The sequence below is a fragment of the Cetorhinus maximus genome, chromosome 10 (assembly GCF_964194155.1).
Source record: "Cetorhinus maximus chromosome 10, sCetMax3.hap1.1, whole genome shotgun sequence".
Classification (NCBI taxonomy): Eukaryota; Metazoa; Chordata; class Chondrichthyes; order Lamniformes; family Cetorhinidae; genus Cetorhinus; species Cetorhinus maximus.
The window spans coordinates 92,970,305-93,031,252 of record NC_135888.1 but is presented as its reverse complement, the minus strand read 5'-3'; the positions used below and the strand labels follow the sequence as shown (position 1 = coordinate 93,031,252).

The 60,948-nt window shown below is 41.0% G+C and overlaps 1 protein-coding gene across 1 annotated transcript; it reads left to right on the top strand.

The window, feature by feature from the left end:
- Positions 1 to 825: 825 nt before the first annotated feature.
- slc23a1 (solute carrier family 23 member 1) lies at positions 826 to 58,104 on the top strand. Its single transcript, XM_078549747.1, has 15 exons — positions 826 to 1,023; positions 4,633 to 4,716; positions 8,961 to 9,083; positions 10,131 to 10,288; positions 17,174 to 17,262; positions 19,224 to 19,291; positions 22,323 to 22,504; positions 27,113 to 27,233; positions 33,566 to 33,722; positions 34,169 to 34,316; positions 38,406 to 38,511; positions 48,110 to 48,239; positions 49,972 to 50,115; positions 54,006 to 54,101; positions 57,170 to 58,104. The coding sequence occupies exons 1-15, from the start codon at positions 826 to 828 to the stop codon at positions 57,412 to 57,414; spliced, it is 2,049 nt and encodes a 682-aa protein (XP_078405873.1). The 3' UTR covers positions 57,415 to 58,104.
- Positions 58,105 to 60,948: the final 2,844 nt, after the last annotated feature.

Sequence of the window (60,948 nt, the reverse complement as noted above, 5' to 3'; positions counted from 1 at the left end):
AGGGCTAATGTTACATCTGTAAATACAGTCTACATGAGCAATGATGTAAGCTCACATGACAAGAGTTAGGCTGAGAAAGAGCTCTGTGAAATCTTGTGTTAAGCTTTGTACTGTACCTAGTTAGTATGTTCAATAAAAGGTAAAGTTTACCTCTAGCAGTCTCTAATCCTGATCAAGGGCAACCTTATCCAAGACCCACAATGATGATAACAGACCAAGAACAGCAACCTGCTCTGACAGTGGAGGAAGAGAAAAAAAAACACTGGAACTGAAGTTACAACATTACTTGATTTCACAGTCTCGGCTCATAGCTCTGATACAGATACTGTGTGTAATTTAGAGAATAGGCTCGAGGCGAGATCTGCATGAGTTGAGCCATGGGCACAAGTGTGCAGCAGTTAGTGCAGGGGAAAGAATTGGTTGGGAAGCTCCCTGGAAGCTGAGGTTGCATATTACTTCTGCATGATGATGCTGACTGGGTCAGGCTACACTGAAAGGTTAACGGTTTACACATCAAAATGCTTGGTGCATTGAAGTCTTCCAGAAAACCAGAGATCAATGCCAAGGAACATGGAGTCCAGCACTAAACTGGTGCAGAGTGGGAAGTCTATCCTTTCCAATATGGAATACGCGTCTTACATCCATCAGCACACCTATAGAATGCAAAGATTCTGTGTCTGAAGACTGATGTCTCAGCTTCTAATGTAGTGCAGGCAACATCCACCCTATGCCTGAATGCTATAATGGAAGCTCACTCTCACAAGAGGGAAAGAGAAGTAGTTCTGCCTCTGCATAGATGGCCTCCATGATCTCTCTTATACAGCAATGTTCTTCAAGCTGAAAGAGCAGCTTGGAAGGAGCCAGGCATACAAAAGCTCAAGCCGCAGTCACCTTGATGACCACAGGAAATGCTGTCTTTGTTCTGCACTGAGGCTGCGGTTGTCACGGCTGCAGGTGGCAGATTTCGGCGACAACCTTTTTGAAATGCAGACAACTCGAACAATGGTTATTCCTGAAGTTCAAGTAGGAGAATTGCTCGCTAAATGCCCTCCTGAGGGTCTGTATTAGGTTAACTGCCAGAACTATGTACATACAGTAAAGGGTTCAAGCCAGGAGCTGTCTCTGCTTCCTTGTGCACATGTTCTGTCCAACACTAGACTGATCCCTAGCTGTGAGTGATGTATTCTCTTACATCATAACTGTGGGCGGTACTGTACTCAGTCCCACGCAAGGCCCCTCCAGACCCTCATGCTACAGCTGTTGGCTTCAGATCCAGGACATGAATGTAATACAATTCCTGTACAGTGTCCCCAGTGGAGCATATCTCATTGCTGAAGTTGAAATAGGAATGTCTTACTCACCTAGATGTGGCCTCTTTAATTGCATTTTTTTTCTACCACTTCCTAACAAGGGTGCAGAGAAATTCCCAAACAAGGATCATTGTTCCCTTTTTAGCGCAGGACACAATGCTAAACCTTTCAGCTTCCAATTGTAAAAGACAATGAGTACTGAGCAGTAATATTATGGCCTGAATCTCCCGTTTGGTGTGCGGGGCCCACCCCCGCACACCAACGCGTAAAATGATGCGCGGTGAAGTCAGGCGTGCCTCCTGACGTCACTGCGCGTCATTCTGATCTTCAGTTCGGCGGGCGCACACTGGAGACGGCTGCGTGCACGCTGAACTGTCAAAGGCCTGTTAAGGCCATTAATCAACTAATTGAGGCACTTGTCAGGGCTGCCTGTCCAACAGCATAAAATGGCTGCGCAACCGCTTGCTTGCTCCTGCCCAGTGCGCTCGATGAGGAGAAAATTCTCCCCTACGGGAGATACAAAATCCCAACCATTAAATCTACTTTAAGAATGCTCTCTGGTTTAAGGATTTGAACGTGGCAAGCACTGTTGGCTGCTGACACCAGCTCAGAAGGATAAGTACACTGCGATGTTTTGGAGTAAAGCTTTGGAGCCATACCTCTCCCATTTTCCGCATTCAGGTTCTTCTCTTGCAGTGAATCGATAGCACCTGAAATTTAGGTGACTAAAAAGAGGAAAATCAAAGCCTAATTTTGGGATGTTAATAGATAGGGTTTGATAGCTCTTTGGTGATCTTTGTATCTTTTTTACCCCCTTAAATGAGGAAAACTTAATCACTGAAAATAGGTGGGATGGGTGGTGGTGGAGGTCTCTGTCACTGATTAAGTTGTCCTCCTTTTATTAGACAACAGGAAAAGTGGACAAACAGGGTTTAGGAGTCTGTTTATCACTTTGTTTTTTTACTAAATAGCCACTCAAACATGCCTGCAGACGAGGTTAACCTACTGACTGATCATTTATGACATTGGCTGGGGAACGAAGCCAAATTAATCAGCTGGCTGCAGAAAGAGCCAGGCAATATAATGACTAAATGCAGGTCATGTCATTCTTGGTCCTGGTGTTAGCCATGCTTTGAAAGTACTTTAAGTCTACATACTGGCATAAGTTTTTTTTGGTAGTCTTTCTGATTTACTAAACTGGTATCATGTCTTATTCCTCCTTTTTCTGAAATCCCCTCAGAGATCAAACCCATTCTCAACAATTCCAATTCCCTCCCCACATTTGCCCCCCCCCCCCCCCCCCCCCACCAACCCCACACACACACACAATGCTTTTTATCCTGTTTGGAATGAGGTATGATGAGCATAAGTGAGGTGGTGTGATTTTAACATGCTGTACTCATATGCTAGTTACAAATGAAAGATAGGCTGGCAACTTATTTCCATTTGAGATTGAAAACCTTTAAACTGTCAAGACCACTAAAACTTGGTCTGAGTTATTAAGAACTGTGGTTAAGGTTCAAAGGTTCAAGCAAGAAGTTAATTTTTTACCAGAAGAGGAAAAAATGCAGTTTTCAACACTAAGTCAAAAGCATTAGTGCCTCTTGTAGCGCTGCTGTTTTTTTATTTCTCGTGTCAATAAGGTGGTATTCAAGAACATCCTAGATTGAAAGCTATTTTAAGGGTAATATACCTCATCTTTTGGGTACATTGTTTCAAAATCTAATTTAAGCAGGGTTTGTTTTTGTTGAAATAAATAATTCCCAAAATAGCTAGCTGTAGGAAATCATTTTTATTTTTAAATAGTGAAATGGAAAAGGTCATGAAGTGGAATATGAAGCAATTATTTTGTTTCTTTAGCACTTTTACTCTCATTGCACTCTGTGAATTGGAGTTTTGGTGTATAGCTGAGTGAAGGTCACATCTTTCGGATTCCTCCTGTGACCTCTAGGTCTATTTCAGAAAGAAACAATCATTTGTTTTTTTCCTAAAATGATTTAATTGATCTGCTCAAATGTTTAAATATTGCTTGTACATTCAATTTTTCTAATTGTTTTATCATGTGGCACAACTTCAAGTTTTGCATTTAATGTATCCATAATTCTCTAATTTGAAAGTGTGATTACTGCATTGTGGGATCATCTTGAACTTGCAGAACTGTGGTTATAAAGCCACTGAGATGTGATCTGAATAGACACAAATCTAAGAGTTGTCCTAAATTTAGTTTTGTGAAATACAAGTTCCAACTTTGGACCTGCTGTAAATAGAAGATGGGTTGAGAAAGTTAATGTTTGTAGTACATTTTTGTTGGTTAGGTTCCTGGAAGGCAACTAAAATTCTCAGGAAATTGTATGATCAATCTTGAGTCTTTCCTCATTTTTACTACCTGGAAGATGGAGGAATATCTGCACATTCACAAATGATATCTGACCATGCTATGATTTGGATCCAAGATAAGAGAGGGCTGTTGCACACTTTTTTTTAATTGAGGAAATGAAAGCTTGGACTAGGAGGTAGACCTTTTTTTTACAATTATACTGCCCATGTTTCAATTATGAACTAATTTCAATGCTACAGCAAAGTAAGGTGTGTAATATAACTGCAGAGAAAACTAGCCTTAATTCAACACCTGGAGTTAGATGTCTCCAACTTGAGATAGACTTCATCTACAAATACAATTTTGACCTTTGAAAGTCTTGCATCATTTTGGCTTTGAAATGGTTGCTCTAAGACCACAATTGGCACAAGACCAAATATCTTTGAAGCTTATAAGCTTGGGTGACCCAGACCACAAATTTCTAACATTAGAAAAAATCTGGAAGTCCCAGCGACTTAATGACAGGAATTTAATCAGTAACTTAAAAGCTCATGAGTAGTTGTTTTGAAAACAATGCTTGCATCGAGATCTCCTTTTTAAAAAAATCTCGGTCTGACCATGGCAGTATCATATTTTGAGTCACTTGCACAGCTCTAAAATGGTGTCTGTGTTAAGCATAAGCTACCCTGTATTCCAATTCCTTTATCTGGGGGCCACATCTATTTAAGTTGATGTACTTGTACAAAGGTAACTGGATATATCCAAAAACTTGTAATAATAACTGTTGCTTTGTTACTGTGTATACTGTAGCAATGAATTGTTGTTGAATTCTTTCTCTGGTCATTCAAAAAGGATCAGACATTTGTTTATAATGTAGAAAAATTGTAAAGGACGTTAATTGCACAGCAGTCACAAGGTACAAAAAACCTTGTATTTTGTACTGTATTCGTATGTTCTGTCTTTACTGAATTTCTATCTAAATCATGTTCAAATTCTCTGAACCAGAATGGAATTCCAGGTCCTGCTTATGAAGTGATGCCTGAAATCAGCATACCTGTTGATGGAAGATTTCATAGTAACAGTGACATGGTAAGACATAAGCTAAATTGTATTCTGGTACAGCACAGAAGGAAACCATCTGTCCCATTGTGTCTTTGATGGTTCTTTGAAAGAGAAGTTTAATTTAGTCCCACATACAGCTTTTTCTCCATAACCCTGCAAATTAGTCCTTTCCAGTTAGTACCTGGATGGTGGAATCAGATTTCATAGAAACTTTCAAAAGTCATGTTCCAAATCTTTAGCGCCCCTCAGTGGAATAGGTGGGTGAATTCTCTTCCTTTCCCCTATAGTTCCTTTGCCAATTATTTTACATCTATGACCTTTGATTACCAACCCACCTGCCAGAGTTTTCCAGCCACTCTGCTGGAAAATGCTGGAAATGCTCAGCAGGTCTGGCAGCATTAGTGGAGAGAGAAAGAGTTAATGATTCAGATCATGACCTTTTCATCAGAAATGGGAGAAAAGTTAGAAATATTATAACTTTTTAAGTAGGTGAAATAGGGGAGGGTGGGGGACAGGGTAGTGATGAAAGAATGGCCTGAAACCATCAACGACATGCCTGTTGCTATAGGAGTGTATTGGGCATATGGAAATGAGTGATTTCCCAAGAGGACATCTTGTAGAAAGGAACTAGAGTCCTAATCCCTAAGGAGATGTGAAAGAAATGCTGAAGCGCATCTGTGCAAGCCATCAAAGAATTGGGCCTAGTCTGAGGAAGGCAAGAGAAGTGCATTATTGGTCAAACATGAGGAAAGATATTAAGGACCACATCAGCTAGTGCGATGCTTGTAATGAACATCAAGCTAAAAGAGGTATTCATGACATCACAGGTCATGGGTGAAGCTTGGAGTAGACCTTTCTCTGCTTAGCTTGTCCTCTTTGGCACGCACCATACTCTGATAACTATCTTGAACAGCTTCATGCAAGTCTCCGAGGCTCACGCTGCTGCACGTAGCACCAGTGCCCAACGCTTCACATTAACCTGATGCTGTCATCCTGCAGTCATCATTCCAACATTCACAAACCATTCTTCTTACCTTGTGACTTGATGGTGGCAAACTGTTGTCGGTGTAGAGTGATTCACCAGAATCTTTGACCGACATTACTCCTGCAACCGTCATGTAGGCTTACTTTTCTTTCCAGCAAAACACTTGCATGCAGAGTGGTTCAGCTTCTTGCAGTTAGAACATGCTTTTCCCAAGCTGGACATGCTTCCTTTTCTTTTGTGTGGTGTCTTCTGCAATATTTACATCCATTACTCTGGCCCTGATCTTTCTTCTGGCCCTTCTGTAAATTGTCTAGTATGGAAGGTTGCATTGTCAGAACAGATGTGATGGAGGGACTAAAAGAATGAAATGGAGTTCTTGCAAGCGGTGGGGTGTGAGGAAATGTAGTCAGGATTACTGTAGGAGTCGGTGGGCCTATCCCCAAAATGGAGGTAGAAGTCAAGGAAAGGAAGAGTTGAAGGTAGACCATGTGGAGGTGAGAAAAGAGTGAAAATTGGAACCAAAGTTGATGAAATTTTCCAGTTCAGGGAAATAGCAGAGAATAACACTAATACAGTGAGGAAGGGGACCTGAATAGGACTGGAGCAAAATTGTTCCACTTGAAAAGCAGACAAAGCTTTGATTCATATGGGTTCCCAGAGCAATATCTTTTATTTGTCTATGCATGTATTTTATGTGAATTTCCAGAAGGCATTTGATAAGATTCCAGAGAAGACACTGTTAGCTAAAATTAAAACGTGGTGGAATTGAATGCAAATTATTCATAGCGCAGATGGAAAATATTTAATCCAAGGTTTTTGAAGGAGTCATATGTGTTGTGGATAAAGGGGAACTGATGGATGTATTGTACTTAGATTTCCAGAAGGCATTTGATAAGGGGCCACATCAAAGGTTATTGCGGAAACTAAAAGCTCATGGGGGTAACATATTAGCCTGGATAGAGGATTGGCTAGCTGACAGGAAAAAGTTGGCATAATTGGTCTTTTTCTGGTTGGCAGAATATAGCAATTGGTGTGCCACAGAGATCAGTGCTGGGGTCTCAACCTTTTACAATTTATATAAATGACTTGTATGAAGGGGCAGAAGGTTTGGTTGCTAAATTTGCTGATGGTACAAAGATAGGTAGGAAAGTAATTTGTGAATAGGATGTAAGAAGGCTACAAAGAGACATAGTTTGAATGAGTGGGCAAAGATCTGGCAAATGGAGTATAATGTGGGAAAATGTGAAATTGTCTACTTTGGCAGAAAGAATAAGAAAGAAGCAAATTATCGAAATGGTGAGAGGTTGCGAGGTTGCAGAGGTCTAGAGATTTCAGAGGGACCTGGGTGTCCTAGTGCATGAATCGCAAAAGGCTAGTATGCAGGTACAGTAAGTAATTAGGAAAGCTAATGGAATGTTATTTATTGTGAGGGGAATTGAATACAAAAGTAGGGAGGTTATGCTTCAGTTGTACAGGGCACTGGTGAGACCACATCTGCAGTGTTGTGTACAGCATTGGTTTCCTTATTTAAGGGAGGGTAAATGTGTTAGAAGCAGTTCAGAGAAGGTTTACTAGACTAATACCAGGAGGCATGGGTTGTCTAATGAGGAAATGTTGAGCCTAGGCTGTTTTCTAAATAATCTTTTCAAAGGCTGCCCATGTCTCCATTATATTTCTACCTGCCAATCTTTGACTCAAATTTAACTGGATCAGATCTATCCTCAATTCAGTTAGTTTAACTCTCCTCCAGTTGTTTATCTACTTCTTGTCGCTTCTTGTCCTCCTCCTGTGGCATCCTCCACTTGACCCACTTCATTTGTCAGAAGAGACCCAGCAACGTCTCCTTCCTCATTGGGCTGGAAACATTGATCAAGAAAATTCCCCTGAGCATACTTCAGAAATTTCTCCTCTTCTCTATCCATAACACAATCGCTGCTCATTCAATATTGAGGTCATTAAAGTCTCCCATTATAATTGCCCTATAGTTCTTGAACTGGCACAAAGATAGATTAGGTGGTAGAAAACAGCACTGAATTTGTATTCTAGTTGGATAGGAGTGACTCGTGGTGTCCCGCAAGACCTGAAGTATTCATTTAATTTATTAATGATTTTGTCTACAGCAAACTTGGATGTGACACTAAGGTGGTGGAGTGTAGATGAAAGCATAAAATGAACATTAGCAGATTAGATGAATGGCTAGAATGGTGATAGATGGACTTCAATGCAAGTAAATGTAAGGTCATCCATTTTGAACCAAAAGAAAGGATAGGTCTGAGAAATATTCATTGTATTATGCAGTGCTGTCTATTTTCAATGGGGATTAATTAGTTGGGTGAGAGAAATGCAGCGGTAGAAGAAACAAGCTCTTCTTGATTTCTGACAAACCCTTGAACCATTTTCCTGTCAACGTGGTGACTCTCTAACTGGGTGAATAGAAAAAATGTGAATTATTTAACAAAAGGATAAAGCAATAGTTGATGCTAAAATGATGAGCTGCCATTTTTCTCAATCTGATGCTTACCAAAATGCTGCAAGATATCAAATATTCATAATCATTTTAAAATGTAAATCAGTCCTCCTAACTCATTTGCCAACAGGGATAAGCTGCAAAATATTTTGTTGCAATGGCCTTCCATAATCTTGCTGTTCTCTTAAAACCTGCAGTGGCTCAGCGAGTAAATGAACAGAATATTTTTGTGTTAGCTCTTACAAATCATGAGGCAAATGAGGCTAAGCAGAAATATTAAGTGGGGCGGATGTTGCATCATTATAGTTTACTGCAGTACACTTGGAATGGAGGAACGCAACGACCAGCCCACTCTCATTGGTACACCATGATCCCTGCTTCAGTCTGCTCATGAGTTGTTGTCTTGAAGACAAAATTGGCTGGTTTATCATATCGCCCTACACAGTTATCTCTGGAAGACCAGTTTTACTGCCTTATTTCCACCCACCACAGTTGAATGGCCTACTAATTCTTATTGATTAGGCCCGCACTTGAAGAAAGCTGGCAATGCCTTAGAAATGTAGCCCCAGGATAAGATGCTGCATTCGGGAAGTGTAGGGGGACAAACTAAATGCCAAACTTCATTTGTTATGTTAATATCATTCCTTTCCTAACAGAGATCCTACGTTAGAAATTAATCTTTTATGTAATTTACTTTAGATATGATATATCTAAAATCTATCTATAAAAAATCTTATGCTGTATGTTTTGATATGAATTGCAACTGTACAATGACAGCTTGTGAGTAGAAACTATTACATTATTGCTACTGTTTCTCAGGATGATGCAACTAAAGTAAAAGCTCCAGCACAGAACACACTTCCTAAAAGTATTGGTTTCGATATGATCTATAAAATAGAGGATATTCCTCCCTGGTACCTTTGCATTTTGCTTGGATTTCAGGTATTTCCCTTTCTTTTGCTTGCTTGTTAGTTGTATAACTATTTTAAAACAAAAAAAATACACAAGAAGTAATTGCCAACTAAAAATGTTATCATGGGAAGTACAAGGAATCATTTTTGTCCTGGTCTCTAGCTTGTGTTTTGAAAGCTTCTCCTAGCTGCGTGCTTGTTTTAGAATATGTTGTCAGTGGAAATGCACTCCATCTGATTTATAACATTGCAATCTCATGAAAATTTCAGCAAGTCCTGCTTTTTGTTTTTGTACTAACCTCCCAATAGATTTGTCCATCAGTCAGATTAGTCTTTCGTGACTATTCACCAGCTCATTCCCTTGACTTACGTTTTTAGCCTGACGTTTTTATCCTGCAATGTCCTTGCTGTAAGCCTTTTGTTGAAGAATTCCCAAGAGGTCGACGGAATGAAACTATTTCTCCCAGGAATGTTATAAATATCACTAGCATCACCTGTCTTTCAGGACAGGAGGTGGAGGTGATTCTGCCCTGATGGAGCATCTTCTAAAATTCTTAGATTTGCATTATGCTGGTACTGCATGCCAACGTACCAACACATTGTGTGAACCTTCAACCTCCTACTCCATAGGACAATTTCCGATAGCTTCTACATCTTGATCGAACCCTTGGGGATAGATGGTGATTTGAGGTGAGCTAGCTTATCACAAGAAATATTGAAAGTGAATTTATTTAGTCACATCTACTTGTAGGGTTAGTGTGATACTGAAAGACTTGGCAGCCTGCTTTCCTTTCATATGAGCATATGTCATATATACTGTTGCATGGGGAGAGTACTGTCGGTATGACATCCATTGGCAGCTGTCACATCCTTAAGTTTGACTTGCCATATTATTTTTTTGTTTTAAAGAGGAAAAAAATATTGAAAATACGAGGTATTTTTCTGAATCTCTATAGCTTGCATCTCAAATTTTTTTTTGTTAATACCTTAAGTAATGGTTTTTTTCCCCATTCAAATACTTGGAAGAATTCCCTATTGACACAATATAGCTAAAAATCTTCTAATTTTGCTTTTCCAGCACTATTTGACGTGCTTTAGCGGAACCATAGCTGTACCTTTCCTACTGGCCGAATCACTCTGTGTTGGAAAAGATCAGCACACAGTTAGTCAGCTGATTGGCACTATTTTCACATGTGTGGGAATTACCACGCTTATTCAGACAACATTCGGGTGCAGGTTTGTAATGTGTATATTATATATAATATGTGAATTATTTTCTCTTTTGAGATCTTTGTATGTATTCTATAATGTGAAAATTAGAGAAACTTACAGAAAAAATATACTTTTAATTAATATTTAAGCAATTATTCACTTGGTTTTTATCAGGTTATTAGCAGTCATTTTATTACCTGAGTCTTGTTCTAGTTGCTTTCCTTAAAATGTAGATTATTTTCTCATTTGTTCAACCATTTGGTGATTTGCTTCCAGGGAAATTATTGACAGCTGTAGAACCCAGTCATTTGTTTTTCCTCTCTGACAAATCTTATAAGAATGAGTTTGCATTCATACTGGGCCCTTCAGGATGTCCCACAGCATTTTAAATATAATTTACTTTTAAGTACAGTTGCTGCTGCTTTTGAGACAAATGCATCTAGCAATTTCTATTTGGGAGGTTTTAATGTCCCCTTAATGGAGAAAGGGGTGTTGACTAGAAAGTTCTTTCCTTTTTTAATTGGCACTGTTAAAAGTGAATTGAGTATTCATTTGTTGTATACCTACATCACCAGTTGTGGCTACATTCCAAAGGTCAATTCCATTGACTACCATTTTGGGACATTAATGCAAGTTTTTCTAACATTCATTCTCTGCTTTTGTCTCCTTTCTTTTTTGCATGGTCTCTCACTTGCCCTTTTAAAATCATAGAATCAATATGGCACAGAAGGAGGCCATTCAGCCCATTGAGCCTATGCCGGCTCTAATCTCCATAGCCCTACAAGCTTGTTTCCCTCAAGCGCCTATCCAATTTCCTTTGAAATCATTGATCATCTTTCCTTCCATCATCCTTCTAGGCTGCAAGTTGTAACTTATTACCAGTCACTTTTTTTTAAAGAAAGTTCTTCCTCATAGTTCCACCCCCGATCTCCACCCCACCCGCCCCCCCAATCTTGTACAATATCTTTAAATCTGTGTTTCCTAGTCCTTGTACCATCAGCTAATGGGAACAGTTTTTCTTTGTCTACCTTATCTAAATCACTTTGGCTAAAACTCCCCCAATCCAGGAACCATTCTGGTAAATCTCCACTGCATCGTCTTGAGGACCCTTGCATCCTTCCGAAGTGTGGTGACCAAAACTGCGCGCACACTTCCCCTTCCACTCCAGTAAAAGATCCTACGGCACTATTTTGAAGAAGATCAGGGAAGTTATCCTGTCTGATATTTATCCTTCAGTCAACAGCACAGAAACAAATTATCCAGTCATCACCACATTGCTGTTTGTGGGAGTTTGCTGAGTGTATATTGGCTGCTGTGTTTCCTATGTTACAACAGGTACTGTACTTCATTGACTTAAAGCCACTTGAGACAATAAGTGGTCATGAAAAGTGATATATAAATGCAAGCCTTTCTTTCCTTTGTTCTTTCTCTCTCCTCCCACATCAACCCAAGCCTGAGGGAATTTCTTCAATTGCTGAATCAGCTGAACTTCCACTGCTAAAGAATTTGTCATTTTTGTTGTCATTCAAGTACAACTCTTGACAACACACTGTTCAAAGTTGTCTGTGTTTCTTTGCATCTATAACTGCCATTTCTATTTGTCTTATGCCTGCAATTTGTTGTTCAGAACACAAAAGAAAACAAAGTACAAATAATGGGTTTTTCTTTAAAAGTCCAACAGATATAACAATGAGGTGGTGAATTATGAATTTTAAACAATAAAAATGCTGGATTTGAATTTGAGAAAATGTAGGTTGTTGAAAATATAAAAAATAAGTTCAAACAAGCCAATAGACATCAACAATCTTCAGCTTAAGTGAACAATTAACTTTGAATTGTCACTCACCTGAAGAAAATTACAATTTTTAGTAACTGTTGTGCACTGGGAGCCTTTTTCCATTCAGAACAGGGTGCTGATGACCGAACTTATTTCATTTGCCCTTTGCAATCAGGTAGGTAGAAAAAAAATTTCAGTCCATCAGAAGCCCAAGGCAATGGGTGAAATTTTGTGCCCTCCCCCATGACAAGTTTGGCATGGGGCATTTAATCAGGTGGCAGGTGGGGATCTTGCCACCTTCCAGCCTTCAACCCAATCCCTGGGAAGGACTATGGACAGCCATACGGGGAGCATGATGAGCAAATCTGTGCGTGGTTTCTTGACGGCTCCAGAAGGGTGGCTCATTCAAAGGCATTCGGTGCCCAGTCGAGGGACCCGGCATTAAGAAGGAGGCAGATGGTACCACTGAGTTACCACCTCCCTAATCCCCCACGAATTCCCCCACCTGGCATCGCTCACCTCTGGCCTTCGATGGATATTGTATGAGCAGTAGCCACTGCCTCCCCATGGTGCTACTGTTCAAGAGCTGCCAGTCTCTGGCTGGAAACCCCCACTGGGCTGAACTGCCACCAGGGTCCTGGATCCCAGGAGAAGGCCTGCTCATGGCCTCTCAAGTGTCTGAGTAGGACAGGATGTGGTGGGCTTTCCCTAATGGAGGTGATGCAGGGGCTCTTGCTGGCACTCCAGCCAATGGCCTAATGACTTTTCTTTAAATCCCTCCTCACAAATCGGCCATTTATTTGGAGTGCATTTTAAAAATCTAATTCTGAATTTTAATTACAAGGCCAACATCTTACTGCTGCATTGCAGCTCAAATAACAATAGATTCCTCAGCATGCAGGCTTTCTCAAAATCTAATTAAATTGCTTATTCTCTAGATTTTATGAACAAAATCATTTTGTTTCCTCTGAGCCATTCAATTGCTTGTGCTCCTTGCAGCGCATTTGACATGAGATGATTCAATTTTAAACATATTTCAGTACTGGTTACTTAAAACATTTTATTTTCCAGTGTTTTATGGTGGAGTTCCTAATTCCTGAATGTTATTGTTTTGAGTTAAAAGCTACACAAATTGTTAAAATCGCTTTCATGCAACCTCCCCCCACCCAAATTTTATACATCTAATAGAAATAGAGGCTGACTTTGGATCACTGAACAAACACGGAGCTGTTTTCAATAATTCATTTCAGCTAGTGGACAAACTCATTGACACTCATTTCAAGTAGGTAAATTTTCTTGGCGTTTCTCCTGCTCTGCCACTATGGACTGAATTATCCCCACGTTGGGGGGGTTTGTGCGGGGTGGGGGGTGTGGGGGGGGGGGGCGGGAGCGAGCACGAACCCGATCGGTGCCCCCAAACAGGTCTGTGCTGCCATTTTATGTGGGCGGGCCAATTAAGCCCTGCTCAGCGTGACTCTCACCCGGAAGCTCTATGCGCTCCCTATGCAGGAGGGGGGGAGGGATTCCCTGAGTCGGGGCCTGCGCTCTTTCACGCATGCACGCGAAAGAGCGGAGATATTTCCGAGGCACAGAGGTGCCTCAGGGAGACCAGTTTAAGGTTTGAAAATTTAAATAAATGGAAAAAACAACTTTTAAAACATGCCCCCTCATGTGACAGTGCCACATGAGCTGGGACATGTCAATGAATTTTTAAATAATTTTTATTGATTTTTAAAACACTTCATGAAACCTCATCTCACCCGTGGATGAGGTTCCATGAAAAATGCGAAGGCCGCCTGGGCTCTTCGCCTGCCTGTCAACCTTAAGGTTGGACGGGCAGCTCATTTAATTGTTTTAATTAGTTTCTAACAGGCCTTGACAGTTCGGCAGGTCCGCTGCCAAGTCGGCTGCATGCCCACCAAACTGAAAATCTAAATGATGCGCGGTGACGTTGGGACGCCCACCCGACATCACTGTGCATCATTTTATACATCGGCGAGTTGGGCCTCGCCCCTGCTTGCCGACGGGAAAATTCTTCCCCATAATTTTATCAACAGAAAAAAATTCCTTTTATTAAATGCTTTTCAGAGCCTGAAAATTTCACAGCTGGAAAAGTAATCTCGAATAGCAGTAATTGTTGTAATTTAAAGAAATGCGCAATCTGGTCCCACAAATGGCAGTGAGATAAATGGTGAGTTTTTTTTTATTGCTTGGGATGTGGGTTTCTCTGGCAATGCCAGCATTTGTTGCCCATCCCGAATTGCCCTTTGAGGGCAGTTAAGAGTCAACTGCATTTCTGTGGGTCTGGAGACGCATGTTGGCCAGACCAGGTAAGGAAGGCAGATTAGCAAACCAGATGGGTTTTTAATGACAATTGATGGTTTCATGGTCACCATTTACTGAGTCTAGCTTTCAGTTTAAGATGTTATTGATTTGGTTGAGGTTCAAGTATTTTCCAGTGCCCTTCATTCTTCAAAACATGCCAAGGAATTTTTTACATGTTCCCCTATTGTAAAATTTTGCTTTTAATTCCCTCCTTAATCTTAAATTTGTTGCCCTTTGGTGTTTTAAAAATTTGAAATTAAATTATTCACCATGGTGGACAATGGTGGGGAAGGGGTTAAAGTTTGAAAAATCTGTTTCCTTACCCAAACTTCCAACCCATCCACTTCTGGCTTGAACTGAAGCTGAAAGATGGATGGATGACCAAGGCGTTGGGTTGAAACTTTAAATATGATAATAAGGCAGTGAGCCTCATTGTCATTCAGTTTTTTATAACTGCTGTTGGCTGGGTTGGGAAACCCAGCAGCTTCATTAAAGCAAGGGCTTGGCAGATTCAGAAAATGGGCACCTTACTTACCTTGGATCTTATACTGTATGAAAACTTTTAAGTGATAGCCATTCACTGGTTTCGTTCCTCAGGGCAATGCCTTGACCAATCAGAGTCAAGCTGCCTGGTTTAAATTTAAAACAATGCTTGGCAGTTAACTGTCAGTCACCATTAACTTGTGCATTCTCCATAACAACGCCTCTACGAATCAGAGTCCACTTGCCAACCAATCAGCACTGTCTTCTCATACAGTATAACGTTATTGCTCCCCCTGACATTGGTATTCTTGTGATTGTCCTAATGAGTGGAAGACAAAAAGCTTCGACAAAATATCTTTTTCAGCAATACTCAAGTTCTGTACTATCCCTACAACTTACTGATTCACCCACTCCCGGCATGTCAGTTAAGTGAAAATTCAGCCCAAATGTCTAACCACTTCTTTCATTCTTTCCCCACTCTTTTATTTCCAATCTTTCTTTTCATTATTTAAATTCCTGAAGCTTAGAATTGTCTTTGTTAGCACTGTAAACTCGAAAGCAATATTGTAATTAATTGCCAAGCATGGTGAATTGTACTCCACGTAGCATATATGGTGATGCCTTCTAAACTGTGTTGCTATGATTTATATTCTGCTAGAATGAGTTCTTTTTACAAAGGAATACAAAAGGCCCCCCCTAGTAACAATTTTGTAAAATTGGCCCAAATGTCACTACTTAAAGCTGCCCACTATCTAATCTCAAAATGCATTAGATCCATAATTGAGAATTACTAAATTAAACTTGGTGACAAGCAATTAATTCAAGCTGAATTGAAAATGTAAGTAATTGATCTGTGCCACAAAACACACAACAATGTTACTAATCAAGATTGTTAGGCTGCTTTCTTGCTCTAATTCATTTCATTATTTTTCACTTTGTTTCATTAAGCAGCAGGCATCAGATGTAACGACGCAGAATTAAGTCTTTATTGAGATATCACAGTACATGATCTAGTTTTGCAAGTCCACGGGTCTTTATTGAACTTGTTACACATTCCAATATGAATGATCTGGTCCCGTCCAAGCTTCATGACCCCACTGAGTACCACTGCAACACACTCCACAATCCAATATGCGTACAACATGGCCCACTCGCAACTAATATTCTAATGCTATCTTAATGTTTACATGCACACTACCACTATGTCAATAAAAGTGACATTAGAATAACAACATGGTGCTAATAAACACGTGCTTAATTCTTGATTTCCTGATCTCCTGAAATCATTCTGCTACCATGGTTGTGTGGTCCCCTTAAACTTCATGGTTATACTGCCCTCTCAAATCCTTCAGGATAATTTTATTACCATAGACACATGTGACATGATTAACATCTGCCAGATAATCAAAAGACATAAATGAATGAATTTCACACATTCTGCCAGCCTCTTAATTTAAAGAAAATGACCATGCCTTCAATTCTTTTACACTATGTATCCCAAGCTCAGCGAGAAGCTCTTTAATTCATTGGGTGGAATTTAATCTGGACCATGGGAGTAGGCTGCAACAAAGGGGGTTGTGGATGGAGTGTCTGTTGTCTTCCTGACTGTGTGCAATTCTCTCAGTGGGAAGGTATAGGATGACCTCCCATTCTGAGGCCACTTGAGGCTCTTAAGTGGCCAGTTAAGGGCTTTTTCCTGCAGCTGCTGGCATTCCACCAGCAGTGGGGTGCCCTGTGCCATTTGGGGAGATCACCCACTAAAAGCTAGTGACCTCCTTGCAGGCCTGGGGAGGCTGGGCCCTCCTGACCCTTCCCGACTCTCAATGGCCCATTGAGGGTCAACCCGCAGCAACGCTCCCTCCCCACCTTACTGGGGCTGGCTGGCCTGTCCCTGGTAAGCCTGACACCACTTACCTAGTTCCAGGACAGCATCAGTGCTGCTGCTCTGCGCTGTTAGAATCCCAACATAGCTAATGCTTTCAGTAGCACTTTTGGGACTGAAAAGTCCCTTCCTCTTGATTGGCCGACCACTCTTCAAATTTGGACCTCCACCTTTAAAAGAATGGGAGACTAACACCATGCAGCTGATTGCCTGATGGCCACAGAATTGGGCTGGGGCTCCCAAAACAGCTGAGGCAGGGTTGCTCCGGCTTTCTGGCTGTCATTGGGGACACCGTTGTCTACATTAAAGTCAGCTCATCATGTAGAGCTCCCACAAATAGCCTAGGACATCAAGTACACAGGAAGCTGAAATTGTGATTCTCCTTTTTTGTTTTAAATTCATCTTGCCTGATTAATTTTTTTCTAAATTTTGATTTGCCTAGGCTTCCCCTATTTCAAGCAAGTGCCTTTGCATTTCTTGTTCCTGCCAGAGCGATCCTTGCTCTAGACAAATGGAAGTGTCCAACTGAAGGTACTTAAAGCTTATACTTTGCTCAGGTAGCTCTTTTAAATATGCGATTGTACACATCCATTATATACACATGTATGTATAATATTCCAAGATATAAATCATTGACAATCAACCACTGGCAATCTTGTAATCAATTAGTATTAAGACTATATGCAGTCTTTATTGTTGCCTTTTGGATTTGATTTGTATGCTATGACTATACATGATTGACAGTGTGCTTTGCTTTCATTTCAGAGACAAAAAGGACGGTCACACATAATCAGTTACTTAGCCATTTCACAAAATAAGTCATTTATATCTGATGTATTTTAGGTACATAGTTTTAACTTCGTGCCTCAAAGCTCAGTTTTAGGCTCCTATCTTTTTCTCCTTGGCTGGACTTGTAATCATTTTTCACTCTTCTTACATGTGACTTGGATGAATAAGGAACATTTTGAATAATACTGCCTCAGTCATACCAGCCAACTTTTATTGACTCTGCATAGTTGGACATTCCAGCTTCCTCCAAAGCTCGTGTTTGTGTGTGCGAGTTTGTGCATGTATACATGGGCAGGAAACACATCTGCAGTGAGCTCTTAAGTTTGGGAATAAGCTAAACCACCCATTGTGTGAACTAGATATCAACTAGTTGCATACCTCTTGGCTAGTGGAATTAGTTTTCTATCAAGTTTTATATATGAAGCCTTCAATGCATGACTTGATATTGCTGTGACATTGCTGTGCATTCAATTCGAGTTGATAAGTCTTGGTGTTAGGCTGAGCAGGTGCCATTGGTAATCTTGGTATCAATAAAATTAGATTTTTTTTTATCCAATGTGGTAGATTTTGATATGCCCATAAAATAATTGTAGCTGGGTAAAAGGGGCAGTTTTCTATAACACCGGATATCTGCCCAGTTAAATCCCATTCAATTTACAGGCTTTACAAGCCAGAAAGGCTTGCCAGTTTGAATTGAAATAATAATGGGGCTCAATGATTGTCCTTTAGAAGTCCATGCAATCTCTTTCCTCTCTCTCTCCTCCACCACCTACCTGCTAACATTAGTGCACCATTCATGGTTGCTAGGATGAGCTGATTTTTGAATTCAGGTATGTGTTGGCTATTTGGAAAATGTTGCACCTTTTTTCTTGTTAGCATTTTGCATGCTCGTAGCCTCCTTTTTTTTGTGACTGTTCTTTAATTGTACCCATATCACATCACATCATGCCACACCTCCACCCCAACCCTGATCAAAACTGACTCTTAATGGGATGATTACACCACAGCTATACTATACTGTGAATGTTGCATCATGTTGCATTTATCTTGGAGGGTATTGTGATTAGAAAATCTGGCTACTTGGTAGTCTCCTCTTAATGTTTCCAACAGATTAGTAAAACAAATATCATGCCACACAAATTATAAATCTGTGAGATCCCATGAGCCAGTGAGATTGCATCCATGTGATATAAAGCATACAAGTTGTGTAGTTTATAGAATCATACAGCACAACAAAAGCCCATTTTGGCCATCTGTCCCTTTTTTTTTTGGAAAAGCTATCTAATTAGTCTCAGTCCCTGCCCTTTCCCCATAGTCCTACAAAACTTTCTGTTTCAAATATAGCTAATTCCCTTTTGAAAGTTACTATATAACCTGCTTCCATCACTCTCTTTTTAGGCATTGCACTTCCGATCACAAGTTATTCTTCTGTATAAGGGACATCGGGCTCCCAATATTTCAAGTTTAAACAAAATACCTGCAAATCATTACAGTGATCAGATTTCCTAAATCAAAGTTAAAGCTGTCTTTTCAAAACGGGCACCTGCAAAATTTAACTCCCAATTTCAGATACATCACTGTACATCTCAGATACATAACTTTTTCCGGGTCAAGAAGATGTTTTTGAACTTTAATTATTCACAATTAATTTCTAACCCAAGTTGAAATTTAGCTATCAATGTATTCTGATTTGTTTTTTACAGAGGAGATTTATGGAAATTGGACCTTGCCTTTCAACACAACCCATATATGGTATCCACGGATGAGAGAAGTAAAGCATTAGAAATGCAACCTTTTTTAAATGCTGTCAAGAAAATGGACCGCTAGTGCAATGGGATATAACTCCTGATTTCCCTTATAGTCCAACCTTTGCTCCACTTTTGAATCTTAAATAGGCCTGCACCAGCTTTTTACCACAAACCTCATCCATGTTCTCAAACCCAGGTTTCTTGGAATTGGAAGCTTTTTTTTTTTGTTTTATTTTTTGGTGGATTAGGAGTGGTGGGGTGTTAAAATTGAGGCGACTATGTCAAATGTTTTTATCAGTTTAAACATTAAAGTGATGGAATTCTAGGAGGAGGATTTTTGTTTAGAGACACTACTCTTTTTTCTTTTTTTACCTAAAGTGCGCATACATACATAAAATTTACCTGTTACGGTAACCACAACTAAACTTGCCATTTTAAACTTGTGCTTCTCTGCTTAATGTGGATCAGCCTTGGGCCGTCTTGCACTGTTTGCTCCCATCTGAGTTGATATTTCAAAATGGCTAATCTATATCCATTTTTATATTTGCCAAGACCGAAAAGGCTAGGGATTTTAAAGTATTTACCTTTTCTAAATAACTGGCTTTTGTATCATTCTTTAAATCCTAACTATGAATCAGTTGTAATTTGTTGGTGTTACTTTGACTTGAATTAGTAACTGGTTTATGACTCCAAATATCAGTAATTGGTTTTGATGAATATCTGAAAACACATGGAAAGTACAATTGTATAATAGGTTCTGTACATCACAGGGGACAATGAGTCGGAATCCAATTTCATTTACTGTAAATGGCCCTTGCATTTCACACTTTTAATAATGCTGCAAATAATGCAGATCAGAATAAAACCAGATATAGAAAGTGTCTGCATTATATTGTGTGGATTTTATTAAAAAACTCAAAACTTGTACAGGAAGGAATATTGGAATGTTATTGGATATTGGAATGGAAGGAATACCAAAGGAATATTGAAATGTTAGTGAATATTTGATGCTGCTTCTGTTCGTGCAGATTATATCAGTACATAAAATATTCACAATGTGGATTTCTCATTGACAGACCTAACAAAAACAAAATTTTTATCAAATAACATGGGAAGAATAAAAGATGATCATTTGAAGTAACTAGTATCTTCTGTCCAAAATATTCCCACAAAATGAAATTTTAGAAACATTTTTTATAATAGCATGAGATCAGTGTTCTTTTTAATGGGCTGAAACCACCTCCTAACAATCTGAGCCTCCGAACTAAGGCTGTGAAGGATTATGGCTGCTTCACCTGCTGTGCCAAGTCACATTAAACTACTGTATCACTTTCTAATGTGTACAACAGCATATCCTATCTATCACCCATTTAGCACATGTAGTAATACTTTTTTTTAACAGGTACAGAAGTGACGGTATTAAATACCAATTAATAGCATCACTTTTATCTGTTCCTTTTTTCATTTTTAATTTGAAGGGATGGAAGTTTCTGAATTGTTTAGACACTGTATGGGTTATGTTAATTAAGCCAATGGATCAATTGAGGTTCATTATAGTTGTAAGAGTTTTTGTAGTAACTGTTCAGGTACACATCAATGTCAGCAGGGATCAACATCGTCATTTAAAAAAAATATATATATATTCTTTCATGGGATGTGAGTGTCGCTGGCTAGGCCAGTATTTATTTCCCATCCCTAATTGGACTTGAGAAAGTGGTGGAGAAGGGAGTTCCAGGATTTTGACCTGGCAATAGTGAAGGAACAGCAATATTGTTGCAAGTCAGGGTGACGTGTGGCTTGGTGGCAAACTTGCAGGTGGTGGTGTTGCCATACCTTTGCTGCCCTACTCCTTCTAGGGGTAGGTGTTGAGAATTTGGAAGGTGCTGTTGAAGTAGCCTTTGTGAGTTACTGCAATGCATCTTGTAGATAGTGCATACTGCTGCCACTGTGCATTGGTGGTGAAGGGAGTGGGGTGCCAATCAAGTGGGCTGCTTTGTCCTGGATGGTGTCAGACTTCTTGAGTTGGAACTACACTCATCCAGGCGAGTGGAGAGTATTCAATCACGCTTCTGACTTGTGCTTTGTAGATAATGGACAGGCTTTAGGGATTCAGGAGGTGAGTTACTTTCTGCAGGATTCCCAGCCTCTGACCTGCACTTGTAGCCACAGTATTTATATGGCTAGTCCAGTTCAGTTCCTGGTCAATGACAACCCCAAGATGTTGGTTTGCAAAAATAATACTCCAATATCCTGATCTATACTTTTTTTTTTTTCCTTTTGGATTTTTCAAATGAACATGAGGAGAGTGGACAAAAAAATAAAAATAATGAAACAGCATAAATTTTTTTTCACAGTTTTCATACACAAACTCTTTAAAATATAAGACAATGTTACATTTTGTATTGCTAATATATCTGCCTTTCTTGCCTGGTTTCCTTAGTTTCTTATCATTCTCATCTTGGTTTTCATTTTCTCTAATTTATGCTTTGTGCCTCTTTTCTCAATTCCCCCTTTTTTGGCTTTTTTTGCTTCTTTCCCCTAGTGTACTCCAGTCCCCACTGAAAGACTGAACCAAGCATCATATTTGCATGCATTCTGCAAACGCTGCAAAGTCCTGTAGGTCAGGTAGTTGTTGGAATTATCATGTCCAATTCTTTTTAACCTCTGATCTCTCATTGGGATGAGATACTGTTCTGTTGTCCAAATGGATATTAAGTAAATCGCATCAATAAATTATATTTTGGGAAACATTAGGTCATGACTGAAAATAATTTGTCTTGTTATAAGTTATTCTCATCATAAATTGAGGTGCTAAGTTGCACTGTGATACAAGTACAGTAGAGGAACTGCATTTTTAAATTAAAACTTTTTTTCTGATTATTTAGTCCAGCAGTTCCAATGTTTTGCTGTAGGTATGCATTACTGAGCATTGGTATTAATAATGGCGCCATGGTATATAAACTATTCTATTGATCATTTGGCATCTTACTTGAGCAGTAGTTATAATTTCTAGACAATTTTATTTTGTTCCAACTATTTCTCTCCATTATACAGATACAAGGTGCAATTATAATATCTAGTTTGGTTGAAGTCATGATTGGCTTTGTGGGCCTTCCAGGAGCTCTGCTTGGTTATATTGGACCACTCACCGTCACCCCTACAGTCTCCCTTATTGGATTGTCTGTGTTTCAAGCAGCTGGGGAAAGAGCTGGATCACACTGGGGCATTTCCATGTTGTAAGTGCAATGTTTGATTCGTTTGGTTATATATCAATGATTGCCTTGACCAAAAGAACAGATTGTAATAATCTAAAGCATTTTTCTGAGCGAATTTCCCACTAGATCAGGGGAAGGCAAGCCCATTGACTCTGGCTGCCCCGCCGCCATTTAACACTCCATGAGGCATTAAATGCTTAAGGTCAGGACTTCTGCCCCCATCTGGGTAGGAAGTTCTGCTTTAAAACTGCCAATCTAATTGGCCTGCAGCTCTGTAGTGCCAACAGTGCCATGTTCAAGCGATGTCCGCTACAGGTAGAACCTGAAGAAGGGATACTGGGCTGAAGGTAAGCCTAGGGTTTCAGCAGGGCCTGCCTGATGGGTCCTAGTGGGGTGGGAAGCTGGTGGGGGAGGGTTGAAGGGGTGGTAGCGGGAGAGTGCCTTCAATGGGCACTGGGGCCCCCAAAGGAAGTGGCTTCTCCCCAGATTGCCAGCCTAGCCAACTGGCAAGGCCCTCTCCTACTATAGGAAATATAGCTTGAGTGTGGGATGAGGTCCTTAAGTGGCTATTAATTGGCCCCTTGAGGGCCTCAATAGATTCAAGGGTGGGTGGGTCATGGGTGTCTCCACCACCTTTAGCTCCCCCTGTAAAATGGGAGGTGTGTAGTTGGTGGGCAGGCCAGGTACTGAATTTTACAAGCACCATGCCTTCGAACCCACCAATGGGGGACTGTAAAACTGCAACCATAGACATTACAGCCACTGTACCAGGGAGATAAAGATCCATATCCTGAACCTATCTTGAAATTTCACTGATTAGCACTCAAGTTGGCTAATATCATCACCAGAGGTCATGAATCTAGAAGGTATATGAAATGCAATGTCATACTGGCACAGAAAGTGATACAACTCCAAAAGTTAATTAAAACATGATAGTATGGCTCTAAACTGCATATGACCATTCCATGAATTGTCAGCACTGACTGCATAACAGAAAACATGTCATTACCATCCCTTACTTTATTGAGCACTTATACAAAAGAACTGCAGAGGAACCTAATTTTGCAGCCAACCTTTATTTGTTATCTTTCTTCCGTGCCAGTTTTTCCAAGCAAAGATGTTGATTGATGTTGGCTGTTTGTGAACCTGACAGTGTTTTCAGCTGAGTGTTTTTTTTTTACTCGCTCATGGGATGTGGGTGTCGTTGGCTATGTCAGTATTTATTGCCCATCCCTAATTGCCCTTGAGAAGGTGGTGGTGAACTGTTTGAACCGCTGCAGTCCATGTGGTGTAGCTATATCCACAGTTCTGTTAGGAAGAGAGTTCCAGGATTTTGACCCAGTGACAGTCATACATTTCCAAGGCAGGATGGTGAGTGGCTTGGAGGGCACCTTCCAGGTGGTGGTGTTCCCATCTATCTGTTGCCCTTGTCCTTCTAGATGGTAGTGTTGTGGGTTTGGAAGGTGCTGTCTAAGGAGGCTTGGTGAGTTCCTGTAGTGCATCTTGTAGATGGTACACACTGCTGCCACTCTGTGTAAGTGGTGGAGGGAGTGAATATTTGTGGGTGGGGTGCCAATCAAGTGGGCTACTTTTTCCTGGATGGTGTACAGCTTCTTGAGTGTTGTTGGAGCTGTACTCATCCAAGCAAATGGGGGGTAATCCATCACACTCCTGACTTGTGCCTTGTAGATGGTGGACAAGCTTTGGGGAGTCAGGAGGTGAGTTACTGGCTGCAGGATTCCTAGCCTCTGTCCTGCTCTTGTAGCCACAGTATTTATATGGCTAGTCCAGTTCAGTTTCTGGTCAATGGTAACCCCCAAGATGTTGGTAGTGGGGGATTTAGTGACAGTAATGCCATTAAATGTCAAGGGGGTGATGGTTAGATTCTCTCTTGGTGCTGCTTATTGCCTGGCACTTGTGTGGTGCAAATGTTACTTGCCAGTTGTCAGCACAAGCCTGAATATTGTCCAGGTCTTGCCGCATTTGGACATGGACTGCTTCAGTATCTGAGGAGTGAATGGTGCTGAACATTGTGCAATCATCAGCGAACATGCCCGCTTCTGACCTTATGATGGAAGGAACGTCATTGATGAAGCAGCTGAAGATGGTTGGACTAAGGACACTACCCTGAGGAATTCCTGCAGTGATGTCCTGGAACTGAGATGATTGACCTCCAACAACCACAACCATCTTCCTTTGTGCTAGGTATGATCTCAACCAATGGAGAGTTTTGCCCCTTATTCCCATTGACTTCAGTTTTGCTAGGGCTCCTTGATGCCATAGTCAAATGCTGCTTTGATGTCAAGCGCAGTCACTGTCATCTCCTCTCAAGTTCAGCTCCTTTTGTCCATGTTTGAATCAAGGCTGTAATAGGGTCAGGAGCTGAGTGGCCCTGGTGGAACACAAACTGAGCGTCAGTAAGCAGGTTATTGCTAAGCAAGTGCCGTTTGATAGCACTGTTGATGACCCCTTCCATTACTTTACTGATGATGGAGAGTAGACTGATGGGGTGGTAATTGGCTGGGTTGGATTTGTCCTGTTTTTTGTGTACATGGTATACCTGGGCAGTTTTCCAGTGTAGATGCCAGTGTTGTAGCTGTACTGGAGCAGCTTGGCTAGGGGTATGGCAAGTTCTGGAACAGAATTGTTCAATACTGTTGCTGGAATATTTTTGGGGCCCATAGCCTTTGTAGTATCCACTGCGTTCAGCTGTTTATTGATATCATGGAGTGAATCGAATTGGCTAAAGACTGGCATCTGTGATGCTGGAGACCTCTGGAGGAGGCTGTGATGGATCATCCATTTGGCGTTTCTGGCTGAAGATTGTTGCAAGTGCTTCAGCCTTACCTTTTGCACAGATGTACTGGGCTGCTCCATCATTGAGGATGGAGATATTTGTGGATCCGCCTCCTCCAGTGAGTTGTTTAATTGTCCACCACCATTCAAGATTGGATGTGGCAGGGGTGCAGAGCTTAGAACTGATTTGTTGATTGTGGAATTGCTTAGTTCTGTTTATCACCTGCTGCTTACACTGTTTGGCATGCAAGTAGCCCTGAGTTGTAGCTTAACCAGTTTGATACCTCATTTTTAGGTATGCCTGGTGCTGTTCCTGGCATGCCTCCCTGCACTTTTCATTGAACTAGGGTTGACCCCCTGGCTTGGTGATAATGGTAGAGTGGGGGGTATGCTGGGCCATGGGATTACAGATTGTGGTTATCTACAATTCTACTGCTGCTGATGGCCCACAGCACCTCATGTGCCCAGTCTTAAGTTGCTAGGTCTGTTCAAAATTGATCCCACTTAGTACGGTGGTAGTTCCATTCAGTACAGTGGAGGGTATCATCAATGTGAAGATGCATGGACAGATGCATCTGCAGCAGGCAGGTTGGTGAGGATGAAGTCAAGTATGTTTTTCCCTCTTGGTTCTCTCACCACCTGCTGCAGACCCAGTCTTGCAGCTATGTTCTTTAGGACTCGGCCAGCTTGGTCTGTAGTGGTGCTACTGAGCCACTCTTGGTGATGAACATTGAAGTCCCCCACCCAGAGTACATTCTGCACCCTTGCCACCCTCAGTGCTTCTTCCAAGTGTTGTTCATCATGGAGGAGCACTGATTCATCAGCTGCAGGTGGCAGTACGTGGTAATGCGGCTTTCTTGTTTGACCCGATGCCATGAGACTTCATGAGGACTCCCAGGAGGCCTGTCTGGTTCCTTTTAGGGTTTTTAGCAGTTTTATATAACTCAATGGCTTGAGGGCAGTTAAGAGTCAAGCACTTTGCTGTGGGTCTGAAGTCACTTGTAGGCCTGACCAGGTAAGGCTGGCAGATTCCCTTCCCTAAAGGGCATTGGTGAACCAGATGGGTCTTCATGACAGTGGTTTCATGGTCATCTTTAGACTTAATTCTAGATTTTTATTGAATTCAAATTCCACCATCTGCAGAGCATTTCCCTAGCTCTCTGGATTACTAGTCCAGTGACAATACCACTATGCCACTGCCTCCCCTGGCACCACAGTTCTGACCTTGACTCATATTCATGCAGGACTCATCAATAAGGTACCAGATAATGTATCTGATGAAGCCAATATATTAATTCATATTCTGAAAGAATTAGAAAACTCTGTGATGCCTTTACAATTAATTGTAGGTCTGAGCAGCTTTTTTGTTCACCCCAGCCTCAAATGTTACCATACAGCAAACCTATTTGCTCAATGCCGGATGGAGGAGCTGTTGGAAGTGGCACCAGGATATTCCCCATGCCATCATAATTTAAAATTTGTAGGTCCTGCAAAGATGCAGATGTGCCCTCCTTCACATTTCTTTAATATGCTAAAATATGCAATTCATTTTTCACTTCAAAAGGTGATTATACAATGACAGATTATTTGCAGCAAAAACAGCAATTATATTACTAATTAACATCCCTCCAATGCAGAAGCTTATGCACAAGTTAGATTGAAGTGCATTTTGAAGTAAATGGGTTTGAATGCTGGTCATATTATAATGCTGGTCATATATTGCAGCACAAAATAACACTTGCTCTTCAGTAGCACATCAGGCAAAGAATAGATTAATGTTTACACATCACTTCAGTATTTATAAAAATATACTTTTTTCTCCTCCTTTCTTAGAACAATTGTTTTGATCGTACTGTTTGCTCAGTACCTGCGCAATGTGAATTTTTTAATGCCTGGGTTTAAGCGTGGAAGAGGATGCACAACAGTGAAGATACAAATATTCAAAATGTTTCCGGTAAAAATGATATTAACTCAAGAGTAACCCTTCATTCAATTCCAACTTTTCTTTCTGTCACTCTGCTCGAAAATCCTCATCAACAGCTTATATCACACCTTTAACGTAATGAAACCCCCCACGGTGCTTCACGGGAGCATTAGGAAACAAGTATGACACCGAACCACATAAGGAGATATGAGATGACCAAAAGCTTAGTTAAAGAGTTGGCTGTAACGAGTAACAAAGCAATGTAGAGAGGCTGAAATGTGTAAAAAACATATTCTAGTGCTCGTGGCCTAGGCAACTGAAGGCATGGCCCCCAATTGTGGAGCAATTAAAATCGGGGATGCACAAAAGCCCATAATTGAGTGCAGATATCTTGGAGGGTTGTGGGACTGGAGGAGATTACTGAGATAGGAAGGGGCAAGGCAATGGAGGGATTTGAAAACAAGGATGTGAAGTTTAAAATTAGATAATGTTTTACTGAGAGTCTATGTACGTCAGCAAGCGCAAGTGTGATGGGGGAATGGGACTTGTTGCGAGTTAAGACATGGGCAGCAGAGTTTTGGATGATCTCAAAAATTTAGAGGGTAGAATGTAAGAGACCTGCCAGGAGTGCATTGGAATATCAAGCCTAGAGATAAGAGGCATGAATGAGGGTTAGCAGCAGATGAGCTGAGAGGGGCAAAGTAGCATGATGTTACAGAAGTGGAAATAGGTGGTTTTGTGACGAATAAGAGGTCAGAAATGCACCTTGAGGTTGAATGTGACACTAAGGTTGTGAGCTGGTTATTGGCTTAATCTCAGACTTTTGCTGGGGAGAGGGGTCCATCCCCTCTGGGGAACAGAGTTGGAGTTGAGCTCAAAAACAATGACTTCACATTTAATTGGAGAAAATCTCTGCTCATCTGGTACTGGGTATTGGATAAGAATTTGGATAATGGAAGAAACAATGGAAGAGTTGAGAGTGAGGTTGACATACATGTGAAAACTAGCCTTTCTGAATAAATTCTATAAAGAAGCATCCTGAATTCTTTTCCAGTGTTGGAATGTATAAATTTGAGTTTGCCACAAGCTGAACATCTTTTTAAAAAAAAGATAATTGGATCTTTTAGATATGGATTTTAAAAAACTGTTAAATTACTCAAATGCAATATTTAGATTATTAACTACTACGGATGTACCCAGAATCAATTTTAAAGCCTTTTACTTTACAGGCAATTTGCACTATGTAAATAAGTCTCAAGTTGGCTTTCCAAAAACGGATATGATTAATTACATCTATGCTAACAAAGGCATTTGGGCTGAAATTTAACAAATGGCTGTTTATTGTCAGACTTGAAACAAAATCTTAAGAGGCACATTATTCAAGATGTATTCTATGTGTCATATGGAAAATCAAATGTCTGTATAATGAAGCTGTTTCAGTTGCTGTGTTACTGAAGAACAGCTAATGCTTACTGAATTATCTGAGCACATGTTAAAGCCTTGAGTCAGTGTTGAAGAGAGTTGGTGGTATGCTAGTGAGTTCTGCAGTAGTTAAGAAATAATATATATAACATCTAATGTAGAACAGAACTTTTAACCTTGGCAAGGGTATACCACAGGTGACAGTGGATCAGCTAGCACTCATACACCCCAGTACGTTTCTTTCTAAAGTCAACTCCTTGATACCAGTATAACAGTTCCAGGTGTTACTTTACATTGGTTTGATCCTATGGGAAGAAATTTTAACTTCAGTATTTCAAAGCTGCAAGAGGCTGACTAGCTGTTTGCTTAAAATACCCATTTAAGTTTCCTTTCAGTTGACTTTTGAAAGAAATGCGCTGGGGTGTATAAGTGCTAGCTGATCCACTGTCACCTGTTTTATATCCTTGCCGAGGTTGAAAGTTGTACATTCTATTAGATGTTGCATATATAATTCTTAGCTACTGCAGAACTCTCTAGTATACCACCATCTCTCTTCAACGCTCTGACTCCTCAAGCTTTGACATGTGCTCAGATAATTCCATAAGCATTAGCTGTTCTTCAGCAGCTCATCAAATTGCCCATTGTTCATGCTCAAGCAGCAAATATCAGAAAACCATTTTACTATAGGAAATATAACGTCCAAGGCTGATTCCTTCTTTGCATGTGCATACATACAGACATTTCAGCAATGATCATGAATCAGGTTTGGATGCTTTCTCACCTCCCTTCGGACCTCAGAGATTTTCTCCACATCTGACTTTGCTCTACCCGCCAGGAGTGCTTAGATAAGAATAATGGACAAGAGCCCAGGGTGCCATGTGTTCACCAGGAACTATGTATAAATGACTACAATGAATAGCGAATGCTCTTTAATCAAAGAATGAAGGTCACCTTATAGGTATAGGTGAACATATGTCTCCCATGCAGAAGTCACAAAGTCATCTATGCAGGTATTGATAATCTACCACATGGCCTGCTGTTCAAGACATTAATGAATATGCATCAATTGATTTTGATCGAGAGTGGAGAAACTAATTAGATATTCCCCTAACCTGAGTTCACTTACCCATTATTTTGCGCGTTGAATAGTGTTAAGTGGAATTGTGTGTATAATAAATGCTTCTAATTGGATTTCCTACCAAGTTACATATTTAATTATACAATCCACACACTAAGGGCAAAGGCCAAGCAATGCAACTTGAAGCTTTAAATGGGAGTGAAACTTAAATCATTTATACACATTTCCTTGTTCAATTTAAGTTTTTGGCAATGTGCCCCTCCCTCATTCAAAATAATGTTTTCCCCCTTCTCTTGTTTTATGCCCTTATTCTCCAATTTCCATTCTATTTACTCACCCACTCTGCCACTGAAGAAGAAAATGTAGAACATTCGGTAAACCAAGTATGTCCATCTCCTCTTCCAATCATTCCAAAAATTCTATTTTCCCCCTTTATCATTTCTCCATGGTTAGATGTAGCTGAGAAACCTCACCAATATTTGTTTTAACCTTGGCATGCTCTTTTTGTTCCTCCCCCTGGCCTTTTGTTAGCTGGCTGCCTTTTTGTATCAATTGTAAAGTGAGGATAAAAGTCACATCAGCATGCCAGAGTGTTCATTGATTCCACCTCCACTTCCTTTAGCCCCAGGCTCTACCTGTGTTCCTTTGTGCTAGTCCAATCAACCATTCTACATCTTGGATAGCAGACTAGCTCCCTCAGTTTCTCGTCTGATTGTTTTCCCCCAAGTTTCATACTAGCACCTGTACTCCAATTGGCTGTTTTTGCTCGCCTGTACTAAAACAGAGTAGGGGCAGAATTTTGCCGTTGGCGAGCAGGGGGCGGGCCCGCTCGCCGACGCATAAAATGACGCGGGATGACATCAGGCAGAACCCCCGATGTCATCCCGCCCCATTTAAGTTTTCAGGAAGGTGGGAGCGCAGCAAAATCAGCTGCTGGCCCGCCGACCAGTCAATGGCCAATTGAGGCTATTGACCGGATCATTTAAACAATTAAAGTACCTGCCCGTCCAACCTTAAGGCTGTTGGGTCAGCCAGGAGACCCGGCAGAAAATAGAAAAAACATGAAACCTCATCCACCGGCGGGATGAGGTTTCATGCAGGGTTTTAAAAAGTTTAATAAAGTTATAGTGTAAATTATGAACATGTCCCATCTCATGTCACATGAGGGAGACATGTTAGGGAATTTTTTTTTTTCTATTTTTAATGTTTTCAAAGTGGAAGCAATCTCCCTGAGGCTGCACTTAGCTTCAGGGAGATGTGCGCTCTTTTGTACGCATGCGCAAAAGAGCGCACTCTCGCTTTTGGGGAATCCCCCCGCCCGCACAGGAAGCACATAGCGCTTCTCACTGGACATCATGCTGGGGGGCCTTAATTGGCCCGCCCACGTAAAATGGCGGTGCGGCCCGCTTCTCCGGCGGGGATCAGCTCCCCACCCACCAGAGATTGGGTCGGGCCTTCCCGCCCGACAGGCAGAAAATTCTGCCCTAGGAGTTTAATTTTCCCATGGACTTTGGAAACCTGCCTCCAGGACCATATGCAGGCCCCAAGCCTGCACTTGTCATCGAGATGCCCACTGGCACAACTTTACTTGAAATGAGCTGCTAATTGGCTGCCTCTTGAGATCACCGTCCAGTTAAGGATGGCAGATGAGTTCTCAAAGCGGCAGACCCAATATCTGCAATGCTGGGTGCCAGCAGCTTCACTGGGGGAAGTGGCTACTGCTAAGGCAGAAAGGCGAGCATGAGGATGCCTCAAAACAGAATCTCAGAAGCCTACTGAAAATTTTTAGAATTAAAGAAAGTGCACTGTAGATTGGGCCATCAACATGGAGGGGAATCCCCTCCACAGGAATGCTTTTAGCCACAGTTGTGGCCTTTCATACTAATGGCTCATACATTGGGCTAGTGAGAGATGGCACCAATTGCCCTTCAGCCTGCTGCTAGGAAGCTGCCTCCAAGTTACTGCCAGGCTCCCAACTCGGCGGTCAGTCAGTTTTATGTTGGCTCTGAAAAAAGGCCCTTATTGTCCTAACCCTTCTTAGACAGCACCTTCCAAACCCACAATCACTACCATCTAGAAGGATAAGGGCAGCAGATTCATGGGAACACCACTTGCGAGTTCTCCACCAAGTCACTCACCATCCTGGCTTGGAAATTTATCGGTGTTCCTTCACTGTCACTGGGTCCAGATTCTGGAACTCCTTCCCTCACAGCACTGTTGGTGTACCCACACCACGTGGACTGTAGCAGTTGAAGAGGGCAGTTCACCACTGCCTTCTCGAGAGCAATTTGAGATGGGCAATGAATGGCGGCCTAGACAGCGATGCCCTCTTCCTGTAAATGAATTTTAAAAAATGACCACTCCCTCCACAATGACGGTATGGCAGTTGTGACCATAGTTTATTTTAAGCATTTAGAGCCTTTGAGGATATTTCCATTTTGAAGCAACATCTTTGCCGCCCCCCCACCTTCACAGACAGCACCACCCTCTTTCGTAGTCGCCTAGAATCTCTAGTGCTCCATTGGTCTAGCGCCATCCTTAATTGATGGATAGCAGGTGGACCTTAAAGCATAGGCCCAATTCACCTGCATTACTCAGACTGAAATATCCTTTCAGTTTGTCCATTAATTTGGGATTAAGGTATGTTAAACCAATTCCTAAATTGGAGGTTCACGTAAATTATTTTGAAATGTTGTAATTTATCATTCAAGTGAAGCTAACGGTGAGTGTCTGTAATTATGGGCAAATTGCATGGCGACTTCAGGTGAGAGCAGATATGTGGTTTAAAAAAAGTTCCTAAAGTTGTTGTCCAGCATCAGTCACTCCCCTAATAGTTTCAACAAAAAATGGCATCTAGATTTCTGACGGTCCTTTCAAATTCATGAAGTTCCTGTACTTCAGTTGTGAACTAAACTCGCTACAGAAAGTTGTGACTTTTTCAGTCTTAAGCAAAGGGTACTTAAGGCTTAACTGCATAAACAACCTCTCTGGCCCTATAAATTAACTGTTACAAATGTAGAGTTTCATCCCTTCAGCTTCTAATAGTGGTTGAAGTTTAAAGAAGCACACATTTTTTGTTTTACTTTTTTTGTTCTCTCCTTTTTCTCAGTCCAATTTTTCTTTCCCCCTCTGTTCTGTCAAATCAAATACAGAAAATGAAATAATGAAGTCAAACTTAAACTTCCTAGTTCAGACTCTCTGCTGTTCATTCAACAATATTTCAATCTGCTTTAAGGAGATGCACAGTTGCTTACCCTGTTCACATAGGTCCCAGACCCCTTGTTGAGGGCTCTGTGCTATTTCAATCTCTCTTGCTTCCGGCGCAAAATCTTATGGAAATTAAAAGGCCAAGGGCAAGTCTAAGTAACAATGTAATTTGTTTGCCAGCTATAGTAAATTCTGGTCCATTGATTCCATCAAACTGAATACAATGAATTTTCTGTTGTGCCCAGAACTAAATTATTTAGCTTGAGCACAAAAACCTTTATTTTTGTTTCCAAGTCACTGACAGTTTCTTTCAATATAAAAATTTTAGTATCAATTTAGATTTGAGAAAATGGACAAAATGCTTTACACTGGACTACTAAATACAGTTAACAGCAAGGAAATTTGTTGAGGTTTATTGAAAAGGGAGACAGATCACAAAACCTTCAGCATGAGGAGCTGCAGAAATCAAAATGGATTTCTTTTTAATTAAGAATAAATGAAATAAATAAGCCTGAGACTTGACAATTTTGGAATATTCCATTTAATTGGTTTACAATGCACTCTGGTGAATCTATAAACAAAATTGTGTCTTGGTATAAGAATATCCAGAATAAGAACTTTCGCCTGCAATAATCATCTCTGCTTTCTTTTCTAGATTATAATGGCTATTATGGTTGTCTGGCTAGTCTGCTATCTTTTAACTCTCACTGATGTATTTCCAAAAAGTCCTGATCTGTATGGATTCAAAGCCCGAACAGATGCCAGAGGTGAAATAATGTCAACAGCACCCTGGTTTCGCATGCCATACCCATGTAAGTGTTAAGAAAATAGAAAGGTTTATGTAAAATATGATATAATGTACAGGTAAAAAAGTATATGCATAGGTAATTTGAGTTACTTTCTTTAAAATGGAGATCTTTGAGATGAAATTGGTCCACACCTTGGGTCTATAGAAAAATTGGCGGCATGTTTTATTTTATATTCCATCGAAGTCTAAATTGTATGTGGTATAAAATGGGCTGCAGATTTTGAGCCTGTTTTGTGTTTTTATAGCAAAGGTTAAAATAATAGTGTACGATTAAGCATGAGCTGTTGATTCTCATTTGGATATTAATGTTGTCAAAGTTAAGCATATTTATACATTCTTTGAAATGCCAGTAACATGGAAAGCAACATTTATTTAAGAATGCAGTGTTTTTGTTAAAGGTAACAATACTCTTAAATGCTCTGCTGAAGGCTGTTTTGATTTTTTTTGCAGGTCAGTGGGGTTTACCAACAGTCACAGCAGCTGGAGTACTGGGAATGTTCAGTGCAACACTTGCTGGTATCATTGAATCTATAGGTGATTATTATGCCTGTGCTAGGTTGGCTGGGGCTCCACCTCCACCTATCCATGCTTTAAACAGGTAAACCTTCTTTATAAAATATATTCTGTGAACAAACTCATTTGTGCTGATTTTTTTTCTGGTATAAAATTGATTATTAACCTTGGATCTGTAAAATATTGAACAGTCTCCTATAGGGTAGTATCCTGGTTAACCAACAGTTTTTCAATGTGCAGAATATAATGGCTGGGATTTTACGCTGCAGAAATGGACAACCAAGGGGTGGGGGGTATAAAATTGGGTGGGGCTCCCAACATCACACTAGGCCTGAATTTTACGAATGGCAACCATAAACCACTTGTCTTTTCAAAATGAACAATTGAAATATACTTAAGCTTTTTAATGAGGCAATGGAATGCCATTTAATGATATGCATGTTAAAGCCTCAGCAGCTTTTAAAGGACAGCAATTGGGTAGCAGCTGTTGTTACTGCACTCTGCAGCCATGCAGTAAAGCTTTTTTATTTCCTTTGGAAGGAGTTGGGCAACTGTTGATTTGGGTTCACGATCCCCTTGGTGAGATTGTGCTCCTGGAAGGGGCTTTCTGGAGAAGGGTCTAATGGTTTGGGGGGTGGGAGGCAGGGGCGCGGTTGGATTGGCTAGGCACTGTTAAAGCAGCTGGTTGTTCCAGTCAGAACAGCAATGTTCAAGAGCTGTGAACATTATTCATTATGGAGGAGGGTCCTCCAGTGAGGAGGATAACTTGGGGTGGGGTGGGAGGGGAGGTGTGAGCACATGGATCTGGCCAGCCACAAGGGCAACCTTGTGATGGGGAAGCAGCAAAAGACTGCAGAGAGCACAGCAACCAGGTGCCAGCATGGAGATAGATACCCAGTGACCAGGGTATACAGACATGACATCATGGCAGCAGTTTTTCGTACCATTCACAACTCCCCAGATATTGTGTCTACATGCAGGAAGAGCTGGAAAGCATTGGGCTTGGGCTGATAAGTAGCACACAAGTACCAGGCAATGACCATCTCCAACAAGAGAGAATCTAACCATCTCCTCTTGACATTCAATAGCATTACCATCACTGAATCCCCCTTTAACAACATCCGAGGATCACGATGGACCTCAGCCATTTGAATACTGTAGCTAAAAGAGCAGGTCAGAGGCTGGAAATTCTGTGGCGAGTAACTTCACCGCCTGGCTCCCCAAAGCCTGTCCACCATTTACAAAGCACAAGTCAGGGATGTGATAGAATACTTGCCTAGATGAGAAGCTCAATGATATCATCCAAGACAGAACAGCCCACTTGACTGGCGCACCATCCACCACCTTCAACATTCACTTCCTCCAACAGTGATGTACAGTTGCAGCAGTGTGTACCATCTACAAGATGCATTGCAGCAACTCGCTAAGGCGCCTTCAAAAGCACCTTCCAAAACCGCAGCCCCTACCCCTGGAAGGACAAGGGTAGCAGATGCATGGGAATGCCACTACCTGAAATTTCTCCTCCAAGCCACACATCATCCTCGCTTGGAACTATATCACTGTTCCTTCACTCGCTGGGTCAAAATCCTAAAACCCCCTCCCTAATAGCACTGTGGGTGTATCTACAGCACATGCACTGCAGTGGTTCAAGAAGACAGCGTACCAGCACCTTCTCAAGGGCAATTGGAGAGGGGCACTAAATGCTGGCCTAGCCAGCTGTGCCAAATATTGTGAAAGAATAAATAAATAAATAAATAAAATGTTGCCTCTTCTCAAGAGGTGGATGTGTGCTCCTGGAGACAGCAGCTCTTTGTTCTTGTGATGACCTGAAAGAGAGAACAGAGTGATCAGCGCTTCTCACCTCTCCAGATAGGAGCCCGCCAAGGCAGTTCACATTGAAGTCTGTACATTAAAGGGCAGATGAACACCATCCCCCATGCTCGCTTGATGTTTTCTTCGTGCTCGGTGTTGAGGTGAATCACCTGCAACTGCACTTGGACGTCACTGTCTGTAACTAAGCAGCCATACTGATATGCTGCCAGCTCTAGAGCCTCCCATGAGGGTCAGAATGGCGATCATTGGGATTCCACGACTGGTCCAGGCACTCACTCTGGCATTCTGGGCCCTTTTCTGCTTGTGGGAATATGAGGGCAATAATGTTTGTGGCTGCACTAAAGCAAGCAAAACCTCAGTGATTACGTTGCATGACTACAGCCAAAGCAGGCATGTAGTATTGGCCCACTCCAGAGCTACTTTGCAAAGGTCAGCAGTTCCAGGCTTGCGTCCCCTGGCTGGAGCCGTAGGACGTTCCTTTCCAAGAGGATGCTTCAGGCTCCGCCCATTGCCACCAAGAGTGTCGCTAACCTCTGAATGATGTTGGGGGAGGTGTTTGAAAACTCATGGATGTCTGGGCTCATGGGGTGGGGGTGTTGGTTGGTGAACAGGTAACTAATTACCTTTGAGCACTTGCCATATGAGGCAGACATTTTGTTTGGTATCATTTGATGTAACCTGAGCTTTTTAGAGTCATCAATTCAAATATAAAAGCAGTAAGTTTGAGGATTGGGAGCTTTTCAGAACTCTGCAAAGGAGGACCAAGAAACTGGTAAAGAGAAAATAAAATATGAGAATAAACTGATGAGAAACAAATAAAAAACTGACTGTAAAAGTTTCTCTAGGTCCCTTAAAAAGGAAAACATTAGCAAAGACAAATGTAGGTCCATTACAGGCAAAAACAGGAGAATTTATAATGGGGAATAAGGAAATGACAGAAACTAAACAAAGACTTTGTCCCTCTTCACAGAGGAAGATATAAAAATCGTTTCAAAAATACCAAGGTGCTAGTGAGCATGAAGAACTGAAAGATTAGTATTAGTACATAGTACAATAGAAATTAATGGGATTGAAAGTTAATAAAATCCCCTGGACCTGATGATCTACATACCAAAGTATTGAAAGAGGTGGCTGTAGAGATAATGGATGCATTCGTGGTCATCTTTTAAAATTCTATTGATTCTGGAACGGTTCCTGCAGAATGGAAGGTGGCAAATGTAACCCCAGTACTTAAGAAAGGAGAGAGAGAGAGAACGGGAATTACAGACTTGTAAGCCTAACATCAGTAGTAGGGAAAATGTTAGAATCTTTTAGTTTTTTGAGGATGTAACTGGCAGGATAGATAAAGGGGAACCAGTGGATGTGGTGTATTCGGATTTTCAGAAAGCTTTCGATAAGATCCCAGGCAAGAGGTTAGTAAGCAAAATTGGAGCACTAGGATAAGGGGTAATATACTGGCATGGATTTAGAATTGGTTAACGGACAGAAAACAGAGTAGGAATAAATGGGTCATTCTCAGGTTGGCAAGCTATGAGTAGTGGAATACCGCAAGGATCGATGCTTTTTAAAAATTTGTTCATGGGATGTGAGCGTCACTGGTTAGGCCAGGATTTATTGCCCATCCCCAATTGCCCTTGAGAGGGTGTGGTGAGCTGCTGCCTTGAACTGCTGTAGTCCATGTGGTGTAGGTACACCCACAGTGCTGTTAGGGAGGGAGTTCCAGGATTTTGACCCAGCAACAGTGAAGGAATGGCGATATATTTCCAAGTCAGGATGGTGTGGTTTGGAGGGCAACTTCACGGTGGCAGTGTTCCCATATGTCTGCTGCCTTTCACCTTCTAGATGATAGTGGTCATGATCACATTCAAATATAAATATTTCTTACAGGTAAAGATAGGGAAGATGCAGGATGGTTGTTTCCAATGGCTGGGGGTTGTCCAGAACCAGGGGACACAGTCTCAGTCCTAAATGGACTACCCCTTATTCTGAGATGAGGGAGGAGTTTCTTCACTCGGTGAATCTTTGGAATTCTCTGCCCCAGAAGGCTGAGGGCTTAGCCAATGAGTATGTTCAAGACAGATATTGATGGATTTTTAAATTTTAAAGGCATAGAAAGGGTGCGGGGATACTGTGGAAAAATGGCATTGAGGTAGAAGATCAGCTATGATCTAGTTGAATGGTGGAGCAGCCTCGAGGGGCCGAATGGCCTACTCCTATTTCCTATGTTCCTAATAGGTTCCCGAATTCTGTTTTTAAGAGGGGAAAAAAATTCAAGTTTTCTCTCTACCTCTGTATGAACAAAACTGATTGTAACCTTAAGTACTCTTTTGTTGCCTTCCAGAGGAATCTTCACTGAAGGAATATCTTGTATCATTGCAGGATTACTTGGAACAGGAAATGGTTCTACATCATCCAGCCCAAATATTGGGGTCCTTGGGATAACAAAAGTACCTTTTTTTTGAGCTATGTCATTTGATTGTGCTTTTTACTTTGCTCTTTGTGTAGCACACCCTTATAGTTCAGCCAGTGATTTGGCAGGGAGTGAATGTGCTCATTGGTACCCATTCTTGGTTCAAGATGTTAGAAATGTGTGATTTAACTTTATAATTTTTTTAAATGTATTTTTCACTTTTAAAAATGTTTGACAGTTGTAGGGGGTGGTGTGTGTGTGTCAGCTTCACCTCTGACTTCTGAATGGTCCAAATCGCTCCCATTCCCTGGGTTCTAGACCTTGGACATATTTGGGGGGTGTGACAAAGTGCAGCAGACAACTGGTTTTGGTGCAAGAAGAAGAAACCGGGTTTAATGAAGTCACAAATCAATTTATAACATTAGGATTACACTGAGATTATACAGACCTACAAAGTACACTTAGTTAAGAATGGGGAACACATGGCATAACGAGGGAAAATCACGCTACTAATCCCCTTACCCTTATCCCACCCCCAAAACCTAAATAAATTGAACTAGGAGAGGTCAGGGATCATGCTCACCAACCAGGGTTCCTTGACAGTTCGAAATCCAGCCAGGTAAGCCGGTTGCAGTTTTGGAGTACGCTCTTTGTGTCCTCTGGGGTCTGCCGTCCCCAAGTGGTCCTGGTCTGTGGAATCTGCGAAGGTTCTTCAGTTGGGTGGAGGGCACGGTTGTGGGTGGTCGACCTTTGTGGAGGGCTGCAGTTGCGGCCTTGTTGTCTTCGGTTGAGCCTGCCACCCCATGCCCCTCGCTGTGATTTTGCCTGCGGGCCTGCAAACCTCCAGATCTCCTCCCTCCACTTGGCTCAGCTACAACTGCTTCAAACTGTTCACTGCCCAAAAGCTGCCCTTTTGTAACTGGTGGCCCAATTATACTGTTTTTTTTTTGAATTTCTTATCTCAATCCAATTCAAGGTTAGTTCTTTGTCTGATTTTGGTGGGCTTCCCCAGGTGATTGTTGTCTCACTATTTTTAATGGGCTTGCATGATGTTTATCATTGTCTTCCTGTCCCTGTAACAAGTCTTGAACTGAAAGCCATTGTATATGTGGAGTATTGATAGGTTCGCATAATTGCATTGATGGCTGCCTTCCTGCCTTAGTAGTTAGTAGCGATTATTTATGCAAGAATTTGATGGGCTTTAGTTTCATGTAAGATGAAGTCTTTCTCTGGGTTGATTGTTTTAAAGGGAAGAACGCATATCCTGTCTCCTCTCGTCCTAACCTCCTGTCTGCAGGGTTCTACGCTTAACTCAGCAGCTGGGTCCTCTGCCATAAAAGTCCAAAAGTCATATTCTTGTTGATGATTTGAAAAATGTGGGAATTTTGGGAACCCTTCACAGTTGAAGAGAATTTGAGTGTGAAGAGTGGTTAGAGTTATTGATCGTGGTAGTGTACAACACCTGAATTGATTGCCATGCAATGTTTACCCAGGGCTTTGGTTGCCGTTACTTCTATTTTTATATTGGGCCAAAATTTGCTGTCAAAATAAGAGGCTAATGATGCTTCCTGTTGTTTATGGGTAAATAGTGTAAGAGAATTCAAATCTGGCACCAAATATAGTCTGCGATTTAGAAGTCTTTTATTGCGTTCGGCCAAGTCTTGATATTCTCTGGATGGAATCTTAATTCCCTAGTTTATTTTTCCAGATGTCAGGACCATTTTTGGGTTATGAACCTGATCACTGGAGTAGAGGCTATTCTGTTTGCTCTTTTCCGAAGCAAATCAATTAAAAGCCAACCTCCCAAGTTCCCAACCAATTAGGGAGGATGGGTAGGATGACGTGGTCATTTTTACAGAGGAAGGATTTCTGTTCAAAGGTACCATGGCATGCTTCAGAGCATCTAACCAGGGCTTGGACCTCCCCTAAGAGCTTGAGACACTGGTGCTTGCGCAAGTCTTCTTGCCTGTTGACCTCTGGTTTCTTGCCTTCTTCCACTTGTACATTTGTGACCATCCCTTCTTCCTGTGGAAGGCATGTGGCTATGGTGAAAGCAGCTGGTGTTGCTGGAGCTGCAGCAGGAGCATATGTTACTGAAAAAACCCAATGCTCTAGGCCCTCATTAGAGGGGACAGTGAAGTTGCATAAGTTGCTCCTGTGTTGCTCTGAAGACTAGCAGCAGTCAAGTGCAGCTGAGAATGGGTGACGTGCTGACCAGATGAAATGTCTTCCAGGTAGTTAGCAATCATATAACAGAAGGAGTGCTTTGCAAAGAAGCTTTTTGTTTGGCCATGCCTGCAGCTCTTCAGTGCAAAAGATCAAAACATTCAAAGCTCCTCTGTTTCACTGAGGCAGTTCCTGCTGCTGAGCTCTTGTCTTCACAAACTTGCTGGGTTGGAGGCACAGGGGGAGACTGCTCCCCTGTTGGGAAAGAGGGATTCCACTCATAAAATCCTTCTTTCTTGTCTCCCAAAGGCTTTAATTGCCTTCCTGATCCTCGGACCAACCTGCCCTGGAAAAGACAGAAGGAGGTGGGAATGCATCAGAGTACCAGTCCAGAAGCATTTTTTCCAATTTTCCTAGTACCCCCTCCCCTGCTCCAAACCTACATCCAATGAACTGGCAAGGGGCCCCCACTCAGTAGTAATTATACAGTGAAATAAGCATCGTTGTCCCACTCGTCCTCTGAGTAGGGATATAACCTTTTACAAAGCTTTTTGTATTTTTCTCTCTCATTTTATTAAATTGTGAAGAAAAGCTTAGGATTTTTGAGATCTCGAATCATCTAGGGCACTATACATGATTAATTATCATCCGACAAGACCTACCCCTCACCTCTAAATGAAATAGTTCCTGTCAAAACACCTGGCCAGTTGTCCTACTTATCATTAACTTGGACGTACGTTGTTCCACAGTGTGTTGAGAAAAGTTTAGTCAAACAGATATGAATCTCATATCCTCCAGCTGAGGCTAAACATCACAGTCAATTAAGTTATACCCAGATACATTGAATCCTAAAACATCCTTAGAATGACCAACATGGCCATTTCATAATTTTTAGCTGCAACAGAAATCCACAAACCACTTGTGAGTAATAAAGAAAGCAATCCTCTGAATGAGATTTAAATCAAAACCTAATCCTACAAATATATTTAAAACGTTAATAAGGTATAGGATACAATGGTGCAGCAACTTTAGATGAGGAGCTGGTGAGTGGTTAAATTCCGTATCTGTGACTCTATGGAGCAGACTTCATGGTTTCATCAAGAAACAGTTACATTTTATTACAGAGACATTTTCAGTGCTTACATGTTTGATCAGATCTCTCATCAGAAAAAAGCCCCACCCCCACAGATTGCCCACACTAAGAGCTCACTGGTCGGAGCCCCCACATTATATTACGTGACCCGTAATTGGCAGGAGGGAGTGACTATACATCCAGTTACCATGTTTCCTCCCCCTTTAGTTTTTTTTACAATTACTCTTTAGAGAAAAACATTTAAACAATCCAACAAACATATATACAATTTCAGGTGATTATAAATCAAGTCTCTAAGGTGCTTTTCTTATACGGCTAGAGCAGCGTAGATCTACCACTGGAGGTTCCTGCAGAGGATCGACAGGATCTGGAGCTGCACTATAAGACACATCACCGGAACTGGGCAGTTTGGGGTTTGGCAACTCTTCTGAAACATCTGGAATGCCTGTTTTAGGTCAATTGCACGCCTCAGAAGTCAATGGTTCAATCTTAATAACAGGTTGATCAGTTAGTTGTTGGAACATCTCTCTTGCATGGATGTGATCTACTAGCTTACGGACGATTCTCTCTCCCACTTGTACTTGGAAAGATATGGGCCAGTCTCTGAAACAATGGCTTCTGGAGCCCAGCAGGTTGCTGCCGAAATTTCACACGAATGTCGTGTCACCTACACTCTGCGAGCCTTACTGTGTATGTCATGGTTAAATTTCTGATTTTCTCTGGTTCCGCGCTACCTTCCCCTCTAAATTCGGAAACACCAAACATAAACATATTCGCAGACAACGTTTCATTAATAACTCCGACATTGTTGAACCCATAGTCAAATGTGGCTTTGTATGATAACAGAAGAGGAGCTGGGGAACTCGAGATTCCAGAGTGCCTTCCGATAATTTTTTCATTCCAGGCTTAAAAGTTTGTACCGCCCTTTCAGCTAGACCATTTGATGAGGGATGCCAAGGAGCTGTTTTAATTTGTCTGATTCCATTCAGATCCATAAATTTCTGAAACGCTGTGCTGGTAAAGGCTGTACCATTATCAGAAATGACAATTTCAGGTAGGCCATGTAGGCTGGAACAGTGCCGTAGCTTCTCAATAGTTGTGTTTGTTGGCGATTTGGGCTTTGTACGCGTCCATCCATTTTGAACGTGCATCGACAATTAACAAGAACATGGTACCTAAGAATGGCCCTACATAATCACAATGTAGTCTAACCCAGGGTTGACCAGGCCACTCCCACGGATGTAGGGGAGCTGAAACAGGCAACTTCTGTTGTTGCTGACACTGAAGACAGTGCTTGACCATGCTTTCAATGTCCTTGTCAATGCCTGGCCACCAGACATAGCTTCACGCAAGCATTTTCACCTTTGATATGCCTGGATGGACACTATGAAGCTCTGTCAAGAGTGCCTCTCTACCTGGTGATGGTACAACAAATCTTGACCCCCACAACACAATTCTGTCTTGACAGCTTAATTCAGTGTTCCTGACACAGAATGGTCTCAATTCTTCAGATACAGGCGTGTTTGGCCATCCTTGACAATATTGGACCTCTGTTCATCCAACTTCTAATTTGTTTCACACACACAGGCGAAGAATCTAAGAAATTCAATAATAACACTAATTCTTGGGGAACGAGAGTATTTACAATACCATCTGGTAATGGACGATGACTGCGTGTATCTGCATTTGCAATGTGTAGGCCAGGGCGGTACATAAAGGTATACTCATACCCAGATAATGTCAGAGCCCAGCTGATGCTATTCACAGAATGACCTTATCCTTGCTGAATAATCCCGTTAATGGCTTATGGTCTGACACAATGGTAAAGTGTCATCCATGTAGGTACTGGTGAAACTTTTTTACACCTGATACTACTGATAATCCTTCTTTGTCTAATTGAGAATAGCCCTTCTTGTCTTGGGAAAAGGTTCTCAAGACATAGCCAATGTGCCTTTCTGACCCACTTTTCATTTTATGTGATAACATGGCTCCTACACTGTAAGGAGGGACTTCACATATTTCCTTACACGCTCTGAGATTCCATCTGATGTTAGGTGAAATATCTCAGACCAGTCGAGTTTGACCTTCTTTAGCCAACCCTGACCTAAACAACCAGATCCCTTACCTTTCACTGTTATTACAGGCAGTTGTGCTGTCTGTCACTTGTAAGCGACTGGGACAGTGGCGATGCCCTTTACTTCAATAGATTCTCCTGTATGTGTTCTTAATTTAGTAGTTGTCCACTCCAGGTTTATTGGCTGTCTTCCTTCATTAAGGTATCTGAGTGTGCGCTCTCCCACCACCGTAGTTGAGGCACCAGTATCCACTTCCTTTATCAGTGGCTTCTCATTCGCTTGTACTATCACCATAATAGGCTCAGTCTTCACAGCAGTCACATTGTATAAGGAGTAAATATCAGGAGCAGCAGCTTCAGCCTTTGCTGTACCCATTACTTCCATCATGTTTGTTTGCTGTTTTGCAGACTGCTTCAACTTTGTCCGGCATTGCCTAACCACGTGACCCTTCTTATGACAGTAATGACCTTCCGCCTCTTTGAATTTACAGGTACCTGCTCCGTGGTCACCTCCACATCTATAGCAATTTTGTCTTGAAACTGAGGAAATGTTTCTGTTAGGCTTCTTAATGTTTCTCATAGTAGCCATTGAATTACACTTTAATTCTGCAGGTCTGGTTTTTGCACCGTGCTCAGCGGCAGGTTCCCGTCCAACATGAAGTACGGCACCATTATCTATGTCTTGCAAAGCCTGCGAGTCTCTCTCACAGCACTTTCCATGGCGAGGGAGATTTCTACGGCGCACTTAAAACCAATATCAACCTTGGCAAGCAATTGGAGTTGAATGACATCGTCCTTGACGCTTCATACCAATCAGTCCCGCAGCATATCATTTAAAACGTCTCCAAAGTCGCAGTTTTCGGTTAACTAATTGAGGTTTGCTACATAGGTTGCGATGGACTCTCCCGGGTCCTGCACACTTGAATTAAATTTAAAGTGTCGCATTAACATGGATGGCTACGGCTGGAAGTGAGTTTTCACTAGGCCCATTAATTTACTATATGACTTGGAATTAGGCGCACTCAGGGCAGTCAAGTTATGAATCAAGTTATACGTTTTACTGCTGCATATGCTTAAGAAGATCACTGTTCTCCTTTCTTTGATGATTATTTCATTTGCTACGAAGTAAAATTAAGGCGCTGAACATACCGGTTCCAATCTTCAATATTAGCATCATTTGAGTCCATTTGCCCAAACAGCGGCCTGACTGGGAATAGTTTTTAAAATTCGATTTACCCACAGTAAAAGGGCGAGGTGCAGAGCCGAAGTTGATTTTACCCTCGTTGCCAAATGATGACTCAATGGAGCAGACAGGTTTCGTCAAGAAACAGTCAAACTTTGTTACAGAGACTTTTTCAGTGCCTGTACGCTCGACCGGATCCCTTATCGGAAAAAAAGCCCCACCCCCACAGATTGCACGTGCTAAGAGCTCACTGGTTGGAGGCCCCACAGTGTATCACATAACCTGTGATTGACAGGAGGGAGTGACTATACATCCAGTTACTACAATATCCGAGGGCATAATTTCACAGGTGGAATTTACTGACCCGCTGCTGAAAAGAGAGTCACTGGGAAAGGCCCTCTGTTCTGGCAGGCTGCCCCACAGCCATTCAGCACTGAGGGGTATCAAGTGGCACAGAGTGAGACTTCACTCCCATCTGGCGAGGAAGTCCCACCTCCGAGCTGCTGGCCAATCGCAGGTCCCTGTAGCACTACTGGGAGCAGCAGCCACTTCTGGGATGGCATCCAGTCCCAGCAAAGAACAGCCAGGAGCTGGATGACAGGTATGTTGGGAAGGGGGTTCTGTGGATCCAGGAAAGGAGGCCCTGTGAGGGGGGTGGAGGCTATGGTGCAGAGACAAGGGAATATTGTGGCCCCCTTGGTGGGGAGGAGGGGGGTGCAGGCGTGTGGTAGGTGGGCCTCTGATCAGAAAAGGGGGCCTGTGATCCACCCATTTTCCTAGTGTAGAAAATGTTAGAAGCAAATGAGACTGAAGAGAATATTCTGCAGCAATTATCAATTTCATACAATAAAAGTAATTTTGGAAATATTTTATTTTTTAATAAAAGTCCAATTAGATGAGGGTTTGGGTTTGAGTGGTGTTCTATGTGCATATAATGCTGCGAAGAACATTCACTGAAATAGAATCCAGCCAGTGTGTCAAGTTACCTTGGCAACAATCTGGCAACTAGAACAATACTCTGGTGGCGAATTTTTGAATACTTGAAACCAATTATTTATACAAAATTACTTTAATATAAAAGTTGAACCTGCTGCATGTTCAAGCTCCTCAACTTAGTAACTTCATGATGTCAGTTGAAAATTCTTACTTTTATAAATATATTGTAATTTTTCAATTGATTACACTGTAGAAATTACTATAACTTTTTTTGTTCATTCATGGGACATAGGCATCACTGGCTAGGCCCACGTTTATTGCCCTTGAGAAGGTGATGGTGAGCTGCCTCCTTGAACCACTGCAGACCATGTGGTGTAGGTAGACTGACAGTGTTGCATTTCTGCAGCATGGAACAAAGTTTTGATCATTTTATATGTGGAGTAAAAATCTCCAATGAACATTATACAAGGGCTGAGAATAGTCTGACTATGGTAGCTACTTAAATATTATAGTAACTGTTTAATCATGATCAACTGAAATACCAAACAAATTATGAAGACACAAATAGCAAAAAATTCCCTACCTATTCAGATTATATTCTGCATGGAATATTAATTTTAATATTATAGAATATTAATGTTAGAATATTATAGAATATTAATCCTTTTGAGATTTGATATCCCATACTTTAAAATCCCTATTTTGTTCAATCACATAATTACAAGCCTCATGGAAACCATACACTTTAATTTTTTTTGTGAAGTAATGTTTGAATACGACATACAAACCAAGAGCACCACATGCACATTTCCAGAATTGATCAGTGAATAGCATTTGGAACCCATGCCCATCCCAAACTAAGAGCACTAAAATTTAAAAATAGTAAATCTGCTATGATATAGCTGTAGTTGGATAATACATTGAATGAGGAATACGCTTAGAATGTTTTGGTTCATATTCACTGTCTTAATCAACTAAATCACCCAGGACATGTCTGTGCCTCTAAAGAACTGAACGTCATCTAGGGGGTGATGAGGGAAGTTGATGCTTTTGCTGATAACTCATAATTTACAGCTTAGTTCATAAGCTCTATAAAATTGGGCCTTCAGGGAGAAGCTAAGAATTATGTTCTTTTGAAATGTAATCATTCTGATGCAGAAAAATGCAACAGCCAATTTGCATAGTGTATCTCAAACAGCACAGAGGACTGACTAGTAACTTGGAAAGGTGGCACTTCTGATATTATTGCCAGTCTAGGTCCTGTGCTCGAGTCTCTGGAATGGGGTTTGAACCCATGACCAGATTAAGAACTGTAGGTGCTACCACTGAGCTAAGGCTGCTACCTATGTGCCTGATCTGAATCATTTGTGTTCTGTTAGCTGATGTGAACAAACCAAGCTAACCCATTCTACTGTATCAACTACTGGATTCCACTTAGTCACTATTCCTACTTCTGTCTACCTTATCCAGGCTTAATTGTCATGCTGTCAAATGTTCTTTCATTTTCTTTTTAAAAAAACAAAGAATCTTACATTTAAATACTCCATCTTATGATTGAAGGATTGCTTCAGCCTGTCCCTCCAATTCCTTTCTCCTTGATTTAGAATGTTAATTAAGACTGCACAGACAAATTGGTAAACTTACCTGACTTTGAGTTTTTCCTCAACTATACTTGACCAAAGGTTCTTTCTAAAGTTGCCATCAACATGCAGGCATTTGTGCATATTCATTAATCTGCAGCCAAACACAGGCAATGAATGGTTTTTCATCTGATGAGAATATTTGGCTTAGCACTACCTCTAACATTAGGCATACTGCATTAACAACATTTTGTGAAGCTACTCCACATTACTGAATTTACTAGAGCTTTTTCTACAAGCTTACTGAGGTGCATTTGAACTGCTGACCCTTTAACTGCACCACCACTTCTTTCAATTCAACATTTCATTCCAATAAACTAATTATTTGCATCATGGATTATTAATGCTTTCATTAGAAAACTTAAACCCAACCTAAAAAGATTTCTCCCAGAAATTGTTAGTGCATTAAGTTGAGGTTTCCGTGCCTTTAGTTGATTTTGTTTTTTTGCAGAACTACACCCATTCTTGCAATTAAGCTTCATAAAACAATGGTATCAGGCTGTTGCTTTAACTTTTCTAAATAATGTTGCTCTGCTTCTTAAGGTTGGTAGCAGGCGAGTGGTCCAGTATGGAGCAGTTATTATGTTGGTCTTGGGGACAGTAGGGAAGTTTACAGCACTGTTTGCTTCACTCCCAGACCCCATTCTTGGAGGCATGTTTTGCACTTTGTTTGGTAAGTTGAAGTATCCAACTTATAACTTGTAGTCTGTTTTACATGAACTGTTTTGTTACGGACAGGATTTGTGTGGACCCTTCTGGCCTGTAATCGGAGTGTTGTGTGTAAGGTGTGTGTATTCCCCTACCCTCTGATTTTTTTTTTCTTAATTAAAAAATTGGAGAAGGTTATTTATTACCAGACACTTGGCCTGGATGTTTGAACGCAACATATCAAACACTCGTGTCTCACGCACAAAGGTTAGATATAGATGAAGTTAGTTGTAATTATAAAAATGGAATTTATAGCTCATTCTTTATAGTGATGCAGCCTAATGTTATCTTGGTTGAGTTGATATTTTAGTTGGAATGAAAGTCTTTTAGAAACAAAGGATTCTCATGAAGCTGTGAAACCCCTGTAGGCTGATAGCCAGGGGACTGGTTCTCAGGTGGCCTTGGAAGCTGGAACAAGTACAGTTCTTTGGTGCATTAGAAAACTTTCAGCTATGATTGTTCAGCTGTTTCAGATGTTTCCCGGTGTTTGAGATGTTTCTGTCTCTCATACTCAGGTATATTTTATTCAGGGTGTATTATAGTTAACTTCAGCCACATGACTGCAGGTTTAAAACTTCTGGGATCCAGATGACCACAGTTCAATATTGCTGACAATGGTCATTTACTCTTATCGCTGTCCCAACTTGAGCTCAAATAGTCTCATTTGTTCAATATGGCACTCTGAGCCCAACAGTCTAGAGGTGTCATATTCTTCAAACGTCGTTTCATCATTAAACAATGAGATGTTTAAACTTCACAGGTGATTAGGAAGTACTCTTATTCAGGTCCATGTTTTAACTAAATTTTGGCTACTGGATCAAGCACTGTCCAGTTTTTAAATGTCCATAGTCATGTTAAATTGCAGCCATCTTAATAGAGTTTGTGGCCACTTTCACAAAGTATGATCTTACAGTCTATAATGTCCAATAACTTCATGCTTGTATTGAATGTGACAATATTTTTAGGATAATTCCTTTCTCAGAGGCACATTGAGGAATCTGAGTTTCTGAAAAGCCAGAGTGACTCCATGAATTTTACAAATACATTTTATAGTGCTTTGATATTAGATGGTATACCAGGGTGAAATGCCCCACACTTTGCAGCAGATACAGGCAATGAAATTGCATATAAGCTTCATAAGAGAGGTAGCCATACAGACGAGGTCTGCTTATTTATTAATGCTGTGATACTATGTGGATGTGTAATATGTGCTGCATAAAGAAGAGATTAAAATATCAAGTAATGGTTGTACTGCTTTTAAAATGTATGGAGAGAATCAGTCTACTTGTCTGCCGTGGCTTTGGTGGAAGAAGTGTTTTTTTTCAAAGTTTCTGATGTGTTTGTTGAAGTTATGATGAACAATGAAAACAATCCCCATGGGCCCACCCATTAAATGTCAAAAAATCCTCTTTTATCATTGGATTTATGATAAATGAAGCTAAAGATTGACTTTTTTTAGCTCTTATTTTTATAACATCTTTTGTGATAATGGCAGTTCTGGGTGATTCAATGTTAATTGATGCCATGCCATCCATTATTCTATAAATTCCTTTACAAAAAAGATTTTGTGGAAGTCACTTTGTTAACTTACACTCCTTAATAGCTATAATTGTGCTATGGTTTAGATGATATTTTTTGAAATTGTTGTTAAATATCATTTTGGTTTTTAATTTAAGCTGTTGGCTTTTATTTTCCAGGAATGATCACTGCTGTTGGGCTTTCCAACCTTCAGTTTGTTGACATGAATTCTTCCCGCAATCTCTTTGTCTTGGGATTCTCCATGTTTTTTGGTTTAACACTACCAAATTACTTGGATGCAAACCCTACTGTTATTAATACAGGTAAGATAGCTACTGGAACCTGATGAGTGTGTGTGCGTGTGCACGTGCGTGTGTCCAAAGTGCTACAGTAATAAGTAAAGGCATATGGTTCCTTAATGGCCATAGAAGAAGTTGTACACTCTTAAGAACTTGCCTGCTCTTCAAAAGCTGCCATAAAGTCTTATACCTCCACCCAATATGGCAATCAAGCTTTGGTTTAATGCCTTATATCTGAAACATGGCACCTATGGCAATGCAGCACTCCTTTAGTACTGCACTGATATTAAAAATGTCTAATTGTTGGGGAGATGTCTAGCACTCAGGTACTGACAAATTTCTTTGACTTCTGGTAATGTTTGAAGAGGGCTTATTATAAAATAAGAACAAGTAATTGTAGGGTAGAAGTAACCATAGGCTACCCCTTTTTATGATCGAATAAGATTCGACTATGTAGGTTACTTATGTTTGTTGAAAATGCACCAATCATACAAGGATTCATGAAATAATTATGTTGGTTCTTTAGTTGAAGATTAAACTAGACAAAGTGTTTACTAGGAGGCTAAATATATATATGTCTCGACTCTACCATCTGCTTGTGGATCGAATACAAGTCATTGGACTGCATCAAATCTTGTTGAGGTGTTAGTGATTAACAACAATTTAAGATGTGAACCCTTAAAGGGACATATACATCACATCACAACAATAACAATACGTGACCTGAAAATGTACTGATTGTAGTAAATGTCATAGCATTCTTTAAAAGTTGCAACCTAGATACAAGCCATTCCCTGTTTAGCTTAACAAGTCAATATTGGTGTTTATATAGAATTGTAAAATAGGGAAGTTATTCTAAACCTGTACTGAACCTTGGTTAGATCACGCTGAATGCAATTCTGTTTGCCATATTATGAGAATGAATATAGAGGCACTGGAGAGGGTATAGAGAAGATTTACAAGATGATACCAGAAATATGTACATAGACTGATGAGGAAGAGCATAACTAGAGTCCATCAATATATGATAGTCACCAAGAAATCCAAAAGGGATTTCAGGAGAAACGTCTTTACCCAATGAGTAGTAAGAATATGGAATTTACTACCACATGGGGTGGTTGAAGTGAATAGTATAGATGCATTTAAATGGAATCATGTTGGGGAGAAGAGAAAAGATGATGGAAAAAGCAAAATACTGCGGATGCTGGAAATCTGAAAAATAAAAACAAGAAATGCCGGAAAATCTCAGCAGGTCTGGAAGATGGTTACAATGGTAGATTTAGATGAGGAAAGATGGGAGGAGGCTCGAGTGGAGCATAAACACCAGCATCAACGGGTTGGGCTGAATGGCCTGTTCCTGTGCCATATATCCGATGTATCTTTCCCATTGCTCCCATGTATCCACTTTGTTCCCAGGACCAAAACTTTTAACTTCAGAGTGGTGGGGTGAGGGGTAAAACAAACAATACATCCTGCCTTATTTTCCTTTCCATGGAAGTCTATCAGTAGGTGACACTCAGTTCATCAGATTGCAGTATGGATTATGAAGAGTAGATTATACCTAACTAATCTAGTTGTATTTTTTTTTGAGGAGATCAGTAGATGGTGGATAGGGGAGTGTCCAGAAGGCATCTCCGCATGAGAGGTCAGCAAAAGTAGGAGTATCCTTGAGTTTAAAAAGTTGAGTGGTATAATCAGTTAATCAAAATAACAAGGGATTTAATAAGGAATTTGGAACAAGGGGACATAATCTTGCAATAAGTGCTGGGCCATTTAGCAGTGATATTGGGAAACACACTCTCATACAAAGTGTAGCTGAAATCTGAATCTCTTTCACCAAAAGGATATGGATTTTTAAGGTGAGGGTCAACAAGGTTTTTGTTGTGCAAAGTGTATTTAGATACACTTAAACAAGGGCGAGTAAATGAAGTTGAGATACAGTTCAGTCAAAATCTAATTAAATGGTCGGATTGGTTCAAAGGGTTAAAAGGCCTGCTATTACCTTCAGAGACATTCAGGTTTGCATGTGCTTAAGATGTGCATCTGATCAGGATTCTTATGGGGTGCCATTGTTACTCCTGTGGGCACAGAGCAGTGAGAAACAACTTCCCTTATTCTGTTAAGAGAAAAAGGTGGGAAACCAGATTGATTCAATGGTGCCATTTGCTTCCTTAAACAAAGTAAATATAACAGCTGTTCTTAACACAGTTATGTATATAAATTATGATCGAATCCCTGGAGCCTAACTGCCTACAGACATAGTCTTCTGATACTAAGTAGGATAATTCTCCTCACCAGGCATTAAAGATAAAACTGCCAATAACTATATAGGACCTGAAGCTTTTAGTAAACACATTTTGGCAGCTAGATAAGGTTCACTAACAGAGACTTAAAAAGCAGTCAACTGTATGGTCTCCTGATGGGGAAATAGTCTGTGGATGGGGAAAAATGGGGATGGAAGGGAAATAAGGAGAGGAAATAAGTTCAAAGGAGAAGAAACTGAAAAACCTTATATTACAAAGGCCTTGCAAATAACTTTTTTCCTCAAATCCTTGATGTTAACATTCAAGATTTTCCAATATTCTTAATTAAAAACTGAATTATTGGAATGTTTGCATTATGTAATTCTTCTCTGTTCTGTATCAATCATTTTTATATTTCTTTTATGACATTTACTTGTTAGAACAGGTTTTATTATTCTTCATGTCTTTTCTAAAACTTTATGGATTTGTACTTGGGAAGAATTTCACAGCCTAAAGTCCTAATGATGATGTGGTCCACAAAGGACCATAGGCATCTCTCTTTGTTAGAGACACCAATGGTTATATAGCTTGAGCGGCACTACTCCACATCAAGCATGGGGCAAGGCAAGGAGGCATGCCTCCATGAGCTACCACAACCAGTACAGGGATTGAACCACAACATTGGCATCATCTTGCACTCCACTTTAGTCATCTGGCCAACTGAACTAACCAACCCCCTATGTCAGAAATAGCCACCCACTAGATTTTTGCTGAGCTGACCAATTAGTGCCCAACCCCACTACCTGATGTGAGTGCTGCTCATGCCTAGAGAGTAAGACAGACTCACAATGGAGGTACCCTCTGAAGACCAGCTTGAGAAAAATGATTCGTTTGGCCAGCAGCTGCACTTGTGGGCTGATGGCCATGGCAGATTCAGACTTAAGGAGTTTCTAACACAGTGCTGGCCCCAACCCCACCCTCACTACCCATTGGAAGCTTGCTACATCTGACTTGCTGTGTTTTGGCTGTAGTGTGGGACCCACTGAAAAAAAAAATTATTCAAGGTTCTAGCACAGCATGCAACCATTATATTAATTGGCCCTTCTCTCTTTTCTGTGCTGCTTAATTTTAGTGCATTATCTTTAATTTATTCTTTCACAGGGTGTGGGCATCATTGGCTAAGCCAGGATTTATTGCCCATCCTTAATTGCTTTTGAGAAGGTGGTGATAAGCCACCTTCTTGAAACCCTGCAGTCCATGTGGCGTAGGTACACCCACAATGATGTTAGGAAGGGAGTTCAAGGATTTTAACCGAGTGACAGTGAAGGAATGGCGATATAGGGCAGAATTCTTACCTCGATGGGCGGGCAGGCCCCACCGGCTCGGTGGCAGGCGGGCAGCCGAACGCCACCGCTGAAATGGGGACCGCCGCCATTTTGAGTGGGCGCGCCAATTAAGGCCCACCCAGTGGCCTGCCCGACAGGAAGCGCTATGCTTCCTCGGTGGTAGAGATTGTGGGTTTGGTTTGTCCTGTCGAAGGGCCTTGATGAGTTGCTGCAATGCATCTTGTAGATGGTACGCACGGTGCGAGGATGGTGGATGGGAAGCAGATCTTTATTTATTTGAATTATGATTTTATAAGATCTGGACATGAACTTTCTTCTCTTACAGGCAGTCCAGAAATTAATCAAATTTTGACTGTATTGTTGACAACAGAAATGTTTGTTGGGGGTTGCCTTGCTTTCATCTTGGATAATACTATTCCAGGTACAGTTATTTTCACATCTAACTGAATCCGATTTAAAATTTCAAATGTATTTGTATGAAACAAAGCTGCTGTGTTTGAGTCACCTGGTATTGCATGTTTTTGCTTTGATCCATAAGCACCATCAGGTATATAGTGTTGTAGGCAGTGGTGACAAAAATGTTGGGGATGATTCCAGGATTTGGAGTTGGGATGGGGATGGGGAAGGAGATGGGATAAGAGGGAGACCATAGACAAGAACCTCTTCTGGCAGTAATTGCTTTTTGAGTCATGTTTTGTGTATTTTTTAGTTTGACTTGTGTTGCATGAGCATAAATGCAGAGCTCAGTTATTTCATCATTCAACCACTCATTCAAATTTATTTCCCCACTCAGCTTCCAATGTTGTATGTATTTTAAAGACTATCCAACTGCAGAGACTGAAAGGCAACTCATTCAAACTCTTGTTTATATGCTATTCGATAACCACTTAAGCTTTGTTCTTCAAATCTGACAATATTTGATCCTTCTGCTCTTTTTTTAATAAACAAGATATTAAATTTGAAGGCAAGATATTCCCTCAAATGAATATGTGGAACAGACATTTGTCCCTCTAAACCCACAACCACTACCATCAAGAAGGACAAGGGCAGCAGACACATGGGAACACCACCACCTGGAAGTTCCCCTGCAAGTCACTCACCACCCTGACTTGGAAATATATTACCGTTCCTTCACTGTTGTGGGTCAAAACCCTGGAGCTCCCTTCCTAACAGCATGGTGGGTGAACCTACACCACATGTACTGCAGCGGTTCAAGAAGGCAGCTCACCACCACCTTACGGGCAATTAGGGATGGGCAATAAATGTTGGCCCACGTCCCATAAACAATGAATAAAAAAAAAGTTAAGGGTATGTTTTTTCCTTCTTTGTTAAAATGATTAGGGGATATGATTTGAATAACAAGAGAATAGGATTGAGGGTACATGCAGTAAGTACAAATGGAAATAAATAGTTTCTTGACCTGCAACCATCAAAAGATTGTACTGTGGAAGTTAGATGGTGAAGGATGAAAAATATAGGTTGTAAGTTCAATGACTGTTTTTTTTTTACTTTGGAGGGAGGGGATGAGAGAACAGGAGACACTTGACCTAGCTCATCTAGACACCTGAAGGAAAGTTCTGCAATGTTCCTTAATAGAGTCCTGTGGAAGGACCGTGCTGGGACAATGTAAATTCTATGACTGTCAGAGAAGACAATTTAAAACATAGGAAGCCATTTGGCACAGTGAAACTAATGTTGCCTCTTCAAATTGGCATACTTACTCTAATCCTATTGCTTTTTCCTTTCTCCAGATCCTTTTCAATTCTCCTTTGTCCTATCCATCACCAAGAAACTAATTTCTTGTTTGCCTCCACCCCTACACTCACTGTTTTTAAGACCTTGTTCATGCTTTTGTCAACTTTATACATAATTTATTTCAGTGCTCTTTTTTTCAGTCTTCCCACGCTTCACAAGCTTCAATTTGCCCAAAACACTGTGCAGAGCAAAATGAAATTACATTCCAGCCCCACTTCACAGTTTGGACCTTTGATATATTAAATTCAAACTCCTAATTCTTATCTTCAAATCTGTCCATGCTCTTCCCCTACCCTATCTCTACAATCTCCACCAATCTTTGCATCCCACACCCCCTCCCAAATTACTTCACCCTTTTGGTTCTCCGATACTGGCTTTGAAAATTTTCCTTCTTCCCTTCATCAAGCATTGGTGGCAGAGCTTTCATCACCTTGACCCTATTCCCTGAAATGTGTTACTATATCTCAACGTCCTTTCATTTTCCCCAAACTTTTGAAAACCTTTTCAACCAGCCTTTTGGTTATCTATCTGTTGGAGGCTGGCCGAGTTGTACTGTTAATAATTGAGTTGAATTGCAGACATTCTTAAGCGGAGACAGTTAAGTTTATTTACAATATACTCAGCAGCAACTACACGTGTGCTTTCAACTCCAACTCTATCTCTACACAGTCTGCTGAGGTAGCCCACGCTACTCTCCTATTGGTTACTGCAGATCATGTGATCTTTCCTAACCAGTAGTATTCTTGAAGGTACGTTACACACCAAATAAAACCATAATTATTACACTATCCTAACTCTGTAGGCTCTTCATTACACAGGAAGCAGCCATTCAGCTCAATAGGTCTATTTATATTCCACCCCAATTACTCCACCTAGCCACTATTGAACACCTTCCTAAATTTGGAAACCTCAATTAGGCCTTTCCATAGTGTTTTTGCCAAAAGCAAAGAGCCCCATCCTGCTTAATATTTCCTGATGGATACATTCTCTCAATGTGGTAACAGGCCTTGTAAGCCTTTTCTGTGCTTTCTCCACTGCTTCAATATTCTTTTTGTAGTATAGAGACCAGGACTGTGTATGGTACTTTAATGTAGTCTAAGATTTCACATAAATTTAGCATTTACTCCTTGCTGTGAATTTTATCCTTCTAGAAACAAACCACAGTGCTTTGCTTATACTTTTTTATGGCCTTATCAAATTGCATTTGACTTTGAATTTATGTCACTGTATTCCATGATCTCCTTGCTCCACTACCCCTTTTAAAATCCAAACTTCCAAGGAATAACTATATTCATTAGACTTCCTAGCATAATGAGCCATCTCATAATTTGTTATGTTGAATTTTATTTTGTGTTTATTTACCCATTGTGCAAGCCTCTTTGTTTTTTATTTTGGTGCAGTTCTCATCTTATTAGCTATATCTGAATTTCTACACCCAAGTCATTTATGTATATGACGAGCATGGATCCTTGCAGAATATCATTTCCCACTTTCTGCTAGTCTTGGAAAGCTTAACACCTATCACCAGTTTTCTATTTGGTCTCCAGATAAGAGGGAGGGAGAATCCAGTTTGTAGAAAAATGGTAGCCTATTTCTTCTGACATGGCTTCAGGTCTCTTTCCATCACTATTTGTTATGAAATACTTTGTTTTTTAAAAAAAATTAATAGCACAATGTAAATTATTTTGTATCAAATGCATTTCTAATGTTTTACAAAACTTATTTCTTAACTAGGTACAAAGGAGGAACGTGGACTTGTACAATGGAAAGAAGGGGCACTTGCAAATAGTGACACATCTGTAGATATGAAAACGTATGACTTCCCAATAGGAATGAACACACTAAAGAAAGTTCAGTGTTTACAATGGATGCCTATTTGTCCAGTTTTTAAAGGGTTTTATTCAAGGAAGAAACACGATGACTTGGCTGCACATGTAAAAAAAAATGGTGACCATGTAGTTGTGTGTACCAAGGTATAATAAGCGTTGTTTCAAGGTGTGAAACTAAACATGTTTTAATATGCTGCTCTAGTACTGATTCATCACTGTGGACCCTACAGTAGTGTGACCAGCAAGACATTTTTTAGCATCATTTACACAAGTGCTTTTTCAGGGAGTAAGTTGAGAGAGTAGAGAGTTTTGTATACTGTTATCTATTCTATCTAATTTTCATGTTTTTAAGTTTTGGAAAAAATAAATAAATCCACGATGAACCCTTCTGTGGTAGTATCAACAAGGATAGTGGTCTTTTAGAATATAGATTTTTGAACTGACAGGGCTAGATCAAATACATTTCTCATTATGCTACATTGAAGAGCAAGTGCAGATCCTTAAAGGCAGTCTTGGGACGGTGGTGAGGAAGAGGGAGGGGGTGGTGGAATTAAAACTAAACACTCTCTGCATGTCAGATTATTTTTCTCTGTGGATGATAATATATTTAAATCCAGTCGGTTTTATGTATGGGATAATAATTGTTAGAAAGACAAAAACATTAAAGGATTGACAAGTGTACAATTCAGTTGATAAAATTTGAACATCTCCATCATCTATTGAGTGAATTATCCTACCAAGGAAATATTTTAATATAGTTATAAATAAATGTTACATGAAATTGTAATTGCCATTTTATGCAGCAATATTTTAAACAATGTTTTAATAATAGGCAGTCCTGATGCTGGAATTAATCTATCAGGAATTAATCTATTCGATCAACAAGTCTATGTTCAATGATCTACTCTGTTTTTAAATGAATTGTCTTGGTCACATGTACTGAAATTATTTCAAATAAACTGCAAAACATTCACATTTTTGGCCCTTAAGTTGTATAAATTTCACCTGCATAGCCTAAAAGTTTGAAAAAAAGGTTGCCCTTTAAAAAAAATTTTTAAATCAATTTTACGGGATGTGGGCTTCACTGGCTGGGCCAGCATTTGTTGCCCGTCCCTAGTTGCCCTTGAGAAGGTGGTGGTGAGCTGACTTGAACTGCTGCAGTCCATGTGGTGTAGATACACCCACAGTCCTGTTAGGGAGTTCCAGGAGTTTGACCCAGCGACAGTGAAGGAACGGCGATATATTTCCAAGTCAGGATGGTGAGTGACTTGGAGGGCACCTTCAAGGCGGTGGTGTTCCCACACATCTGCTCCCCTTGTCCTTCTAGATGGTAGTGATCGTGAGTTTGGAAGGTGCTGCCTAAGGAGCCTTGGTGAATTTCTACAGTGCAGCTTGTAGATGGTCCACACTGCTGCTACTGTGCGTCGGTGGTGGAGGGAGTGAATGTTTGTGGAAAGGGTGCCAATCAAGCGGGCAGCTTTATCCTGGATAGTGTCCAGCTTCTAGTGTTGTTGGGGCTGCACTCACCCAGGCAAGTGGAGACTCCTGACTTGTGCCTTGTAGATGGTGGACAAGCAATGGAGGTGAGTTACTTGCTGCAGGATTCCCAGTCTCTGACCTGCTCTTGTAGCCACAGTATTCATAAGGGTAGTCCAGTTCAGTTTCTGGTCAATGGTAACCCCTGGATGTTGATTGTGGGGGATTCATTGACGGTAATGCCATTGAATGTCAAGTGACGATGGTTAGTTGTTCTCTTGTTGGAGATAGTCATTGCCTGGCACTTGTGTGGCGTGAATGTTACTTGCTACTTGTCAGCCCAAGCCTGGATATTGTCCAGGTCTTGCTGCATTTGGACATGGACTGCTTCTGTATCTAAGCAGTCATGAATGGTGCTGAATATTGTGCAATCATCAGCAAACATCCCCACTTCTGACCTTATGATGGAGGGAGGTCATTGATGAAGCAGCTGAAGATGATTGGGCCTAGGACACTACCCTGAGCAACTCTAACCAGTGGAGTGTTTTCCCCCTGATTCCCATTGACTTCAGTTTTGCTAGGGCTCCTTGATGCCACACTCAGTCAAATGCTGCCTTGATGTCAAGGGCAATCACTCCCACCTCACCTCTGGATTTCAGCTTTTTTGTCCATGTTTGAATGAAGGCTGTAATAAGGTCAGGAGCTGATTGATCCTGGTGGAATCAAAACTGAGTGTCAGTAAACAGGTTATTGCTAAGCAAGTGCTGCTTGATAGCACTGTTGATGACCCTTTCCAACACTTTACTGAAGATGGAGAGTAGATTGATGGGAAGGTAATTGGCTGGGTTGGATTTGTCCCGCTTTTTATGTTTGGGACATAGCTGGGCAATTTTCCACATTACTGGATAGATGCCAGTGTTGTAGCTGTACTGGAACAGCTTTGCTAGGGGTGCAGCAAGTTCTGGGGCACAAGTCTTCAGTATTATTGCCGGAATACTGTCAGGGCCCATAGCTTTCGCAGTATCCAACACCTTCAGCCATTTCTTGATATCACGTGGAGTGAATCTGTGATACTGGGGAACCTCTGAAATAATGTGACCTGTAGAATTTTCACAGCAGCAGTTAGTCTAACAATTGTGTGAAGCATCAGTTCACTAAAACATTTTTAATGCCTGTATGCATGATATTGAGGATTATTTTAAAATTAATCTTTTTAGGATTATCCACCTTTTATCATTCAATATTTACATATATTGACATTGTAAGTTTTTTTTCTCTTGAAGAACCTTTGTATAAGTGAAAGCCCTTGGCCAGAATTTCATGCTCACCAACCAGCTGGATTTGAGTGGGGGAGCATGATATTAAAGGAACAAGTTCCCCTTCACCTTCCCGCCTGCCCCAACCATGCAGTGATTTTACGCTGGGGCGGGCAAGGCCACAGTTGAGGCCCTTTAATTGGCCAATTATTGGCCGCTCAATGGCTATTTTCTGCCCAGCCTCAATTTCTAGGCTGGTGGGAGGATTTACCTGGCATGGGGGAAACCTGGAAAATAATGGGCCTAGATTTTGGGTTGTCCCCTCCCTTAAAGTCCAGTAGCTGCCGGACCTCCCTCACCCCTCTTTCTCCCCCGCCCCCACCCACCCAGTCATTCCCAAACACCCCGATTACCCCATTTGTGCCCCCCCCCCACCCCAGGTCTTACCTACCCTCCTCGCCCTGGGGCCCCTTAAACTTATCTGCCGTTCCAGGACTAAGGCTCAGGCATGCTGGTGCACTTTCCCTTCAGTCCACTGCAGCGCTTATCGCTGCAGGGACTGGAGAGCCAATCAGATTGGCTGGCAGCTCCCTAAATTGGGACTTAACTCCCGAGTGAGGGGTGGAAGTCCTGCCTGCAGCCACAATGCTCATTCGAGCATGAAATAGCTGCATGGCACAGAGTCAGTGGGGGTGTGGTCCCTGCCAACTCTTTGGATGGTGGGAAGTGAGACCTTGCCATCTGAAAAATTCAGGCCCTTATTTCTGTACCTGCAGCTTATTATACTGGAGAACAAAGTGGCTTTACTGTGCAGTTACTATATCACATTATTCCATCATCTGCCAACATGTTTTGTGTGCACAATTTCAGGTATGCTCACCTAATGGGTCTGGGGGCGGTGTTACTCTTTTTTGGAATTTTTAAAAATTTGCTGCTGTTTTGATCTGTTTTG

Excerpts from the sequence above, each read along its gene's own strand:
- slc23a1 (XM_078549747.1), top strand. The coding sequence starts at position 826 with ATGTTCTTCAAGCTGAAAGAGCAGCTTGGAAGGAGCCAGGCATACAAA. Across the intron at positions 22,505-27,112 it reads CACTGGGGCATTTCCATGTT|AACAATTGTTTTGATCGTAC; the intron begins GTAAGTGCAATG and ends CTCCTTTCTTAG. Across the intron at positions 34,317-38,405 it reads CCTATCCATGCTTTAAACAG|AGGAATCTTCACTGAAGGAA; the intron begins GTAAACCTTCTT and ends GTTGCCTTCCAG.